This window comes from Uloborus diversus, unplaced genomic scaffold (assembly GCF_026930045.1).
Source record: "Uloborus diversus isolate 005 unplaced genomic scaffold, Udiv.v.3.1 scaffold_11, whole genome shotgun sequence".
In the NCBI taxonomy this organism is placed as follows: Eukaryota; Metazoa; Arthropoda; class Arachnida; order Araneae; family Uloboridae; genus Uloborus; species Uloborus diversus.
Genome location: NW_026557765.1, coordinates 4,889,945 through 4,962,033, shown reverse-complemented (window position 1 = coordinate 4,962,033; position 72,089 = coordinate 4,889,945). Strand labels below are relative to the sequence as shown.

The following is a 72,089-nucleotide window of genomic DNA, read 5'->3' as shown; positions in this document are numbered from 1 at the left end:
CCCCCAGACACTGGGTAGCTAAGGTACCTCGGGATTGCCACACCCGTACTACACCCAAAAAATGGGTGAGTCCCTGAGGTAAAAGAAAATAAGTGATAAAAAAAGGATAAAAATAATATTAATCGTAATAATAAAGATGATTAAAATGACTACGGCAAGAAGTATAATGAAAATAATAATTCAGAATGACGAAAATAATTGCGACGATAATGGATAAAAATAATGAAAATAACTAATTATAAAAAGATTATAATGATAAAAAATAATCAAAATTGTAATAGTTACCATGATAGTAATAATAACAATGATGGTGCTGAGCGTGATTAAAGAAGTGCCGATGATGATAAGTATGACAGTGGTAATAAAAATGGATGAAAACGATATTCTTGTGAGGATGGAAAATGATAGTAAAAATGATGCTGATAATATTGAAAATAAATACAGTAATGATAATGACTACGATGATGATGAAAGTAGTAATATTAATCAGGGTAATCGTAGAGATATTGATGGTGATTGACGATGATAATGCCGTCGAAGGAGTGAGTGTGTGACAAAAGACTATATTTTTTACAAAATAGTTCTAGTAGAACTGTATAATTATTAGAGAAAGGAGGATTTCTTCTTTAGATATGGAAGGTTAAAAATGTGCTGCACTCTGCTTTAACATTTGCGTATCTGAATAACGCCCATTCAAGAGCTACATATGATGTCGTTGGATCTCAAACTCACCTCATTCGACGATGATGATATTGATCATGAAGGTAATTTTAATAAAAAGGATGATGATGGAATAACGTTAATGATGCAGAATATAAATTGTTTGTAGCGATGATGAGGAATATAGAAATGATAGTAGTGATGAAAATAATGATGAAAACAAAAAATATTTATTGCAACAATAATGATGCTTAAAATGACTATGGCGATAAGGATGATGAAAATATGAAAATTTTTGATAACAATAACAATAGCAATGATAATGATTATTGTGATAATGGATGATAATAATAATTATAGTGAAGAGTGTTGAAAGTAATTAACATTAAAAATGAGAACAGTAACAGTTATCATGATGAGGATGCTGAATGTGGTTAATGCAGTAATGATGATAATAATGGTAATGAAAAAGATGAAAATAATGATGAAATTTTACGATGATAAAAAGTGTTGATAATGAAATTATGATGATGATAAAAAGTGTTGATAATGAAAATGATGATAAAATAATGTTAATGATGCAGAATATTGATTGTTTGTAATGATGAGGAACATAGAAATGAAGATAATGATAAAAAAGATGATAATAGTGATGAAAATAATGATGACAAGAACAAATTATATGATGACAATATAATATTAAATCGCAATAATAATGATCGTTAAAATGACTACGGCGAGAAGGATGACGGAAATATGAAAAATGTTGACAATAACGAAAATAGAGATGATAATAATGATTATGGTGATAATGGATGACAATAACAAAAATTATAATAAAGAGTGTAGATAATGATCAGTATTAATAATGATAGCAGTAATAGTTGTAATGATGAGGATAGTAATAACAATAATGAAACTGCTGAATGTGATTAAGGCAGGAATAATAATAAGGATGATAATAATAAAAAAAGATAAAAATATTGATAATGAAATTATGATGACAAATTTTGATGATGAAAATGATAATAGTAATCACAATAAAATTACTAATGATAACGATGATGATGAAAATAATAATCTTAATCATAACAGTAGAGATGATGATCTTCGTGATTGACGATGATAATACCGTCGAAAGAGGAGTTTGAGACAGCTAGGATTTGATTGAGCGATATAAATCGCGGTAAAACAAGGTGAGATAATAATTATAAGAATGTTGATAAGAAAAAGGTCGATATGGAAATAATTTTAATAGTAATGATGATGATAATTTAAATGATGATTATGCTGATAAAGATAAAAATAGTGGTTCAAATAACAAAAAATAATATTAAACTTAATAAGTTTGATGATTAAAATGACTACAGCGAGATGGATGATGAAAATAAGAATAATGTTGATAATGACGGAAACAGCAGCGATGATAATGATTGTAATATATGATAATAACAATAACTATAATAAAGATTGCGGATAATGCTTAAAATTAATAATGATGGCAGTAGAAGTTATAATGATCATGATAGTAATAATATTAATGAGGATGCTGAATGTGATTAAGGCAATGATAATAAAAAGGATGATAATGGCAATACAAAAATAAAATAATAATAATGAAGTTAGGATGATAATATTGCGATAATGTAAATGATAACAATAATCGTAATAATAATGATGACGATAACAATACTGGAAATAGTAATAACAAAAATAAAGGCAGTAAATGTAATGAGGACGACGACGATGAAAATAATAATCATAATAGTAGAGATGATGATGGTGATTGTGGATGATAGTACCGGCGAAATGGCTGAGTTTGTGATAGATGGAACTACAATGTGCAAAATAGACCGTGGTAAAACCAGGTAGGATGATGATAATAATGGTAACAAAAATGGATGTAATGAAATAATGTTAATTTTAGTAAAGATAATTATGAGGACAAAAATGATAATGATAAAGATGATAATACTGATGAAAAAGTAATGATAATAAAGATAATAGTGTTCAAAAATTGATGATAACGATAATAAAAATTATAATAGTGATGAAAAATTGATGATAATGATAATAAAGATAATAGTGATGAAAAATTGATGATAATGATAATAGTAATGAAAAGAATGCTAGCAAAAACTGTATCATAAAAATAATGATGATTAAAATGCCTACTGCGAGAAGTATGACAAAAATATAATCAATGTTTATAACGACGAAAATAATAGCGATGATAATGATTATGGATGACAATAATGAAAATAACAACAATTATAATAAGGAATGATTTAACATTATTATTGATGACAGTAATTGTTATAATGATGAGGATAGCAATAATAATGATGATGATGATGATTGTGATCAAGGCAAAGATGACAAAAACAATGATAACGGTTAAAAAGATAAAAATGATAATGAAATTTTGATGAAGTTATGGTGAAAAATTATAACAGTAATCATAAAATAATAATAATAATATTGGAAGCAATAATTTAAATAAATACAGTAATATTACTGACAATGATGGTAATGAAAATAGTAGTCTGACTAATATTAACTGTAGATATGATGATGGTGATTGACGATGATAATACCGTCGAAAGAAGTGAGTTTGTGACAACATGGATTACGTTGTGCCGAATAATTGAGGTAGAACTATATAATTATTAGAGGTAAGATGCCGTCTATTTTAGAGATGGACGGTTGATTAAAATGGTCTACACTGTGCTTTAACATTTGCGTAACAGAATCAAGTCCTCTCGGGTGGTACATGTGATGAGGCACAATCTCACGTTTACTCTCAAACTCACTCCATGCGATGACGATTATAAAGATATTAATAAGTGCTCCTAAAATGGTAATATTTATAACGATGATCTTAAAGATAATGATGAGAAGGATAACAGTGCTGAAAATGAAAAAGGATGATGATACAATAATGTTAATGTTAGTAATAATGAAGTGGATACAAATGATAATGAAGATGATAAGTGATGAAAATAATGACAATGAAAACAATCTTAATCCTAATTGAAATGACGATTAAAATGACTGGCGAGAAGGATAATAAAAATAAAAAAATGCTGATAATGACGAAAATAATAGCGATGACAATGATTGTGATCATAATAACGAAGTAACAATTATGATATAGATTTCTTATACTGATTAATATTAATAATGATGACGTACTGATGATGATAGTAATAAAAATGAGGATAATGAATATGATTACGAAAATGGTCATGATATTATGGATGACAATGGTGATAAAATTGTGATTATGAAAAATAACTATATTTATCATTATGATAATGATAATAACATTGAAAATCGTAAGAATAGAAAAAAGTACACTAATGATAATGACGGCTGAAAATGACTATCTAAATGATCATAATAGCAGAGATGATGATGGTTATTGACGATAATAATACCAGCGAAAGGGGTTAGTTTGAGGCAGCTAGAATTAGGTTGTGCGAAATAGATCGTGGCTACTAGGTAAGATAATAATGACAGCAGAGCTGATAACAAAAAAAAAAAAAGGATGATGATGAAGTAATATTAAAGTTAGCAATGATGAAGATGATGAGGATAAAACATGATAATAAAGACGAGGATTGTGATGGGAATAACGGTGATAAAAAAACAGAAATTAATCGCTACAATAATGATGACATTAAACTGACTACGGCGAGTAGGATCATTAAAATAATAATAATGTTGCTAATGACAAAAATAACAGCGATGATAATGATGATAATCGATGCAATAAAAATAAGTATTTATAAAGATTGTTGACAATGATTAATATTAATAACGATGGTGGTGGTAATAATAATATCCAGGATGTTGAATGGGATTAAAGCAGTGATAGTGAAGGTAATGAAATTATGATGATAATATTGTGAGGATGAAAAAGAATTATAGCAGTCATAATATGATACTATTGAAAATAGTAATAATAGAAATATCTGCTGTAATGATGATGACGGCAATGATAATAAAAATAATCTTAACAATGAAAGTAGTAGAGAGGATGATGATTATGATTCACGTTGATAATACTGACAAAAGGAGTGAGTTAGTGACAGCATGGATTAGGTTGCACCAGATAATTGCGGTTGAACTATATAAATACTAGAGGTAGTATGCTGTCTTTTTTAGAGATTGTGATTAAGGCAGTGATGATAAAAACAATAATAATGGCAATAGAAAATAAAACATTGATAATGAAATTAGGATGATAATATTGCGATGATATAAATGATAATAGTAATCATAATGATGATGACAACAATGTTGGAAATAGTAATTATAAAAATAAATGCAGTAAAGGTAATGAGGCCGACGACGATGAAAATAATAATCATAATCATTATAATACAAGAGAGGACGATGATTATATGATTCACGTTGATAATACTGACAATAGGAGTGAGCTAGTGACAGCTTGGATTAGATTGCACCAGATAATTTGTGGTAGAACTATTTAAATGCTAGAGGTAGTATGTCTTTTTTAGAGGTGGAAGTGTGAAAACGTGCTTTGACATTCGCGTAGCTGAATCAAGCCCAGTCAAGCGCTACATATGATGTGGTACAATCTCATGCTTGCCCTCTAACTCTCCCCGTTTGACCATGATGATAAAGTTGCAAGTGTTGATAAAATGGAAATATTGATAATGATGATTATAAAGATAATGACTACTAATAGTGACGATATCGGTGCTGATGATAGGGGTGATGATGAGGATAGCAATGATAATAATGATGAAAATAATGAGAGAATATTTTTGATGATGCGAAAAGGCAGTTATAATAATTAAAAAAATAATATTAATAGCAGTTGAAACAACAATAACAACAATGATAATGAAGCGATGACTAAGATGAAATTACTAGCGTTGTTAACAGTGATGATGATGACGATGATGATCATTGATAATAATACTGTTGCAGTAGTGAGATTATGATAGTAGGAGGTGTTAGATTGTGCCATAACATTATAGCTGGAACAGGTAAGAAGATGATTTTGAAACAGCTGGAAGAAATGAAATTTTCTGCGCTATGCTTTGTCACTTGTATAACGTTATCTACTTCATTTATTATAGCGTTGGTACTTATGATGGGACATATTCTCCCCCCTGCTCTCACAAACTCACCCTATTAGAAGTTGATAATAATAAAACTAGTAATAATAAGGATGCTGAAGATGATTGGAGATTAAAATAATGACGGCGATTACAATAATAATGAATCGAATTATTATAGTTATGATAATTAATATAATTATAGCAAAATATTCATAGTAATAATTTAATAATAATGATGATGAAGTTGATGAAAAAAGGAAGCTATTGGTAATGATGGTAATGTTAGTTGAAGTTTTCATAATGATAATAGTATTGATGATAACAGTATTAATGATTACAATGCTGACGATGACGGTGACAATTATGATGATGACGATCATGGCAATTACTAATAATGATAGTTATAAAAATAATGATGGTGTAAATAATGATATTGTAATAAATAATAATGAAAAAAATAATGTAATTATTAATAAAAATTATAATAATAATGTAAATAATAATAGTAAAATGTAAATAATAAAAATACTAATAATAATGATAATACACGATAAAGGGAATAAAAAAATACTTATATAAAAAATACTTAATTTATACATGCGCAGAAAAGATACTTAGAGATCTTCCAAGAGTTTAATTGGTCACGAATTAATCATGTGACAATAAGGCACAAATACAGTATTGAGCAAAATGGCGACAGTTAGCAATCTGCATTGTTCAAAAAACAAACTGAAACTTCGCCTTGTTTCATGGTAATTAATAATAAGGATACTAGTTGTAAAAATGATGATGGTGTAAATAATAATGACGATAATAATGTAATTGATAATAATGAAAAAAATAATGTAAATATTATTAATAAAAATTATATAATAATGTAAATATTAATAGTAATAATGTAAATAATAAAAATACTAAGAATAATACACGATAAAGAGAAAAAAAATACTTATATTTAAAAATACTTAATATATACATGTGCAGAAAAGATATTTAGAGATCTTCCAAGAGTTTAATTGGTCACGAATTAATCATGTGACTATCTATAAGGCACAAATACAGTATTGAGCAAAATGGCGGCAGTAAGCAATCTGTATTGTTCAAAAAACAAACCTAAACTTGTTTCATGGCCTTTAAAACCTTTAAAAAATAAATATTGAATAATTTTATTCGACTGCATTACCCAACATAAAACAATTGACTACTCACCAGTAAGTCACGAACCTCAGTTTGGGAATTTAACGTTTGTGCTGCAAGATATTTTATCTTACAATCTAAAGCTATTACTTTAGAAAACAATAAATCTTCCATACATTTCGAAGCTGGTTGGGGAGCCAATTTTGCTTTCTTTTCTAAGCGTATAATCGGCTTAGTTTTAAACTGTCTGAACAGATGAAAACACACTGATTTCATTTGGAACCTAATCTAATAAGACTCCGTTTCAGCTGTAATCTACCGATCGCTAATCCTCTTGGGGCGCAAGAAATTTTAATAAGATTTTATTACTTACCTTTACAATCCGGTCAACTAAATAAAGGATTAGCAAAAAGAAAAATGACTGGCTATTCAAAATGTATCTATATTTTCGGAACTATTACGCGTGGTTCAACTTTGCAGAAAATTTTCAAATGTCATCCAACAGAAGTTTGGTTTTTGTCGGTTGTCTTTTCATAAATAAGCTTATATCGTTTGCAATGAAAAAGACGTTCCTTGTAACGCCGAAACACGTATCTTCTGTAATCCGCAACTTTTGCTTTTTGACATTGTTATTTCGCGTATTTTACAACCATTTTTAGCATTTTCGGAAAAAGTCCGTCTGTCTGTGCTTTTGTGGCAGGTCTTTTTGGAGTCGCTCTAAAGCACAAACTACTGCATAAAATCGAACAAAATTTGGTATATATATATATATATCCATGTGCAATGGTGCTCAAAAGCTTTTAACGCAAATTGCTCCAAAGGAGTGGAGTAATCGAATGTTTTCTCAGTTATATATGCGTGTATTCTATATCCCATGAAGTAGTAGGCGGAATCAAACAAAATTTGAAAACGTAATGTTGACCCTAATTGTACTGGTGCTGATTTTATTTCAGCACTAATAGTTAAAAAGGGGGTGGTGCAATCGAAAGTTCTTGCTTATTGCGAAAGCTATGTCTCAAGAAGTAATACTACGTTTTAGATTAAAACTGGAATAAATGTGAACCTACACGGAAACAGACACTGAATCAATTTTAGGGCCAATCGAAACCAAGGGGGGTACAACATTATTGTAAGTAAATTTAAAACGCAAAAGTGTTGGTTGTCTTACATTTCGCTGATTAACAGATATATTTCTTAAAAAATAATTCTTTTACATCCACTTTTGCACAAACAAACAGTAATCGAATAAAATAAACCCTTCTTCGGAGAAAATCCAATTCTCCGAATTTTTGATTATCCGAGTGGGGTCCGGTCCGATTTATTCGGATAATAGGAGTTCTACTGTACTTGGCAATACCCTGCGTTGTTTCGCCGTTTCATTGGACTTTTTGAAAAATAAGTAAATAAACAAGTATAAAATTTCTCTTAAAATGCACTTAGCCCAAAACTATTTAAGTTAAGCCATTAAAATATAAAATAATGCGCCAAATAAAGTAAGCAAATAAATTTCATTGAAGTTTAAAATAATTCTCGAACTATATATAATGCAACCCTAAAAGTTCGTTAAAATGCAAAATAATCCGCAAAATAAATATAATTTTTCACACTTTTATGAACTGTAATAAAGCAAAGCATCGTTACTGTGAATTTATTGTTTAACTCAAAATTACCCATACTTACTGGAGCATTACTCTTACAAAACGAGTTAAATGTAAAATTAAGTTACCAGATATACCTAACCATTAATTATTCGACTCACACCACTTTTCTTTAAACAAAAAATGCAAAAATGAAAGAATAAAAAGTTAAATCTATTTTACTAATGACAATAACACGAAAATTTATACGTTAGAAGTCATTTCGCGTTCATTATCATCTAAGTTCACTTGAAATTACTATGCAAATGATCGGGGATCTTTTTTTCTCCTGACTTAGCATAGCAAACTGCGCATAACCGATTTGCCTAGAGTGCTTCTAACTCTTGTATAATCGCAGAGTAACAAGCTAGGGGAGGTTTTGGAAAGAAAAAAGAGAAGAAAAATTAGAAAGAGCATTTATGAAATTTGCAATTCAAATACTGAGGTAAAATATTTTTTCTGCCAGTGGATTTGTTGAAAGCGAATTTCTTCATCTAGCAATTATAAAGCAGCCATTTTAGAGGGTGTTTTATTTAAGCCTGAACATTTCTGTGAATGAGTTGGGTAATCTTTAAATAAGTTGTGACACAAAATAAGGGAAGAAATATTAAAGGATATATTTCATGTTTAATAGTAAATTGTGAGATAAGCGTTTCGCAATTGCAAAGATTTATTCTTAAAAAGTAGTATTATATTTTTAAATAAATTCTAAAGGAAAAAGATGGGAGCATCTAATGGTTCAGGCTTGATTTTGAAGTGAGATATGCATTTTGTAATTGCAAAAACTTCTATCCTATAAAAAGTATTGTTTCTTGACAAGTTAATCCTCATATAAATAATAGTCGATGATCGAGTAACCCGCGTGCTTCAACAATGAAACTCGCGCCACTGCATGATCATTTTAAAACATGTTTTGAAAATGTTTAATGTGCAGGATAGGACTTTGACAAGGCTGAACTCGATCCGATAACTTAACTATTTTGCTGGTAAGACTGTCATTTCAGGGGAAAGAAGAAACGAAAGAAAAGTCAACAATGAACGTTACCTACTGGAGTTTAAGGTTAATACACTGGAGTTAGGGTTAACATTTCAACGATCAAAATATCACCAAATAGGCAATGGCTTCGTTAAAACGCAGAGCAAGAGAAGCAATTTTCACCCGTCATCCCTTGACGGGCGACTTTCTAGTTTTGAAAATAAATACGTTATCTATTTTATGTATAATATGCAGTGGCGTAGCTAGATCCGACTTTCGGGGGGGGTTACTTCTTTTATATATATATATATATATTTATAATATATATATATATATATATATTTATAATATATATATATATATATATATATATAATATATATATATATATATATATATATATATATATATATATATATATATATATATATATATATATATATATATATATATAATCGCTTTTTTTTCTTTCACTTCTCTCTTCTTTTTCTCTTTTTTTTTGAGACTAACTTTTCGGGGGGGGTTTTGTCCCCAAAACCCCCCCCCCTTAGCTACGCCCCTGATAATATGTAGAATTAACCAATCAGTGAATGCACTTCTTTTTTATATTTTTTTTTCTTTTTTTGAGCAATCACGATTGCTTATTGTTCTCACTTAACTGTTTTGATTTGCTATCATTTTATTTTCCCGCCAGCACCCTCTGCAGCATTTACGTCCACCGGGTCCTTACGATACTGCACCTATAGCAAAAGCCGTCTCCAGGTTGCATCCATGTCCTATACACATGCGCATACATACACAACTTCACACACACGCTCACTCAAACACATACACACACATACACCTACACACACATACACAAACACATACACACAACTACCCACGCATTCATACCTGTACACAGACAAAAACACATATGCCTACACACACACCCCCTACACATACCCCACCACACACACATTCATATATACAACAACTACCCACACACTTACGCCAACACACATACACAAACACATACACACAACAACCCACACATTCATGCCTACACACACATACATATACCCCCCACACACACTCATTCATATACACAACTACCCACACACTTATGCCAGCACACAGACACACATGCCTACACACACTAACACATACCCCACACAAACACACACGCCTACATACACACACTCGTGATTGCGAAAAACATAATTTGAATTCAAGATATCAAAATTTATTTATTTTTTTTTTTTTTTAGGGAGTGGGTGTCAAAGCTTTTTTCTTATATGATGAATTAGCTGTTGTACCCTCTACCATATCTATTATCTTCTTCTATTATCATAAATTTCCAAAAGGAAAAGCTACTATAAATTGCAGTGCTTGTCCACTGATTGGGGGATTCTCATTCACTGCGTTGCTACACTTTTTCCACTTCAAGTCCCAAAAAAATCTAACCCAAAAACGTAAAATGTCTCCAAGTTTTCAAAAAGTAAATACATAGATCAATTAAAATGCTGTTAGTCACGAATAAAATACTACAGTATTTTACTCAGACATTAATTCTTTTAAATAAAATTTTGCTCAAGTGTTTATGCACTAGTCAATCAATCCTACAAAAATATTCTGTCTAAACATTACATCAAGTAGTTTAAAACAGGTTTTCTACCAGAGAAAAACCATGAATGAGAATATGTTTAATAACGTACATGAATACAATTTACTGAATAATTTTCACTCACTATAAGAGTTCGTTCTCATTGATGAAAAAAATCTAGATCACTGCAGGTGTTTTTAAAAACACGAAAAAAAAATATCTTAAGAAAAAACGAGCCGATGTACGCATCACATGACTTTGTTATACACCAATTTAATGTCATTTCCCCATTACTGGCAATTTTAATGTGATTCAATAGTTTACTCTGTAAATATCACCAACAGTGGCCAAATGGAAACAGATTTTTAAAGAAAAAATCCGCGAAATTTGTCGCCAAGTTGGCGACCAAACTTGGCGACCAAAATGGCGATATATCGCCAAGTGTCCTCCAAATTATAACACCACTTGAGTTTACATCGAAATTAACAATGATTTCCCCCCCCCCCCAAAAAGGGGCAAAGGACTCCTTTTAGAAACACCCGAATGCAACCAAAAGGGGAGGTGCACAACTATACCCCACTAGGAGTCTACGTACTAAATTTCAACTTTCTAGGACTTACCATTCTTGAGTTATGCGACATACATACGCACATACATACGTACATACAGACGTCACGAGAAAATTCGTTGTAATTAACTCGGGAATCATCATTTCGGATATTTCGCGTGTCTGTACGTTTTTAGGCACCTATCCACGTCTAGTCGAGTCGAAAAAAAAACTCAATATTCATTCAGGGGTGAGTAAAATGGAAATTAAGGTCGATTTTTGAGTGAAGATTTTTTCGCGAATGCAATACTTCTTTTTTTGTAAAAGGAAGTAAAAAGAAAACAAATGGATGATTGCAAGTAGAATTTCAAACTAGCTTTTTATCAGGTCTTTGCATTTCCTTTGTAAACGTGTCAGTGAAGAGTTATGCAACGAATGTAGTAGTTGTAGGCTAGAAATGTTTTCGCAAAAGAAGCATAATAAACAAGAAGTTCCGTCCAGAACTAAACGAGCCTACTTTCCCGTATACTAATATAGATTTTCTAGCATCTGATTAATATTCCCTGAATTAGTAAAGACTGCAAACTACATCAAGTATACCTTTTTAACATTTAAATTTGATTTCTAAATGCAAAATATACGTCTCTCATCAGATGGAATAGATACGTAAAAAATAAACAAACGAGCAAATAAATTAATAGCACTTTTCAAACAAAGCAGCTAATATTTTATTCCAAAATTTTTTCAAAAAATTGAAAATATAAATTAGATCACAATATTATCCAAAAATCAAAGCCTTCTCTCTTTGGGACTATACTCTCTTTTGGATAAAAAATAAAGTGCCTCGGATTTTTTGTTTTATATTTAAACATTTAATGGGGAAATTACACGAAATTTACTGCTTTCCATCCTAACCGAAATAACAATTTTATTTCATAACTGAATTTTTTAGCCTTAAGTTATACCTTAAGATTAAGCAAACCATTTAGTGAAACCCCGAAGTCCCTAAGTGGTCTAGTTGCTGAGATGTGTGCAAAAACAGGCCTCAGATTTTTCCGTGACAATCAGAAAGAGTATATAATAAAAGTGCTTAAAAAGAAAGAAAACAATCGAAGTTTATATCTTCCCTCTGATGTGTCTATTCTTTCAGCTGAGTGATCAATAAAAATATCACTTATATTTTGTAACTCTTTAAAGACAAAAAACATTAAAACCTGCCATTTCCATTTTGTTTCTTTTGTAAATATATCTTGCTTCCATTAATTCATTTCCTTTTAGTGTTGCTAATTCGCAAAAGACGGCGCATACGTCAGACAATTTCCCCCACCCCCTCTTTTTCTGTAATGAATGTTATAAAAATGACAGTTCCACAAAAGAAAAAGATGATTGGGCAATTAAGAGAAACAACGAATTTTTAAAAAATGAAACAAATTTTTCGCATTTCTGTTCAAAATACTCAAATATAAATGACATTTGTTTTTCGGCTAGGCGTACATTTCTATCACATTTATTATTAAAATTTGAAGAAAATTTCACAACCAAGCAGAACAAATTAAATTAAATACTGTAATTCATACAATTTCTGCAAAATGTTTGAAAAAACTTGTTTTAAACCTTTGCATGTGAAATATTGAAACCAATTTTAAAGTTATTCATTATTTTAATTACTAAATGCGGCATTTTTATTTCTTAGTTCAAATTTTATTAAAAATTAATAATCGCTAATATTTCCCTTTATATGATGACGGGGAAAAGTTTGAAAGAGGAATAAAAAACAAAGTTTAACCAAAAAATTGCTAACTTTTAGTGCCCTTCGTAAAAATTCTCATTTTAAAATTATATACAGATGATGCGTATACTTAAGAATAAATTTCAAGATGGAAATTCAACCTTCTTGATATACATTGTTTTCTTACTATGTTCGAAATTTTCATTAACTCTGAAAACAAGAAAAAAATGAGCAGATGTGTGCATCAAATGACTTCCTTTCACATCAATTTAATGATATTTCCCCGTTGTTGGCAATTTTAATGTGCTTCAATGGTTAACTCTCTAAATACCACCAATAGTGGCCAAATTGCAACCAGATCTTTTTTTTAAAAATCGCTACATTTTTTCGCCAAGTTGGCGATAAAACTTGGCGACCAAAAGACTGGCGATATATTGCTAAATGTCCGCCAAATTATAACACCACTTGAGTTTGCATCAAAATTAACAATAATTTCCCCCCAAAAATGGGCATAAGACCCATTTAGAAACACCCGAATGCAACCAAAAGGGGAGGTGCACAACTAGAGCCCACTAGGAGTCTACGTACTAAATTTCAACTTTCTAGGACATACCGTTCTTGAGTTATGCGACATATATCCGCACATGCATACGTACATACGAACGTCACGAGAAAACTCGTTGTAATCAACTTGGGGATTGTCAAAATGGATGTTTCGGGGGTCTATACGTTCTTAGGCACTTATCCACGTGTGGTCGGGTTGAAAAAAAAACTCAACACTCATTCAGGAGTGAGCAAAACGGAAATTAAGACCGATTTTTGACTGAAATTTTTTTCGCGAATACAATACTTCCTTTTTTGTAAAAGGAAGTGAAAAAGAACTGTTTCCTATTACTATATAGTAAAAATGTATTCAGAAAAACATCAGTACCGAAATTTTTCAGAGGACGAAGTTTGGCGGTCCTTAATTTTATGAATCGAAAAGGAGCATGAAAAGTCATTCCATGTGAATTCGGAAGGCAAAATAAGGGTTGTGTTTGCAGAGTGTTTTAAAAAGAAAGCATGGATTTCGATTTTTGCACACCCTACCTTCTTTACAAATAATAAAGCTGAAAGTCTGTTTCTCTGGATACATAGCGCCTAGACCGTTCGGCCGATTTTCATGAAATTTGGCACAGAATTAGTTCGTAGCATAGGGGTGACACCTTGAAGCGATTTTCGAAAATTCGATTTTGTTCTTTTTCTATTCCAATTTTAAGAACATTTTACCGAGCAAATTATGATACCGTGAACGCATAAATTACCAAAATTGTCATAACGTAGAACCGTAACATGGGCGAGCAAATGAACACAACAAATTGGCGAGAAATTCATCATCCATTATTTGTAAATACACTGCTCGAAACAGTTAAAGGATATTGTAAGTTTTTATACAAAAAAAGGTATTAGCAAATATTTTTTTTTGCATAGAATCGAAGAAGGGAGTTACAAATGCAAATTCTTCTTAATTTCAAGCGTCGCAGTATGCAAATTTTGAGTTTGACGTCGAAGACGACGTTTTAGTGGCGGCGAATGAGATTTCGCTCTTAACTTATTGTAAGACAAAGCAGAAAATAATCATGGACATTCAGTAAGCGCGTTGTTTCGATGAATGCGATGCCTCAATGAACTCATTTAACGGAATCAGAAGCTTCTGAAGTGGTTGTCAGGCTAGAGGGAAGCCAAACACAAGTCAAGGCAGCAGAAGCTATTGGAGTTTTGCAAAGTATGATTTCTACGAGATGGAAACTTTTTTTAGAGACTGGAAATGCTGGCCAAAGATCAGGGCAAGGTCTCAGACGGTCAACAACGCTCAACGAAGACCGTTATTTAGCTTTAACGGCTCCGAGGCATGAATGCCACCCCACTACAACGACACCTTTGCTCGGGTACTGGCACCACAATTTTGACACAAACTGTCCGAAATCGCCTTCACGCTGTAAGTCTGTATGCTCGTCGACTAATGGTATGTGTCACATTAGCTGCGAGACACCGTCGCGATACGGTCTCCGATAGGGAGTGGGTAACAGAGCATGTGAATTGAAGAAATGAATGGAGCAATATTTTTTTTTCTTGTCTCTATCCATTTAATGGCGTATTTTCATCTGGAGGGAGCTTGGCATTAGAAACAATCAAGCATTCGCGCCCTTAAGTGTCAGATTTGGTGGTGGTGGTGGTGTGATGGTGCATGCTGGCATCTCCATTGATGGGCGCACCGAACTGCATGTCATTCCGAATGGAACTCTGACCGGTCGTCAAAGTAGGGATGAGATCCTCACACCTATTGTACTCCCTTACCCTGCAGCAATTGGAGGTGACTTCATGTTAATGGACGAAAATTGCACACCACATCGTTCTAACTTGATGAATGATTTTCTTTTGGCGGAAGGAATCATACGAATGGAATGGCTAGCGTGTTCTCCAGATATGAAACCAATAGAGCATGTTTCGGACATTCTAGGCAACGAGTTTTTGGACGCCTACCACCTCCCCAAACTCTCCAAGAACCGGAAAGAGCGCTTCAGGAGGAGTAGGGCAGAATACCCCTGCCCCTCATCAATAGCCTCATTAATTCCATGCCTCAGAGGTGTTTTACATTGCTGGCCGTCCGGGGTTACCATACCCCCTATTAGAAGCGATTTTCTTATAAGAAAACCCTAATTTTTTATCGCTTTTCCTATAGGCACAAAGTGCGTTTTTTTCCCTTTTGTACCCCAAAGTTGAAGAAAAAAAAAGTATTTTTTCCTGCCATACAAATGTAATTTTTGTCTCAAATAGTTTACTAACTCCTCTCTATAATGTATCAATCATCCAAAAAGTTCTCCCGGTTCAAAATCAACCCAAAACCTCAATATCCTTTAATTGTTTTGAACAGTATATAGGCGAACCAAATGATCTTTTCATTTTTCTACTACGGGTAAAGCCGCGCGGGTACCACTAGCTCATAATAAATTAACAGTTATCAGCCAGTAAAAACACTGTCTTCATCTTACTAATTTATTTCTGAATACTTTCCAAAGTATTTTAAATGATGTAACTTGGAACCACATTTAATAAACGTCCAAATTATTTACTGTTGTTAAATAAATGTTCTAACCAGGGCAAAGAAGTTGATGACCTAAAATTCTTCTGAAATGCTTTAATTTTTTTTTTCATAAATTAAAAAAAAAAGATTGAAAATCACCAAAAAATAACCACAAAATATCTATTACTGTCCTACAAATTTATGAAAAATAAGTCATTTTTTCTATTTATAAATATATGTAAAAATATGCGTATGTACCCACGTTTTTATAACTTTAATTTTAAAAGTCGTGATTATATTACTCTCACATTGCTTTTAAAAATGAGTGATAATTTATAAATTTCAAGTTTCAATCTTCGAGAGCGTCAGAATTGCATTGTATGATCAAAGGTTTTTTTGGTATTCTTAAAATGGAAAGAAAACCTATTGAAGCGCAATTTCTTTAATTATGAACAACTCCGTTCGACATCAATATTTTTTTGCAATATTGGAGTACTTTTAAGAAACAAGACACCTTTTCCAAGTTTTGCTTTTTCCAGTTAAAATATACAAAATTTGCTTGAAAGTACAAAACGCCAAATTTTTTTACAAGCAAAATCCTTCTTTTAATAATAAGAAAATCGTTCTCCAAAAGTCCGATGGGGAGGGAGAGAATTCCTAAAATGTAAAAAGAAAACCCCCCAAAAATGGTTTAAACATTTCTAAATGAATTTAAAAATAGTCAATCAAGCCTCATAAAGGAAAAAAGGCCGAAATGCAAAAACTGCACTGATGGTCATTATCTTAGCCCCTCTAAAAATAATTAATCACAACGTATAATTGCACAAAAATTGCAGGTTACTACTGTCTGACCATGGATTGCATGGAAAAATAAACATCCGTTTTACAGCCGGAAATGGACAAATCATCTATTTTTTTAGCGATGCCAGCTTTTGCAGAAGCAGAGTCTCATTCAAATGAGCGGAATACACGCATCAAATTTTTACTTTTCCCCCTCATTCAGTTAAATTCGTCTCATCTGGACGTTTGAAAATTCCATACAATCCGTGGTTGGACAATATGTGCATGTGCTTCGGAGTTACAAAGAACCCCCTTTTCAATGGAAAATAAGCGAGTTTATGGAGGAAAAGACATCTCACAAAAACTTCTTCCTTCTTTTGTCGGATGTCTTTTCATCTACAAGCTCACTTATTTTGCATTGAAAAAGGAGTTCCTTGTAACCCCAAAACACGTGCATGCAATAATCTGCCATTTTCATACACTAATACGTTGTTATTTCTTATTTGTACTTTTCAAGCACAAAGGTATTAAGATAAATAAATACCTTTGTGCTGAACAGTAAAGTAAGACAAAACAACGTTAGATGAAGCACAAATTTACAAATTTGTGCTTCATCTAACGTTGTTTTGTCTTACTTTACAAAGGTATTGATTCTGTTTTTTCCTCTAGCTCCTGGTTTATAACTTTACAAAATGAAGCTGAATTTGAGAAACGAATTTATTTTGAATGCCGCAAAAGTTTAGCTGAAATAATTTTAAACCATATCTGACACTTTTTAATTGTTATTTTTTTACTAAATAGTAAAAATTCAAAAGAATGAAGTTGCGATTGAGTAACGAAATATCTTGAATAGTTTTGAAGTTCTACATGATGTATTTTGAAATGATATCCAATCAACTACGAATGATTCACTTTATTATCAAATGGTAATTACTCAAGAAAAAAAAAGGAACTGAATTTGAGTCACGAATTCATTTTGAATACTTTAAAATTCTATCGTAAATTGTTTGAATTTATACACAAAAAACCCTTAAATTATTTTTTTTTACTAAATAGTAAAAACGCAAAAGAATGAAGTTGCGATTGAGTAACGAAAATATCTTGAATAGTTTCCAAGTTCTCCATGATGTAACTTTAGAGATATCCAATCAACTACAAATGATTCAATTTATTATCAAATGGTAATTACTCAAGAAAAAAAAAGGAACTGAATTTGAGTGACGAATTTATTTTGAATACTTTAAAATTACATCGTAAATAGTTTGAAATCATATACAAAAAAACATTGAAATAATATTTTTTTTACTAAATAATAAAAATTCAAAAGAATGAAGTTGCGATTGGGTATCGAAAATATCTTGAATAGTTTCCAAGTTCTACATGATGTAACTTGAAACGATATCCAATCAACTACGAATGATTCACTTTATTATGGTGATTACTCAAGGAAAAAAAGGAACTGAATTTGAGTCACGAATTCATTTTGAATGCTTTAAAACTCTATCGTAAATAGTTTGTAATTATATGCAGAAAACCACTGAATAGTTTATTTTGTTACTAAATGGTGAGAATTTAAAAGAATGAAGTTGCGATTGAATAACGAAATAATTTTGAATACTTTTCAAGTTTTGCATGATGTAAATTGAAACGACATCCAGTCAACCTACAGTGATTCACTTTATTACCAAATGGTAACTAACTCAAAAAGGAAGGAAGCTGAATTTGATTAATGAATTTATTTCGAATATTCAAAATTCTATCTTAAATATTTTGGACCCATTTACAAAAATAACCGTGAATAATTTACTTCCTTACTAAACGGTAGAAATTCAAAAGAATGAAATGACGATTGAGTAATGAAACTATTTTGAATTATTTACAAGTAACATATGAGGCAGTGAGAAGCAAAAGGATGTAAGTGGACCTTTTCAAGTTTTGAGTAAAACGCATTTAAAGATAACATCCTAAATTGGCTTTCATTGAATGTTTTATTCTAAATCATGCTGTATAGCAGCAACTACCAGGGCTACTAGTACGACAGAGGAGAGGTTCACCCACAATTTGTACTGGTTATCTCCAAATTTTTAATTTTGCCACTTACATCCCTTTGCTTCTCACTGCCTCATATGATTTAGCTTGAAACCCTCTTTATCCAATCAACCTACGAATGGTTTACCATTTACCTCATTACCGATTGGTAATAACTTAAAAGAAAAAAAGTTGAATGAGAGTAACAAAAATTTTGTTCAAAAACATTTGGAACGATTCAACAAACCTTCGAATAGTTGATTTTATTACAAAAATTAACAATTCAAAAGATTTAAGTTGCGATCGAATACAATTATTTTGAATATTTTCTAAATTATGCATGAGATAATGGGGTCGTTTCCAAAATTTTAAAAGTTTTTTTTTTTTCTGAAAGAGCATGCTTCAAAACATAGTACAGTCGAGTCCCGATTTACGCGAGGGATGCGTTCCAAGACCCCTCGCGTAAGTCGAAATTTCGCGTTGTAGAAAAGGATATGTGTAAAAACTTTTTAAAACATACCCAATTGTTTTATACACTTGTAAACACCACCTTAAACTGTTAAAAACCATTTCTTAATTATACATTACTGTTTCTTACATTAAAAAACTGAATTTTTATTTATATTTTAAATGAAAAACCGTTTTATTCAACATAAAATACTGCTACGATGCACAAAATCAATGATCAATGGGAAAGAAAGACATAAAAGAAACCAGTACGGTACGTACATTATGAAGTAAGAAGAAAAATGCACGATAGTTTTACTGTGCAGTTGCTCCAGAAATGATATTTGTAACTGTAGAAAATGTAGATGTTGATGATTTAAGTTGCGTGATCAAATCGTTAATTGTAATATATTTTTAAATGTAATTGCTTCGCTAGTTCTTTTATAACGTTTCCATCTATGGCAACACCCCTATTCCGGGGTTCTTAAATTCACAATTACAAGTGCAACTTCCATTTTCATATTTTTGCGTTTTTCTTAGATGCTACTTGGTGAACTTTTCCAGATTTCCTTTCCTTAACTTTTAATTGCACATATGGACGATTCACTCATACATTAATTGTTGTGCTAACTTCAACGCATTTTATAGTTGTTCAAGCACATAATCTTTAGCTTTTCTTTAACTTTCAGAAACTTTCTCTTTTTCTTTCGATCTCCACAAGAAAAAACATCACTCTTAGGTGTCATTATATTTCAACAGCTTTTATATTTAGAATTTAAAAAAAGAAAATGAGGAGTAGTTACTTGTATAAGTGATGTATTACGGTGTAGGAACTTTTGCTCTCAGTGATGCTAAAGAAATGAAGGTTCATTCACGGAAATATTCTTTTAGTAGCCAATAACAAAGCCGATACTTACACACCGCGATTCCCTTATTAAAGTTTTCGTGTTATGAGCGAGGAATTCGCGTTATGTCTAAAATTCTTTACTGGAAAAAAAATCGCGTTATAGCCATTTTGCATAAGTCGGATCGCGTTGTAGTGGGAGTCGACTGTATCTGACCATTTTCTAAATAATTTTTTTAATTTTAATATTTAAACAAAAAATGCTTTATTTAGTGCGCTTTCATTGTTTACGCTTCTGCGGATGACATCACAAATGATGAAATACCAATCACTGTTGTCATTGTCGAAGCAAAATATTTAATTCGAATCTTTATTCACTTGTATTGGCAACGATAGGGTTGATAGCAAGCGTAGAGCACAATATTTAATTCGCTTCTTGATCATCATAACGTGGAAACGCGGTAGAAAGATCAAAATGCATCATTTGTGACGTCATAAAAACCACGTCTTGTTTGAAAAATCAAACATTTAAAAAAATTCAAAAAAAAAAAAAAAAAAACTGTTGGGAAAATGAAAGTATTTTCTGGATCCATGTTTTTTTCTTTTTTTGCTTATTCTAACAATTTCAGTAACTAAAAGTTCTACTTTTGACTGAAGAAAATAACCCCATTACTAATCAAACGATAAATTTTTAATACTGAGCACTTGCATTTTTCCGATTATAATAATTTCACACTGAATAAACTATGAATTGTAAAAATTTTCCTCTGACTCATTAGCTGACATGGAGCTTTTAGAATTTTTATTTTATTATTTCGTACTTTTGAAACTCACTAAAATACTATTGGCTCACAATGTGAAAAGATTGCATTTCTACTTAAATTGAATTCAGAAAAAGAGATTACTTTATGCTACGAAATATTCCATCTGTATCACGAAATATATCTAAGTAAAATCACAATGAAAAAAGTGCTTGCTAATTGAAATGTGTTTTAAATTGGCTCTGTTTTTCTTTTTTATCAAGCAAAGAATAAATTCATTCTCTAAAAGCTTTGATAGTCGTGAATTCTAATCGAGCATTTATTTGTTTAAATCATGCCAGGATAATGGACGAAAATATCTTCCCAGCATTTAGAAAATTTATGAATATATTTAAGTTCTTTTCATATCTCTTTTCTAAATTCTCTTCTGAAAAACTTTTTCTGGGTCCATGTTACCTTTTTTGCTTATTCTATCAATTTCATTGACTAAAAGTAGTACTTTTGACTGAAGGAAACAATTCCATTGTGACATATTCACTTTATCTGTTTTGAGTAATTATCTTGCTTTGCTAAAGAATAATCATACAAAGAAGTTTTTAATGGCTTTTAGAGTTACAAATTTATTTTGAACACATTGCAAATTTTTCTATGATTTAATTTTTAACCATATACAATGCACTACTACTTAATGATTTGCTATGTGACTAAAGGGAGTAACGTTGAACTTTAGAATATTAATACTTTCTAAAAACTATACGAAATAGTTGGGGACATATTTAGAATCCGCTATACTTTCGAGTTATTTATTTTGTTATTAAATGATAATTCAAAGGACTAAAGTTTCATTTAATTACCAAATTTATTGTCAATGCTTTCCAAATTTTCCATGACGTAATTTGAAGCCAAAGCCAGTATATCTTCGAAAGATTCATCGATACACATAAATGGCTACTTCTGTATATGTGTAAGTATGTCTGAGACAAACTTCAAAACTACAGGACCGATTTTAATCATTTTTTCACCACAGATAGCTACATTATCAGAAGCAACATAGGCTGTAATTTATTTCTAAAAAACTTAGTTTTAAAAAGTTTTAATGATTAAATATCAAACCCCCATTGTTACAAAAAATTGTTGCCTTACAACAGCAATATTAATGGTAATCATAATGAAAATTTTGAATCAAGACTTCTCCGGAGCAAACATGAATTTAATGTCATTTAAATATTTGGAAATATTTTTTGCACACTTAGGGAAACATAGTAGAGAGCTTTCTTTCTTTCTTTCTTTTTTTTTTGTGTGTGTGTATACTATTTAATTAAATAAATGAAGCGCACGGTTTTTTTAGTGATCTTTGTTTTTGTTAGTTCACATTTTGGAGATTTTTCAAATTTTTGTATGCTTAAATGTGATGCTTTCGTTTCTAACTGAATACTTTTTCGTTATTCATACTTATTGCTACTTTACTTTTTTGGGTAAGGAAGAAGCTCGATTTTCAATCACGTCAAAGCGGTGTGTTTTGAGTTCTTCCAGTTAAAACAGAAAGCGACTGAAAGTAGCGACTGTTTCTCACAATTAATACTGACCCAGGCAACGCCGGGTATTTTGCTAGTTTTCTTATAAAAGACTTTATTAAGGCTCAAAACTACGACGCTGAATTCTAAAAAACTTATTTTGAAACCTTTAGAACTTTTGTATGAAAAAACGTCAGTGTTGACCAACCTTTCTTTGCCCGAGGGCGGCACTTCATATTAAGATGAATGTCACGAGCCAGAACAGATATAAAATTTGAAAATTCAGTAAACTCTCGATTATTCGCGGTTCGAATGATCCATGGGTCTTTTCAGCTTTTTTTTTTCTTAAACTTATGATTTTGTCATTGTTCGCTTTTAGGTTTTACATATATTTTTATTATTCAAGGCTAGTAGATGCAATGTAGAAATGTTTTTCGTTATAATTTTAATACATGTGAGAGTTATTAGTATTTTTTAGCTGTCGTATACAACTAAGCATCGTTTTTTACCTATTCTTCGGATTATCCGCGGTTTCCGCTTATCCGAGGTTACCGTGCCACCCTATTCCACGGATAATCGGGAGTTTACTGTATTTAAATTTTAACTAGATACGATGGGAAAACACAGAAAAGGAAAGAAAATGACAAATCAAAAATGTTTGCTATCATTTGCTTATTTTACTATAATACAAAGTTTTCATCTATTTTTTAGAAACCAATTTCGGACTATTTGACTCCAAATTTGCAACTATTATTCTTAGTATCAAATGTAGATGATCGGTTGTTTTAAAAACTTTCGAGAACATAGTTTTCGATGCGAATTGAACATAACAAAAGGCCACTTGAATCAGTTCCTCGAGCCACATTGGGATCACGGGCCGTAGGTTGGACACCACAGATAACAGCATTTTGCTACTAAAAATAGTAAAGTAGAGTCTCATTAATCCGCACGAATAAGGAATCCAGGCCGTCCGTCAAAAGTCCGGATTAAACAAAGTAGCTATAAGTTATTGAGCCAGGGTTCATATGCAAACTACTGTACACATTAAAAATTCTATTTTGAATTTATGAGAGTATAAAACTGCATGAGAGAAAATTAAGTCATCTTTACTAATACAAAGCTCAAAGTTTGTCTGGATATATGTCCAGATGTCTCTCTGTGACATGCATAGCGCCTAAACCGCTCGGCCGATTTTCACGAATTCTGACACAGAATTAGTTCGTAGCATAGGGGGGAGCACCTTGAAACGATTTTTCAAAACTTCGATTTTGTTCTTTTCCATTCTAATTTTAAGAACATTTCACCGAGCAAATTATCACAACGTGCACGAGTAAATTACCAAATTATCATAACGTGGAACCTTAACATGGGCGAGTAAATGAACATAGCAAATTGGCAAGAAATTCATCCTTCTTTATTTGTAAATATACAGGCGAACCAAATGACTATAAATATTTTGTACTACGGGCAAAGCCGTGCGGGAACCCCTACTATAGCATAAACAACATTATTTTGCTTACAATAAACATTAGATAAAAAACTACTTTGAACACAATGATTTACACTACTTTGAACACGACAAGCCATACACCGCGGATTAAACGAAGTCCTGTTCAATGGGGTTCCGATTAACGAGCGTTTACTGTAATTCAAAAGTACGAAGTTATACTTCTGTATAAATTGATTTTGAATACTTTCCAAAGTTTTGTCAAAATAAAATGGCTTACGATCGGACGTTATTTTGTTACTGAAGGACAATATTTCAAAAAAGCATAGTTGCATTTGAAAAATAAATCTTGAATACTTTCCGAAAGAATAACATTGGATATGAATTAATTTATTAATCATGATTCTTACTCGTAGCTAAAAATAACAAATAAAAAATTGTTTTATAAATGAATTCATGAAAGCGTTTAAAATAGTTTATTCTCGATGACTAAAACTCGTTTGTACGTAATACAAACAGAAGATAAGCTTGCTTTTTTCTTCACTAATCTATATGTTCTATTCTTGAAATTCAATATTTTCAAATTTCAGGAGATATGAATACTAGGAAATATGCTAACGGTAATAAATGGAACAATTTTTCAATTATTTTCTACTTAACCAGATTTTCCCCTAATGTTCAGGGCATTTTTGTAATTTAAAAAAAAATCAAGTTAATTGAAAACCACTTATGAGTAATGGATAAAATGAAAAGGATTTGAAAACATCCGGTTTTTTCCATTCTTTCCCTCATTTAAAGGTGAACGTGGTACTGGATTAAAGTGAAAAAGTTTCCATTAAAGATTTTTTTATCTAAAAGAGGAAAACACACAACTACTTATTACTAAAGCAACTTTTTCAACCACAACTATTTCAAGCCGTAAAATGACCTTTACAAAAATTCATTTATACCATAGAAAGTGTTCAAAAACTTAAGTCTCTATGATTGCATGTAAACCAAGTGAATTAAACTAGAAAAATCACAGAACTACTTATTGCTAAAGCAACTTGTACCACAACCATTTCAAGCCGTAAAATGACCTTTACAAAGATTTATTTACCATCGAAAGTGTTCAAAAACTTTTGCCTCTATGATTGAATGTAAACCAAGTGAATTAAACTAGTTTAAAAAAAATCACACTACTACTTATTACTAAAGCAACTTGTACCACAACCATTTCAAGCCGCAAAATGACTTTTACAAAGATTCATTTACCATCGAAAGTGTTCAAAAACTTTTGCCTCTATGATTGAATGTAAACCAAGTGAATTAAACTAGTTTTAAAAAATCTTACCTGTACAATGACTGTAATATTTCAGTTGAATTTCTTTAGCCAATAAAGTCACATACTACCAGTCGTCTTTCATTTCAATTAGTCTGTTTGCTAATGAGGATCCTGCCATTAACTAATTGGCCAATGTACAGAATTCAACTATACAATACTCTTATTTTAGCACCAACACAAAAATAGAAGGAATAAAAGCAATTTCAAACAAATCGACACCATTTTTCTCCTTGCAATAAAACAACTTCCAAGGTGTACTCAGGCGCATGTGCAATCACTCATGTTTTGCTAAACTTCAGAACTCGCTGCCAAACTTTTAATGCTTAATGTCTGTAAAGATGCCTCAAAAATTTTTTAGTAATGTCTAGAAATAAATAAATTACTATTTAAAAATTATTATATTGTTAATGTGGTTTTGCTCCTCCTATGTAGTTTATTTTTAAGCCAAATCATTCTCTAACGATTTGGGATTAAAAAAAAAAATCGAGTGATGTTATCAAAAACTATATATGATATTAACATTACAATCAAAAGGTAACGAAATAACTTCTCTTTGTCTTTTCAATATCTATTAATTGGCATAATGTTTAGATTGAAACTTTAATTTAAAGTTTTATGCACTTATCTTTAAAAACCCGACCATTGGCTGGAAAAAAAAATAGTTACAATTAAAATAGTCGGTCACCTTGGGACTCCACACACTTCTACCAGCCATGCGGCCATTGTTGGACGCATTCCGAGGTAGCCTGTTTCAGAATTAACTTTCGTTTTGTTGTCATTGCAGCCATAATGTCCTTTCCTGTCTGAAATTGAGTTGCTTTCAATGTCCTTTTGAGTTTGGAGAACAGCCGGAAGTCGCAGAGGTCCATATCAGGAGAATAAGGAGACTGTTGAACCACAGGAGTCCACCATGACCGGAAACCGTCTGCATCTTCCGAATAAAAATTTTCCTCTGGCTTTCCCCTAGCATCTGGCAAAATTTGATGCAGTATCCTTGCTCCAGTTGATCCGTCCTTTTTCCTTAAACAAAACAACAGCCAACGAGAGTACTGCCCACTACATCACTCAAGCGTTACTTAGCAAGGACAGGCACTTCAGAAATTGACATCCTATAAAAAAAATTCAAGTATGGCGCACAAAAATTCAAAATAAGTTCGTATAGGCACGCTTGATGCATCAGGTTTTCCCACGTGTGATCAGGTTTCCCAGCAAAAACTACGCCCATATAAGTGGTTTTTTTTTTTGTAAAATTTGCATTGATTATACACCCATCGCCCCCCCCCCCCCCGCCGGCAAAAAAAAAAAATCGAAAAAAATCAAACTGACGGAATGTGGCTCAAAGCACATTCCCATACTTCGAAGGTGAAAATTCTGGTGTTCAAATCCAACAACATTTTTTAAATATCATTTCATACTTTTTAAGCTTTTTACTTTTACAAAAAAGGAAGTATTGTATTCACGAAAAAATTTTCATCCAAAAATCGACCTTAATTTCCATTTTGCTCACCCCCTAATGAATGTTGAGTTTTTTTTCGACCCGACCACATTTACCTAAGAACGTACAGACGCCCGAAATATTCATTTTGACGATTCCCGAGTTCATTACAACGAGTTTTCATGTGATGTCTGTATGTACGTATGTATGTGCTTATGTATGTCGCATAACTCAAGAACGGTATGTTCTAGAAAGTTGAAATTTGGTGCGTAGACTCCTAGTGGGGTCTAGTTGTGCACCTCCTCTTTTGGTTGCATTCTGGTGTTTCTAAAGAGGTCTTTTGCCCCTTTTGGGGGGTAAATTATTGTTAATTTCGATGTAAACTCAAGTGGTGTTATAATTTGGCGGACACTTGCGATCTATCGCCAGTCTTTTGGTCGCCAAGTTTTGTTGCCAACTTGGCGACAAATTTGGCGATTTTGTTTTGAGCAATCACGATTGCTTATTGTTCTCACTTGACTGTTTTTGATGTTACGCTGATTTTATTTTCCCGCCAGCATCCTCTACAGCATCACCGTCGAACGGCCGCCTCACGATGCTGCTCCTCTTGCGAAAACAGTGTCCAGGTTGCGTCCATATCCTACACACGCGCAAACATACATATACCTACACACGCACACACACACCTACACGCACTCCTGCACACAGACACAAACACACATGCCGACATACACACACAAACGAACGCCTACACGCACACGCGCGTACACAACACTCACCCACACACATGCATACATACACTCACACACACACGCACCCACACACATGCGCCTACACAAACACACACGTGCATACACACGCTCGTGATTGCAAAAAACATAATTAGAATTCAAGATGCCAAAAATTCAAATTAATATATATATTTTTTCTTTTGAGCAATCACGAATTGCTTATGATCTTACCTTGAACAAAATTGATGTTGCTCTGATTTTTCAGATTGTCATGACGACAAAAATAAGCAAACTCGTTGTTTCAATATTTATTAAGAGAGAAAACTTTTATCTCCATGTTTACACACCGTTTGTGTTCATTCACTTCTTAGGCAAATTTTACTTTTAAAAAGGGAGGGAGGTTTAAAATTAATTTTTTTCGGGAAAAACATCAATAATGGAGTTGTTTTCTTCAGTCAAAAGTAGTACTTTTTTGTCACTGAAATTGATAGAATAGGCAAAAAATAATAATAATAATAACATGGACCTAGAAAATACTTTCTTTTTCCCAACAGTTATTTTTAAATTAATTTTTTTAAATGTCCGATTTTTCAAACAAGGCGTGGTCTTGGTGACATCACAAATGATGCACTTTGCGCATCTTTCTACCACGTTTCCACGTTATGATAATCAAGAAGCGAATTAATTATTGCGCTCTTCGCTTGCTATCAACCCTATCGTTGCCAATACACGTGAGTAAAGATGCGAATTAAATACTTTGCTCTGTGAACAACAACACTAAAAAGTAAGAAACCTATATATACTATATATCTATACAGCGGCTCTACTGAAAGGCATTTCATCATTTGTGATGTCATCGGCAGAAGTGTTAAACAATGAAAGCGCACCGATTCAAGTAATTTTTTAAAAATATTAAACTTAAACGAATTATTTAAAAAATGGTCAGATCCTATGTTTTTTTAGCATGTTCTTTCAGAAAAAAATACTTTTGAAATTTTAGAAACGACTGCATTCGGAATACCGACGACGCACTGAACTCCTTTTGAGGCTGAAACAAAGGCTCTCTGTCTGCAAAAAAAGAAGAGAGGATAAATATTTCACATGAATTTTGAAAGTATTCATTATGAAAATCTATGTACAAAAAACGTTAATTATTCCTCCTGGCAATGCTGAAAGTCACTCACTTTTAATTTACTTTGAACATCTAAATTTTCTGAAATTTTAAAATCTCGTTTCACATGAAAAATTAATGAAATATGTAAGTAGTAGCTCATAAACGTAGACACGGTAGAATTTAAAATTCTTCAAGTAGGGGAGGGGGACATTTGACTGAACCACTATAATAGGGGTTTCCAACCTTTTTCCCTCAAGGGCCAGATTGAAAATTTTTGTACTCGAGGCGAGCGCGAGCCAACAATATTTTAATTCAGATGGCCTAGTTAGCTTTCTGGGATCAAGCTTTCATTTTAAAACAATACTTTAAAGGAAATTGACGATAAACTAAATAACCGTTCTTTCTCAAAGTACATTGAAGACGCTTAGCCCGGTCAGTTTAGACATAAAAATAGTGATTAAATAACAAAAATTCCGGGAAAGCTAAATTTTTGTAGGGACCTTGGGCTTACTATTACAAATAAGGTGCCAAAAGTCCCCATCGATCCCATGTGCGCTAAAAAAGTTATTCGGGGTCAAAGGTCAATATTTTAGGTTTTTTGGATTTTTCTCAAACACGGTAAGTTTTATCGAAAAGTACCGCAGACCAAAGTTGTAGATCTCAAAATTCTCTATAAAAATGGTCCTTATGATTTTTTTCTCCAAGACCAAACCTTCCCAGATATTGCGTACTCTCAAAAGACAGCCAGTCATTTACAGAATCCCCTCTACTTGCATGACCTTGAATAACATCTGACTATTATAGTCCGTGTGGCATCGTTCACGTACCCAAAGGAGCCGGACCTACTAAGGGCATGGGCGCACCCCTCAATATCGCGGAGCCCCCCCCCCCCTAAGAAGCATGAGCCCCCTCCAAAAACTAAGAAAAATACCTTTCAAAACAACCCACTTTTAAATGTTTTTTGAGCTCTCAAACTGTAACCACATTTCATACAATAAAACATAGTTTGGCTGGTGAGTCGCATTATTATCTTGACTCCTGACAATGTTTGGTGTTAGTGATACATTGTGAGTAAGATTTCTGGATTCTAATCTGACTCTAAGAAATCCATCTATCTTGGTTAGACAACAAACTGTGTTTGACGCTTCTTTGTCTAATTTTACGCATCGTCTCACTGCTTAGTATAACGTGAGGTATTAGAAGTCATATAATTCAGTATTTACGCCCTCAAGCACCATTTCTTTTAAAGTTTTATCTGATATTCCTTTTTTAAGAAGATGATCCGAGTTTTCCCACTTCTGCTTATCAAAGAACTCAAGTTGAAATCTGAAGTTGTAAATTTTCGCTATACAATCGAATTTTTTAAACTTGCCATCGTACTATGTTTAGAACATCAGCTCTTGTTCTGCAAACTGGTTACTTTAAGAATCTAAAAAATATAGCACTAGGCATTGCGGATGACCATCATCAGAGAACTTGTTTCAAAACGGATTACGACGATCAGTTCGAAGATGGACAATGAACATGTATAATTCCAGATTTCATTTTTGAAGCAGAGAGACTGCTATGAGCTCATCGATAAGCAGAACTGGTAAAACTCGGCAGCTCCCTCTTTCAAAAAGGTGACTCCTGATAAAACTTTTTGCTGCCTAACCAAAAGGGATGGATTTATTCGAGTCAGATTAGAGTCTAGAAATATTAAGCCACAATACCATCAAGCCACAATTTCAATCAAGACTGAAAATTATGAGAAGTAAAATAGTTCAACTCGCATGACAAACTTATGTTTTATTGCAATCAATGTGGTTACAGTTTGAGGGCTCAAAACCCATTAAAATTTCTTTAGCAATGTCTTTTGTTTCAAAGGGTGACTGATGTGGTCTGTTGCAAGCCACATTATTTTAAAATTTTTATACTTAACCTTTGTTCTCTATCATAGGTAAATTTGACATTTTGAGCCAAAGTTATCTGCTAAGTGGAGAATTAAACATTTTTTACTAGATAAGAAATGCTTTTATTACTTTTTTTTTCGTTTCTATGTAAGAATTAATTAATATGAAAACAAACTTTTACAAATCATAACTTCTAATAATTTTTTTCACTAAGTACGGAGCAACACGATGTTATTCAATTCTGAATATACTGGTCAAATTCAAGACTCAACGCATGTGTGGAACTTTAAAATACAGTTTATTATTAAAATGATCTTATGCAATGTGTAATCTACACAAAAAACCTGCTCTTAAGAGCGATAACATCAAATTTCTCAAATTTTGATATTTGATGAAATTATTATAACTTTTTCCAGTTTTTATGCATTTATGGTCAACTTCGAGGCGCGAGCGACACCTCAAGATATTTTTTGCGGTCGAAATCCTTTTGTTGAATCAAATATCTGTACAAAAGGCAGCTTTTCCGGACTATTACTTAGCGTTTATCAGATTTTGATTTCTTTCAATCCACCCTAATGAGCATGGCCAGTACTTCAAAAGTAAGTCCACCTTGAACAAGAGCGGGATTAAGTGAATCTGAATCCAGCTTTTGTTGTAAAAAACACTGCTTATTTTGTGGCGAGGAAGCGGACAAAGAGGCTGAGAAGAACAAAACGCAGAATTATCGTAGAAAAATTTATAAAAAGTTTCCACACTTACATTCAAAGAATCCCTTTTAAAATTAACTAAAGATCGTTCTGAGGTGTGTCAAAAGCTGCTCTTGCACGTTTTAATTTTGAGTATGATTTAGTCGCTGCTTTATGATTTTTTTTTTTCATTATTCTGCGTTTTCTTCTTCTCAGCCTCCTCATCCGCTTTACAGCCGCAAAATGAGCAGTGTTTTTAAAAACAAAAGCTGGATTCAGATTCTTAAATAACTTAATCGCGCTACAGTACGAGGAGGACTTACTTTTGAAGTACTAGCCTCTTTATCCTCACGTTGCTGCAGAGTTAGAATTTTTCCGGGTGTATGATTTTCTGCAATCCACGCGAATTGTAACGGACTTTTGACTTCTTAAATAATCAGCATTCTTATAACTTCTCCCGAGACTTGCATGAATTAAAGTTGGTATTCCACAACTGCCCAGCACAAGTTTCACCTTTAGTCAAAAGTTTATTGCAAATAAAGCGAAATTGTTACATTTTTCTTAAATATTAATCCACACAAACAACAGTAGACGCTTGTGATAAATACGTTTATTCACTCGAACTGCACGTTTAACTCTAAAAGAAGCAGGTACGTCAGGGGTGCCCTCCCCCCCCCCCTAGGAGGGGTCATGGCTCAGACTGCGCCATCGAAATTTTTAGGGGGATTGTTTTGAGGAGTATTTTTTATTTGGGGGAGGCATGCTTTTGGGGGGGATTTCCGCGAAAATGGGGGGGGGGGGTTGCGCCTTTGCTCTTAGTGGGTCGGGCACCTGCGGGTACGTGAACGATGCCACACGGACTAGAATAGCCAGATGTTATTCAAGGCCACGCGAGTAGAGGGGATTCTGTAAATGACTGGCTGTCTTTTGAGAGTACGCAATATCTGCGAAGGTTTGGTCTTGGAGAAAAAAATCATAAGGACCATTTTTATAGAGAATTTTGAGATCTACATCTTTGGTCTGCGGTACTTTTCGATAAAACTTACCGTTTTTGAGAAACATCCAAAAAACCTAAAATTTTGACCTTTGACCCCGAATAACTTTTTTCGCGCACATGGGATCGATGGGGACTTTTGGCACCTTATTTGTAATAGTAAGCCCAAGGTCTCTACAAAAATTTAGCTTTCCCGGAATTTTTGTTATTTCAATTGTCTAAATTGACCGGACTAGCTTGTCTTTAAAGAAGAAACATCTTTCAAAATTTCATTTTTCTGCTGCTTCTATTAATATAAACACTATGTCGTAATGCAACCCCCCCCCCCCCCTCTTCTCAAGGCGGCACTTCTGGATCTACACTCGAAATGTTTTCGTTTTCTGCTTCATTTTATTTCTTTTCGAAGTGTTTGATTTACCTTGCTGAAAGTCAAATCTAAGTGCTTTATTATAAATGTGAAAGCTTTCCTGTACCCCAAAAACATCAACCACGCTTCTTCAACTTTCTTGATTTCAAACGCAGACGATAGTAAAAATGTATCGGATGCGCTTCGTTCTCTTCTTAATTATTAATCAACCTACGACGGAAAGGCTGCCTCCAGGGAACAAAGTTATTGGAAAAATTTTCGGATGTGATGAGAATGGAAAGAAATATTTTCGATAATTATAATTAGCTGAATATTCTAAATTTGAAGAATATTCGATGAAGGTTGCAAAGTGACTAACAACGTGGAGGAAAAATTGAAAATCATGCATCACTTGCAGAAAATTGTTGCAATGTGTAAGGAAGTAAACATTTCTTTCTCCGTTTAGAACAACAAATTCGACGTAAAAGTTTTGCAAGCTTATTACACTTTGACTTAATTCCTTATCGTAGCTTAAGGTAAATAATTTTGTTTTTATTTCGGTGTAATAAATGCAAGCGAAGAAATTTGAGAGAAAATGCGATTCAGAAATTACAAGCAGAAATTAACGCTTAGGGTAGAATTATGTTCATTTTCACAGCTGTATGGTCGAAATACAGGACCGACGAGAGGCCGTGTCGGCCAAGGACGGATACAGAGACTACAACTTTAGGGGGGGGGGGGGTCACGATGAAGAATGACCGCCTCCCCCCCCCCATTTATTTTCTAACCCAAGCAATGAAAAAGGTAGTATTTCAAATACTTACTATTAAAAATAGTTACTGAATTGAAAATATTACTGAAATTGTTCACATTTTATTCTAGTGTTTGAACAAAATGTGGATGGATAATATTTTTAAAGGTTTGGGGGGGGGGGAGTTATGACCCTCCCCTTGTATTCGCCAATGATGCCAGCCTAGTCGGAAACTACGACCCGTTTTGGAATCGAAGTTTTAGGCGATCAAACTGACAAGCAGGGCCGGATTAAGGAGTCGGAAGCCTTTAGGCATTAGAAGTGATGGGGCCCCCTAGAGTTATCGCGAGGTCAGAAAACAGGGGCGGGGGTGTGTAGCGTCTAAATTTTTCACACCCAACGCGCAACACATATATTTTTATTGAATACAAACAAGGAAGGAGCACCCTCCCCCCCCCCCTTTCTTTTGAAGAAAATGTAACTTTTTTTTTTGTATTTGCAACTTTGATATTTCTCCGGGGCCCCTAGGCTACTGCCTACATTGCCTATTTGGTAATCCGGCCCTGCTGACAAGGGTTCCGCCTTGGCTCTCGGGGGCCCTGCAGATATAACAGAAATTACCTAATTTTTATTAACAAGCTTTTATTAGCTCCAGCTATATCTATGTATAATGCATCTAAATACGGGGGCCCGAAATGGTGAACTATTTCCGAGTTTGCGTACTTGCATTTGATTAATTCGCGATGTGGCAAATCAGTAGTGATCCAAGTCCGATGCGAAATTTGGCGCACAGATAAACAAAAACAAGATAAAAGTCAGAAAACAATCGTTTTGAATTTTAAATGTTTGATTGAATAAAATGAATGAAGTGAGTAGAAATAAAACTTAATAAAATAATAAAGGACGGAGCAAGTTATATGAAGAATACAGTTACTTAGTTTTACAAGCGAAACTGTGAAGGCACTTTGAGTTAGTTTCAAACTCAAAGTGCACTTAAATGTTTTACTGTCGCCTTGTTTTTCACAGTTGCATTGATCGAAACTCTATATGCTTTCTGATTCCAGGGTAAACGTGGTTCGGCGTGAGTGTTCGAAATTCGGAACATCTCTCTCAAACACGAAGATGTCTTCAGTAAGTTGAAATTCATTTCTACAGTGCAACTTCTGTAATATTCCGGATTTGGTGCCGAGTTTGTACAGGCCATCATCGTTCACTTCCATTATCACAGCTACCGCATTTCTGGCGGCGGCTCTTCCTCTGTCAAGTTCTGGAATTTGTAACACAACGCTCTGACCAATATTTATAGCAGGAAATGAAGCATCACAGATTTATCAGACTTATTTGTCCATGTGAAAGTGTTTTTCTTATACGCAAAAGTAAAATCGGACATGGATCACTACTACTGATTTTCCACATTGCGAATTGATCAAATTCAAGTGCGCTAACTCCAAAATAATTCACCCTTTCGGGTTGTGCACTTTTGTCAGTGATAAGAGCAATTGTTTCGTTCCAAATTTGGACAATCTGGATCATGACTTTCTGCCGGAGTGTTGCTTTCAGCGATGAATCCCCTTTCAGTCTCACTTCAGGTGACAAATGTACAAGCGTATGAAGGCAGCTAGACCAGTAGTCCGATCCGTCATTTTTTCGAAAGGACATACGCGACTACACAAGATGTGGTAGTGTGGGAAATGATATGTCGGGACACACCACCATCTCTATTCATTCTTCAAGGCAGTACGGTCGCTTGCAGTGACATAAAACGACACGCCGGTTGTGCTGCCAATGCTATCAAGTCACCTAAGTGCCATTTATCACCTGGACAACGATTGTCCACATACTACACGACTCTCTCAACAATGTCTTCATAGATATGAAGAAACCCCGTGGCTTTCCAGGTCCCCAGACCTCGCTTTAATAGAGCACATTTGTGTCAGCTTGGAAGGTAATCTCAGCCATTCCATCATATTGGTGAATTAACTACTCAAATGCAAAAATTATGCCATGATATTCTGCGGGGGGTTATAGGTAACCTGATTGCTCCAAGTCATTCTGCGTTTCCGCTTGTATAGTAGCCAGAGGTGGCTACACAACTTAATGATTCGTTTTTTCATGCCATAGCTGTGAAACAAAGTAATATTTTGTTCTGAATATGTAATCATAAGTTTATCATCTTTAAGACATCTTTTTTTTTAACATGTATGCAGACCACATACATGTTAAGTTTAGTAATGACAGCCAGACATACCCTTCTGGGTGAAGATATTTTTTTGCTGACAAGAGTGTATTTTATTTATTTATTTATTTATTTTTTTTTTTTTTAAGTTTTACTTAGCTGCGGGACATCCTCTCACTGCTGAAATACTTCACATTATTTTTATTTATTTATTTATTTATTTTTTTTATTTTTTAGTTCGTTTCGTATTGCAACAAAAGTATGTTTTTTTTTTTTTTTTTTTTTTTTTTCCTTCATTGAAAGAACTTTATTCTCAAAAGAAAGGTCATTCCTTTTGAATTTTTCTTACAAACATTTTTTTTTTTTTTTCAAATTACAAATAACTTGATTTTTTTTAGGCTTACAACAATTATGGCATCATATCTTCAATGTATTTTCTAGTAAAAATGCACAAAGAAGCTTCTTACAGTTTGGCAATTTTTTCGCAAACCTCAGCTACTTTTATTTTAAATAAGTAAAATAAATTTTTAAATCTCCAGGATACATTTTTTAACTGTTTTTTTTTTTTTTTAAATTGTGTATATACACAACAACCAGCTGTACCTTCAAGGAATTAGTTTTTATTTTTCAAATGCAGTGGTCAATTCCAGCTAAAATATTTTATTTGATTTACCTCTATATAAGTATTCAAAAAAAAAAAAAAAAAAAGGAACGTCAAAGAAATTGTGAAAGGAAGTCTGTGGCGGGCCTGCGTCCAGGAGACACCTACACCTACAGCCTTAAAATTTGGTACAAAATTACTTCGAGCCCCGGTGGTTAACACCTGGATTTCTTTACTTCAAATTTTGAATTAGTTTTTTTTATAAGTAATTTTTTAAGCTAAAATTTCACACAAATTGCCTATTAAAGGGGTGGAAGATTTCCCACAACCTTCAACATTATATGTCGTTCGAAAGCGATTTTTTTTTCTGCATCAAATAAAGTTTGTTCCAACTTTCTCAATGAATTAGAACAGCATATATAAGGGTTTCTATTTTAACGGAAACTCCTAAGCTTAACTTTATTCAAGCCCTTAGCTAAAGGGCAAAATAAATTTCCAGAGACCACAAATTTGAAAGCAATTTTTCAAACATACAAAACCTGTTTTGAAATGCTCAGGATCCCCATAGCACCTATAGCTCTGCAAGTTAGAACAAGTTAGTTTAAAAACCGGGAAAGGGGTGATGTTTGTTCCAAACGGAACTCGTAACGTGTATTTAAACTGATTCTTTGTAATTGACGATGAACCAAATAAGATTGCGAAGCAATCTTCGGGGGTTGGTAAGCGTTAGCGAGCAGGGGCGGAGTCCCTTGGTTTATTTTTAAAATAATCAGTTTTAAAGTTCTAAAACTAAATCTAATCGGTTCTAATTAATCTTTTAGTAGAATAATTGAGTAAACATACTTTAAAGCCACTAAAGAGTCAGCAACAAATAAAACGAACATAGTTAACGAAAAACATTTATTAATATCTTAATAGACATAATGACATCACATTCTACATGTTGCCTTTAATTACTTTTTAGAAATTTATATTACATATGCGGTCAATACATGTAAAACTTTTATGTGCAAGGAAGTGACAAAACACTTTATAATATATTCATTTGGACTTAGTTGTGGAGGGAGAAACTATAATCGTTTTCATGAGAAACATTTGGAAGTGTCAGTGGTAATGGTCAAAGTTGGGTAAAAAGTTGGACATCTTGTACTTGTTGTAGGTTTATCACTTCACGAATGTAATTTTGAGCGTTCCTAACTAGGTACAAGATTCTTAATGTATTTATAAATTTAAATTACATGACTAGTTACATAAAGCTGAAAAATACTAAATAATCCAAGTTATGTTACTAAAACAGGAATCAGAGCTAAATGTTTTTCAAAACTTGCCAAAACATTTTGCTGGTTCAGATATCGTCAAATGCTGGCGATTTGGCGACAGTTGAATCCGATTTAGATAACAGGAAGGTATCCAATTTGTAAAAGTTTAACATTCTCGAACATTCAGAAGAAAATGATTTTCTCAGTGAAAGCTTTCTAATGTTGTGGTTGTTAAATGGTGCATGTGTGACTGAATGAACATAATCTTGTAGCCGGGTGTAGAATCATTACAGAGTATGCTTGCCAGATGTCCCGGTTGTCAAAGTTCTGATGTCCCGGCAGGTTTACTTTATATCCCGGTAAAAGATAAATTTGATTATAGACAACCATAAAAGTGTAAAAATAATTTTCTGATGGATTATTTAGGATAATTTCTTCAACATTTATAACATTGGCATGTAATATGAACAAAGGATCAGCTTGTGAAGATTTTTACAACAAGATTAAAGCGAAAAATGACTTTAAAAAAAAGGTCCTGCCAATGAAAAGTACATGTAAATATTGTTCAAATTTTTATTCATCGTTAAAAGTTTCTTCTTAATTAAGTAACTCATTAATACCAACATGTAAATAATACAATGTTTAAACTTATCTGCTTGTGTCATTAATAACTATCCCTGCTTTGGGTTCTTAATGAGTAATGATTTATTCATAACATTGAGAATAAACCACCCTCCAAAACTTTGAAAACCAGCCAAGGTTGTGTGCCCTTTTGAATAACTGCGACTTTGGAAGGGGGGGGGGTGAATTCCAGTGTCCCGGTTTAACATTTCAGAAATCTGGCAAGCCTATTATACAGGAGAGGCAAACTTGTATTACATTTTGGGTTTAAGAGTTTTGTATCCTAATGCTTGTGATTTACACTGCATAAGAAAAGAAAAAACTAGCACAAAGTTAACTAAAGTAACACTTTGAGCAAATATATCAAAAAGATTCCAATAGTTTTTGGCTAGAGTAAAAACATTTGAAAGTCTATTACTTAAATTCAAGAGCTTCTTAGAAATTCATTTTAAATCAAGATTACAATACCACTGACACATCCATATTTGTTTTATTAAAAAACAGTTAAAATTTTATAAACAGTAAAAAGCAATAAAAAGTATCTCAATTGTAGTGCAATGTTTCATATCAAATATTCTTCTCTAAAGCACCAGTAACAAAGACAATTAATAAATTCAAATATAAAAACAAATAAAAACCACATGCAGTACTTATATGGATGCACACAAATAACATCTGTGTGAGGCACATTTAACGGAATCGTTCACAATATGATATATCACATAGGATTTTACTCGAGTATATAAATGACATGTAATCGTATTACAACAGTAAATGTCAGTTTTAAGTACTTGTCACCTTCATCAATTTAAACTTAATAACTTCTTAATATTGATATTTACTGAAATTGAATTGGACGGAGAATAATTTTTGATACTTACATAATGATCGCAACCAGGCAAAAGATCTTATTAACCCTTAAGCAGTCGCATATTGGTCTATTCCCTGCCTGTTGTCATATATATTTTGCTATATTCACCACTCCTTGTATTGACAACGAGGCCCATTTGTGTAGCTGATCTTGAGTAACTCCAAAACCCTCACACAGGGCTCTGAGAATTTCTTTTGGTATTTCCAGATTGCGTAGCTTTCAGAAATGATGGTCATTTAGAAAAGTGGTTCTCAACCTTTTCACCACTGAGGACCACTTGTACCTTTCAGAATCCTTGGCGGACCACATAGATATTTATATAAAAAACAAAATAAAAAGATATCAATTCAAATGCCATGTAGTCGGGACTACTTACGGCTGGCAGCCTTTCTTTTAGGACCACTTTGAGTTAATATTGTTCTGTCCCTGGCAATATTACTGGTAGAACATCCTGCTTTAGGGTTCTCATTATCCGTCTTCTTAAAAAAAACCCGAAAGTTTCATCTGTTTGCTCATTTTAGTAAACTACAATCACCAAGCAAAAAACACCCACGCTCATCACTTGACAGTCGAGTCAGCACTGAGCAGTTGCTCGATCAAAAGCGCCAGGTTCAGGCTCATTTGGTCAACACAATACTGCAAACGTTTTGAGTTACAAAAAATTCGACAGACGCATTAATTACGCCTAAAGAGCAAAGATTTAAATTGAATATCTTATGACTATTCACTTCGCGGACCACATGAAAATAGTCCACGAACCACAGGTTGAGAATCACTGATTTAGTTAGACCAATAGCACGACAACTTAGTCAGCTCCCTGACAGTTACTTTCTTTCAGCATACGCTGTACCTATTGTTCTTCATTACAAACTTTTGCATAGTTACTGATAGCTGAAGTTACTGGAATGACTAAGTAACTGTCAAGGAGCTGACTAGATTGTCGCACTATTTCTCTGTTGACGAACATTTTTAAAAGCTATGCAAACTTTAAATACCGAAAGAAATTCTCAGAACCCTGTATGAGGGTTGGGGGTTACTCAAGGTCAGCTACACAGATAGAACCCAATAGAAGTAAAAGAAATCATTCAAATTCTTTTCGTCTCAGGGATTGCTAGGACTGAGAAAAATACGAAATGCGAGCACTAACGTCACATAAAGAGACGCGACTACATCACGTTTACTTGTCAACTTACTTTGAAACTTTGAAATTCTGGCAGCCTTTACATTGCTAGCACTAATGCACCCAAGATTTGACTCCATTAGTACATTTTTATCCTAGTGTACATGAAATTGTTAAAAGCAGTATACCAACACAGCCAAGCAACCTGGTCATGATAATATGTAAGTACCTAATTTTCTATTAAATATTTGGCAATTGAAACTTCAACAATAATAAATATTTAGCAAATCATTATTGCTGTAAAAGATTATGGTTGTAAGTGTAAACTATACCGATACACTACGGAAGTTCTTAACTTTATATTAATTTACCCAAATGTTTAGATTTTTGGGGGGATTTTATTTTTTCTTTTTCGGCAAAAAAAAAAAACAAAAAACTAAATACTTGAAGAGATAAAAAATGAGTTCAATTTCTTTCCCCAGGATCAATACTTTGCTAAACAAGATTTCAAATATTTTTTATTCTAAAAGTCAAATAGATATTTATGATTTATTTAATATTTATAAAATTTACCACCTTTGTTTGAAACCTCAAAAAAAAAAAAAAAAAAAAGAAAGTAAGTCATAGATGAAATACATGTTGCAGCATTTAATTGCTGTCTTTCATGGTTTAGGATTTCAGAAACATTACATAAGTTTCATATAAGGTACAACAGATTTAAAATTTAAAAGTCATAATGTAGTAAAACCTGCAAATTTAAAATTTACAACTGACTTTTAAAACACAAGAATTGCCCAAAAATATGAGGACATAAGAAATAACACACAAACTAAAAACACAATTTCTGATCAAAAACCAACTTTACAGGTTTTAAGACAGCAGGCATTACTATATTATGAAAACGACTTCATTGAAGTAAATATTTCACTTATAACAGTTATATAATTTTTTTTATTTTTTAATGGTTTACTATACATATACCTGAACATGAAACAAATGACATTACCTGGTAGTAGCAGTTATAAAAGTTTTAAAAAAAAAACTGATAGTTTTACAAAAGTGAATACTTAACCGCCTTGTTGGGGTTGTATTATTTTATTGAAACCATTTCTTTATACTTTTAGCAAGAGAGTTAAAGAAAGATTTGATTTAATTTTTTATCATATGAGCTTCTTTCATAATAAGTCTGCTTTTTCCTTAAAAATGAGTGTTTAATTGTTTTGATTTTTGACAACTAATTAGAAGTCTTAGATTATAAATTTAATTATTTTTTGATATCATTGTTTATAAATATTAATAGAAGTAGTTTTTATTAACATATGAGTAACTCAAAAAATTTTTTAAAAAAAGAATGCAACACCACCAAGTTTAACACAGAATGTTAACAATTGGAGAAATTAATGGCTATGGTGAATTATTTTTTACAATAAATATGCAGAAAGTTTATACACATCCATTGCCAAGCAGACAACAGTAGTGTCAAGCACCACATTGCTTTATTTACCTCAGTGATCAGTCCTCTTAAAAAAGGATATATACCTGATTTAAAACACATTTCAAGGAGCATTTTGCCTTCAGCATTAATATCAATACATTACTTTGATCAAAAAGAGAATATTATGTGAAAATTATGTACTTATAACATGCATTTGATATATGACTCCTTTACCAACAAGTCAAGGAACATAGAAACCACTTTGACTTCTGAGCTATGTGTTGCAGATATTTTGAAATACAGTCTGCTCCAAAGAAAAAACATTTCCACGAAATTACTAATTTACTGATTTCTTTCACAAGTGTTTGAAGAAATACACTCCTTGGACAAAAGAATAGTCATAGGTCACCTGTACCAGCAAAAATACTGAAAACAGTCACAAATCGAATGAATCCCACCTGATCTAACGCCCCTTGACTTCTTCACTTCCGGCTGCAGCAAATCCTTTACATACAGTGCTAAAAACAAAATTCTATATCAGCTGCCTGCAAGGACTGTGGAAGCAGTCAGCAGCATCAGTGTTGATTAACTAGGGGGTTCCCATTCCCAAGGGATCATCAACAGCAAGGGTGCATCCCCTAAATACCATGGACACCCTCCAAGAGTGAGACCAACGCCCCAAAAATAGAAAAATACCCCTTAAAACCCTCCTAAAAATTTCAATGCCGCAGTTTGCACTATAACCCCCTTAAGTGGGCACCTCTGGGTCAACTAACAAGGAGAGGTTACGGTCTCGGAAATTCAGATCGGGATGAGATTAAACAGATTAGTAGTCTCCCTTAAGGGTACTCTCAGGGTAAAGTAATAAAGCGCACTAGCCATAAAATTCCGAGAAAACAGCCTTTAAAGATTTACACGCAACTTATTAACTAGTAGAGATTGTTCGTAAACAAGCGCCCGGTGGTCATGTGGGCAGCGCGCTGGGGTTCCATGCGGTCAATCAGGGTTCAAATCCACTGCGAGTTTTTTTTTTTTTGTTCATTTATAAAGTGACTATTACCGCTTTTTGCAGTTTGCAAAACTCTATTTACTATTCTCACAAACAAGTGATTACACATTTTTAGATATTATAAACTTTGAAAAGTAAATGATTTTTGCAATAAAAACATAATCAGTTTCTTTGTGGATGAGTAAGATGTTGTTTTATTGCACATAAGCAGGTAGACAAATTTTAAAAAACCTAATCGTACTTATCGAGCAATGGTTTTGCTCCTTGATTCTGTTATTTGTAAATTTGTTGTATTTTTCATTGAATATTCAACTCTTTATTTTCCATCTATTATTTTTTGCAATGTTTGTTTTCATCATTAAATTTATTTATCGTCTGTGCTGTATATTAGACTGGAGCATTCTATACCGTGAAAAAGGATTTCAGTTTTTAAAATATTGTGAATCGAAATGGTCGGTTATTGAAGTAATCCTGAAACAAATAAAATCTGTTGGCAAAATGGATCAAAATTCATTGCACAAGGAATTGTTGAAGCAGAGATTAAAAGATGCGGTCGTTTATTACGAGAGCTTGCTTACTGAAAATCATTTTATTGCAGCAGAATCAAGTTCAATTTCTCGTGAAGCAGTGTTAATGGGCGAAGAAATTTATGAACGTACTATGGATATGCTGGTTGAAAAAATATTTGTAACTGAGGACGAACTTGCTCATGAAAATGAAAACTGTGAGGAGGAACCTTTTGAGCAAGTCCAAATTCAAAGCTCATCAGTTGAATACGAACCAGAAGAGAAAAAAAGAAGAGAGGTAGAGCATCTTCCTTTGGATTACAAAATTAAAGTTGTGAACATAGCAACGGCTCACCTCTCATGGAATCTACAAACGTTACAAAAGAAAGGTTAAAAAAAATGAATATTTATCGCAATGGGAGAAAGAAATAAAAAATGGAGGAAATCTATTAGATCAATACGATGTAATCAATTCTTGGACATATGATCGTTTTCTAGAAGCTCGAGAGAATTATCAACAAGTTACTACTCGGAACTTGCAACAGTGAGCTTTAGCAGCAGCACGACAGTTTACAGATTTTGAATTTAAAACATCTGACAGTTGGGTAAAAAAATTCAAAAGGAAGTATGCCATTCGTCAGCGAAAAGTCACAAAATTTGTTTCAAAAAGAGAAACTGCGACAATCGAAGAAACTTTGGCTTCTGCAGACACTTTTGTAATCCAGACGTTAAAGTTGATACCGAATTTCGAAAACGATTATGTTATCAATGCTGACCAAACAGGTAAGTAATTAAAAACTTATTTTACGATCTTCAGACCAAGGGCGGATCCAGCTTCTGGTTTAGGAGGAGGTCATTTTCGGAAAGGGAGGGGTAAAAGGGTAATTTTTGTGCAAAATGGGCAATTTCTTTTCGAAATATGTCCCAAAAATGCAATTTTATTCTATATTTGGTCATTTAAAAGATGGGTCATGACCCCCCCCCACAACCCTCTCTCTGGATCCGCGCCTGATTTTGACAAAATATTTTAATTCCCATTTCCTTTTTCCAGGATGTCAGTATCAGTCGGCGTACAACAGGACTTTGGCTCGAAAGGGATGTAAAACTATTTTCGTCAAAAGGCACGACATGAATAGAGTAATGCATTCATATACAGCTCAATATTCTTTTACCCTGTCTGGAAAAGTTCTGCCCTTTGTATTTGTTTGTTTACAAAAAGCAACTGGTATTTTTGGCCCCCGAATTCAAAAAACAATGGATAAATACTCACAAAAATATAAAAATGTCATAATAACATCTTCCAAATCAGGAAAGGTAACGACAAGACTATACATCGAATTTTTAAACCGTTTGCTTGAAGTTTTATGTGGGAAAAGAAGAATTTCTATTGATTATCGACTCTTCGGGAGGACAAACAAAACCTGAACTATATGATTAAATTTTCCAGGATGATGAAAAATCTCCAACTTGGTCAGTTAAAGGGATTCCACCAAAATGTACTCCACTTGTTCAACCTTGCGACGTCTATTTTTATAGACAGGTAAAGAATTTAATAAAAAATATACAAAATTGCGCGTTTCACGTTGAAAATAATAGAGAAATAAATACCCGCGAAGACTGCATAAAAATACAATCAATTGTCCATCATCAACTGTCATCGCCAATTTTTGATAAAATGATTCGATATACCTGGTATACTTCTAAACATTCTGACAAAAGAGAAATTTTCCTGAATGTAAATGAAGTATGTTTTCCAACGACTCTTTCACAAAAAAGTTGATCCTGTAAGCAATCTTCCTTTATAAATTGTGCGAGATGTCAAAACAGTTTTTGTTTTCCATGTTTTTATGATAAATATCATTCTGGTGTATGTATATAAATAACAACTATATTGTTAAAAATCATCTATAAATTAAGCTCCACAGTAATTTTGTAGGCGTTGTAATTCAAATTTTAACTTGTATCGATTTAATTTATCTCCATTTTCTCTATTAAAGTGCTTTACGTGTTTAAAAATTTCGCATTATCTTCAATTCAAATTGTACAAAGCTGTAACAGTTACTTTATAAATGAACAAAAAAAAAAAAAAAAAAACTCGCAGTGGATTTGAACCCGGATCGACCGCATGGAACCCCAGCGCGCTGCCCACATGACCACCGGGCGCTTGTTACGAACAATCTCTACTAGTTAATAAGTTGCGCGTAAATCTTTAAAGGCTGTTTTTTAGGAATTTTATGGCTAGTGCGCTTTATTACTTTACCCTGAGAGTACCCTTAAGGGATACTACTAATCTGCCAAATCTCATCCCGATCTGAATTTCCGAGACCGTAACCTCTCCTTGTAAGAGATGTGCTCTGTTTCATGGCGGAATGCTGGATTTTGTAGATTGACATGAAATGTTGAAATTTTGAACTTAATTAAGGGGAGTCAGTACCCCTTATACTGTCAATGCTAATTTGCACAGGTTCATGTACCTTTTTCTGAAAATCTGTTAAAGATACAATTATGAAATTTTTTCTGTACCTTAAGTAGACTCTTTTCTCTATACTGAAGTAAAATTTTACAGAAAGAAAGTTTAGTTTTTTTAAACAAATTCTAATGTGTAAGTCTTGGAAAAATGTCATTTTCCAACACCAAATCAGGTGTATAAAAAATACTTTTTGATTATGAGAAAAAATTTACTTCAGTACATGCAATTAGATGTATGAAATATGTGGTAAAAATTTCAAAGTCTAACACAATTTAGTTTCTGAAAAAAAAGGAACATTTAGTTTTAAAAATACCTATTCGAGATATTGCAACTTAAAGGAAAAAATCATACCTTATCAAAATAGGTTTACATTTTTTAAAAACTTATTTTAACTTACTTCTAATATGAGCACGATCAAGAAGTTTGTGTCATTTAAAAGGTATTGAAATAAAGTTTCAAAATATATAAAAATCAAAAAATCGAATTTTTGGAAGTATTTAGGGTACTGATTCCCCTTAAATTACTATGAATATAGGTCAAATGCATGTAGTTGTTTTCCTCATTAAAAATACTGAACATAAAATGGTTTGTTATTTTTGAAACACCTTGCAAAATACAATTACTCAAAACTAGCACAGCCAGAAGTTACCATAGGTGGTGGGGGGGGAGCATAAAAGTCCTTACACGCATGTAATCTACCTTTAGGATTGGCAAGATATGTTAAAACCAAGGCCTTTGCGGGTAGGGAGTTGACCCCCCTAAAAAACACCTTGTTGAGTCAATGTTGCTTAATCTTTTGAAAGTTTACAATAAACTCAAATACAGTAAACTCCCGATTATCGGCAGTCGGTTTATCCGCGGCTCGGATTATCCGCGGGTCTTTTCACTATTTTTTTAACGGTCATTAAATGTTTTTTAAACTTATCATTGTGTTATTGTTCGTTTTTAGCTTTTACATATGTATATTTTTTACATTCAATGTTAGTAGATGGAATGTAGCAATGTTTTTAGCAAAAATTAAAATGAATTTGTGAGTGTTATTCATATGTTTCAGCTATTGTATACAGTAGTATCGTTTTTTTAACTATTATTCGGATTATCCGCGGTTTTCGCTTATCCGCGGTTACCATGCCACCTTATTCCGCACATAATCGGGAGTTTACTGTACTTTGGTACCTGATTGTTTTTTTCTTTTCATTTTGGTTGTTATAAACTAGTTTTATTAATATTTAGTATATTTGATTTTAGTATTTAATTTTTCACATTCAACAATCATCAATAATTATTTTGTGCAGTATCAAATGCTTAATAGAAAACAGTTAATGTTGGTACATAATACAAACCTAGAAATCATTGTTTTCTTATCAAAGGGATGGAAGTTACTCTAAGCACACTACTAAATATTGAAACAACAGGTTGAATTAAGAAACCCCTAATGTTCATACTAAACCTTATTACAACTGATTGCAATAACAGACATGAATTTTGTAATGAGTTATATCCTTCAATTGAATAGCTAAAATATATTCTAAGCACATGTGTTAACAGTATAAAGATATTTCTTAAAAACTTTAAAAACTGCACAAGATCACTTTAATAAAAGCATAGTTTTCAAATAATAAAAAACAAATGTATGATAAAATTGTAATTATGGTATAAATAATGACTAGATAAAAATTATAAAAATAATTTCAAAATAGTTTAACTAATGTATCATAAAAACTTTTATGATCTAAATTTTAGACTGATATTTCTTTATATGAAACATGTTATCACAAAATATACAATGCAAAACAAAATATATACATTTATTTGTGAATACAAAAATGACTGTGTAAAAAATGATGCCAGTTTAAAGTTAAATGTTTTTTTTTCCTGAAAAGTTCAAAAGTTTTTATGCTGATATTTCAAATGTGTGACAATACTTTTTATAAAAATGGTAATCAAAGCTATACTTACTTTTCTAATACATATTCTCAAACATATCAGGAATGTGAAATACTTCTAACTGGGACACCACGAAAATTACCTGAACAGCTAAAGTTAAAATGAGGCAGAGAAATTCTTCGTATTTTCAAACAAAATAAATCTAGAAAAATTGTAAAAATAAAGGCTAAACCAAAATTCAAAGTGATTTGAAAAAAAAAGCAGTTCAGCTAGTTTTTTACAATATTTTGAAGAAAATGCTAAAAATCATTAGGCAAAATCATCTATGAAAGACTTTGAAAATTACAAAAATAAACTCTAAAACTAGATTTAATAATCTTTTTGAAAATCAAAAAAATACCGGTTGCACTAACTTAAACATGATTTTCAAAATCATGAAAAAATAAAAGTAATACTATAGCATATTTAAACAACATTTTGAAAATCATGAAAATAAAACTTTTTTAGATTGGAACATAATTTGAAAAATTATTGATTTATATTAATTGTTGGTACAATTTGCAAAACAATCATTATAAGGGAAAAAGGAATAAGAAAATGAAAAAAAACTACTTTTTTAACAACATTTTAGCTTTAAAAAACTTTGTGGAGATATTTCTATACATTTAAATTGTATTATGGCATGGTAAAGATCTTTTAGATACCTTTACCACAGAATTTCTCTGGTTCATTTTGAACTGTGTAAAATAGTTTATTTTTCTAAAAAAAAAAAAAAAAAAAATGCACAAAAATATGTATCCACAACTTACAAAAAAAAAAAAAAAAAAAGACTACATCACTTTGCTTACACTATTTTATATACACAATAAATGAATAGGAAAGTTTAATATAGAGACAGAAATCACAGAAAAAGTTAAAGCATCAGGAAAATATAACTTATAACTTCGACTACAAATATTTTTATCAAGATCAGTTGGCATTTTTTAATCCAGCATTATACGGTTTGGACTCTTTGCTCTGCCCACAACTTTAATTTGATTAATGTTTAATGGTTCACTTTCCCAAACCAAACAACTGTAAACAGTATTTTTTATTTCATGGCATATTATATGTTAACATCATAATAACTATGTGTGCAGTTTCTACTTTGAAATGTTCGCAAATCCCAAGGTAAACACTTCAAGTACTAAGCTTAAAGTTTGTAAGCACCTGAGCCTAACAATACAACAAAATTTCAAGATGAATAACTATCACATCAATTTCACAATATGTGATATTGTTAATCCAGTGGTTGGAAGTAGCGACGCTACTGTAGTAGCTATATTTTTTAGTAGTTTGTAGTGTAGTGCACTACTTTTTTAAAAAAAGTAGTGTAGCGAGTAGTTCGATACAAAAAAAAGTAGTTTGTAGCGATTTATGGAAACTACTTTTAAATAAACTTAAAAAAAAAAAAACAAAAAAAAACCAAGGTTCAAGCGAATTTCACTGGAGCGAATTTTACACAAGTACATCAACAGGTGCAAAGAGAAATAGGACTCATAAAAACACGAGCTCACCCCAAGCATATCATTTTGACGCCATACATTCTATCTGTTGGACACCATTAGTTTGTTTGCCATCTTACTTTTCCTATTTCGCCAATATTTGTATTGAATAGAGCTTGACTGAAAAAGAAGAGTAATGAATTTACGATAACCCCCAATTTAGTAACTCCTTTGTTTTTTCTGGCTGCCGAGAATGTTCCGTGGATAAACGTTTTAGATTTCAAAGAGATTGTTGTTAAAAAAAATACTGTAAAAGTTTTTGCACAATTGTTTTGACATAAAAGGAAAAATATAAGAGGGTATGCCACTTGAAAAATCGACTTACGTTTTTTGTGGGGCACCCTAATGTGTATATATGCTCTTTATTTACTTATTTTTTGAAAAGTAGTGGAGTAGTGACTACATTTCAAAAGTAGTTTGTAGTTGCTACATTTTGAAAAAAGTAGTTGTAGTTGTAGTTAACTACATTTGTAACAAAGTAGTTGTAGTTGTCGTTCGCTACAAAAAAAATGTAGTTTTTCCAACCACTGTGTTAATCACATAACTGTTTTGCTCAAACAACATTCAGGTACTGCAAAAGGGTCTTTTTCGGAGTCACCAATATACCACTCAAGTAGTATGCTTTTTGACACCATTTTTACTAGCAAAGTTTCGACTCCAGCGATCTTAAAATGCTATTGCTTACTCAACAAAAGAAACAAGCTGATGTGTGCATCACATGATTTCCTTTTACTTCAATTTAATGCCATTTTCCCATTATTGGCATTTTTAATGTGAGTCAATAGTTTACTCTCTAAATATCACCAACAGTGGCCAAATTGAAAACAGATTTTTTTAAAAAATATTTTAAAAAATCGCCAAATTTCTCGCCAAGTTGGCGACCAAAAGACTGGCGATATATCGCCAAGTGTCCGCCAAATTATAACACCACTTGAGTTTACATCGAAATTAACAATGATTTCCTCCCAAAAAGGGACAAAAGACCCCTTTAGAAACACCCGAATGCAACCAAAAGGGGAGGTGCACAACTAGACCCCACTAGGAGTCTACCTACCAAATTTCAACTTTCTAGGACATACCGTTCTTGAGTTATGCAACATACATATGCACATATAGACGTCACAAGAAAACTCGTTGTTGTTGACTCGGGAATCATCAAAATGGACATTTTGGGGGGTCTAGACGTTCTTAGGCATTTATACACGTGTGGTCGAGTCGAAAAAAAACTCAACATTCATTCGGGGGTGAGCAAAATGGAAATTAAGGTCGATTTTTGAGTGAAAATTTTTTCATGAATACTTTTTTTGCTTTCTTTTTTGTAAAAGGAAGTAAAAATTATGAGATTGTCAGTTAAACAAAGATACAGTCAAAAGAGTTTCATCTTCTGTATCAAACACAGAAATTCTTGATAGATACTTCTTGAACATGCTCAATCATTAATGTAATCTTGCCCTGATCTCAAACATGCCAGATTAAAAAACCCTTACTGTAATTTTAGACTTACTGAACCTGCAATAAGTAACAAAATAAAACATTTGCAGCATCTTTGACAGCTAAGACAGTACTGTCTCATATATTAAACTTTACTATAATTTCTGATAAATAATTTATTGACTAGATAGTTGCATGTCCGCATGACTGAAGAAACTCTCAATTTGTTTGCGGGCAGTTTTAGCGCATGTGCTGACGTAGATCAGACCAGTGCATCCTGTTGCAGTGGCGATGTTTTTTGCTGTTTCAAAACATATGTTCATACAGTCCTTTCCATTGTACTCCAAAGCAATGACAGGACCTAAATCAAAGCACATACAGCAAATCACAATTTAAAACTAAAATTACATAACATTTCTAATGAGATAAATAATGTGCAGAAAAAAAAGCAGCAATTAACATGAAAATGTGTTAAATAAAATTTATTAAATAAAAATTAATTAAATAATCAGTAAATTTTGAATTTTTTGTGTCATTTTAGTAGAACCAAAGAAAGTGATGATTCAGGGTTCAGATAAAGTTGAGGGGAAAAACAACATAGAGACATATTTACATTTTAAAGGAAAAAAACAACAAAATACGTACAAAAATGCCTAATTTCACTGAGGGAATTGACCCCCCCCCCCCCAGATCGCACAAATGACGGGCCTGCATAGAGCATAAGTTTTTAGAGCGTGAGAAGACAAATATATTTAAACAGAAAAATATTATTGTTGCTATTTTGTTCTTTTAAACAATTGTGATTCGTTTTTAAAATATTCTTTACATGTAAAAATTTAAATTTTAAAGAAGGATTTTCAGCAAAATGTTTTAAATTTTGCAAGTAAAAATTCATACTTAAACTAAGTAAGATTTACTACAAGAACTTTGGTGCAATCCCCTGGTTCATCAAATTGCAGAACTTGATAGCAAAAACTGAAACACCGTACATTTTTATGAAATAAAAAAATTAACTAAAATGGAAGCAATGGAAAAAATAACCAAAAATACCTCTTTTGACAATTTTATTGTATGCATTGGTGCCAAATATTCGCTCAGCAGCTTGTTCTTCAAGTAAGACTTCCTTTGTACGAAGAAGTATGTTCTGTTTAAACAAGAAAAAAAATAATATAAAATTGATTGAATTTTGTTAAAACCGGACCAACAAAAAAAAAAAAAAATACATTTATGTTAAATGTAAGCTGTTATTACAGATAAGAGAAAGGGCAATTTAAATGCATCATAAGCAGTAAGAAAAAAATAAATAAATGAAGTTATCAACAAACAAATGCAAATAATTACTAAATCCTTTAGCAATAGCACATGTATTAGTTCACACATCAGTACTCTATTCATTGCATAACATATTTTGTTGCATTTTACAACACATAAGCACACACCAAAAGAACACTTTACTACTGGATAAAACTTCTGATAAAAAAAAAAAAACCTCTTTCAATTACAGTGAAACTTCAGTAAGTTGAACTTTGATGAGCTGAAAACTTTGACAAGCTGGAGTGAACCTTTATTCCCGCCTACCTGAATGGGTAATTAATGTTATTTATTTTCTGTAAGTTAAATTTTGTCAAGTTGAAAGATTCGATAAGCCAAATTTTATTTCATGACAGTCGTTCGCTTTTTTTTTTTGCTAACGTAACATCATAAGTCAAAATAGTTTTCTCCTCAAACCATATGAACAAAAAGAAAGGCATCAAAAGGCGTCTGGGCAAGTGAATCTAATAAATCTGACATAAATTTACAAATTGAGTGGAGCTTTTTTACAAAAGAAAATGAACATCCAATAAAACACAGATCTTATGGATTTTGTTGCAGTTGATAACAGATTTAAGTCTTAGAGTCTCCAACTGATGAAAATATTCAATCAGGCAAAAGTGAGAATAGCGAAAACTTCTCTGGTGTTGAAAAGAAGTAAGAACTCAAGCCAGTAGCAAAATACCTTCTATTCAAGATATTAGAAGAGTAGCCAATGTATTGCGCATTGTCATAGAATCCTGTTAAAATGTTCCTGACTCCTAGTTTACAGATTTATTTATAAAATATATTCTTTTTTTTTTTTTTTTGGTAAGTAAAAACTGCTATATTTCAGCATAAAAATTTAATTTGTTTTCCAATTTATAAACCTTTGAATTTATCTAGTAATTATATTACGTGATAATTATGTCAAATAGTAGATATGTAATCACCTTAACACATTATTTTATCAATTTTTGCTCCTATTACAAATTTAATGAGTATAAGTAGTAATAGTTTATTTTATTCCATAGTCTTGTTTTTGTTTTCAATGAGCCAAATTGTTGATAAATGTTTTTTTTTTTTTGCTTTCCAATCAACTTATTGAGATTTCATTATATTTAATTGTCAAAGAGAAGAAACAGTATTACAAGTAGTAGGGATTGTTGGGGTACATGGAAAGGAAACAAGAGGTTAACGGAAACAAACTCTATTACCACAGTTAAGGTAATTTTTAATCTAAAATGCTGGTGAAAGAAGAATAGGTAACATATGGAAGACATTTTAAGAATTCCGCGGGTCGCGAAACAATTGGGTAGGCGTCATCATTGTTTGAAGATGTCACTGTGGAAAAATTTAGTGATCTTACATTTTCCCCTCCAGCAGGTCTACAAATCCGAGTTAACAGTTTCAACTAGTTTTTATTGTGCAGCAGCTTCTAGTCATGAAATTCACCTAGTCTATTTTTGATGTGCGATGATGCAAATTACACCTTTGTCTGCATTTTACATAACTAGTGCACATAATTTAATTTTTTGTATGAATTTTCTTTAAAAGTGAGTTTAGGTTACATTTCGGGGATTCAGCAACCTAAGGGCAGCAGATTGAGTATCTTAGAACCTTGTTAGCTTCTAAATTGATTGTGAATGTTGAACTGATTTACCTACGGCAACCTCATGTGGAAACAAATGGGGTGCTTCCACCTATCTCCTAATGTTACCGTCTCGTAACACATTTTTAACTTTGTGAGCCAAATTGTCTACGCAGTAACATTAAAGTTCATGACGGTCTTGAAAGAAAAAGCTTATATTGAAAAACTCATTTATTTAAGACTATTTACATTATTTACATCTAAATGAACTTCTTTCGATAAAAATGGCCAAATTCTTGTTATCTCACCTTCAGCTTAATAAACAAAATCTTATTCTATATTTTACTGTTGCCACAAATCAAAAGTAAATTTTTGTTGCCTCGAGGTGGAAAGGAAGATCATTACTTGGTTTCTAGGCCTATCTAAATCACCTAGTCTCTGGTACAAAAGGAAACACAGTGGAATAAAATTAAACATGATTTCATTCCCTAACTAACAGTCATAAAATAATATTTTTCATACCCAATAACTCTCAGAGAGTGTAGTCTTGATAACAATGCACAAATTTTTATCTATCAGTTTATCCAAAAGAACAGGAAGGATCTGAAGTTCAAACATTGAAATTCAGTATTCTTTTACCCTAACTGACCCTAAGTAGCTTTGTCCATATTTTCTTAACACATATAAGCCTTATTCACAGCACAGTGGAGTTCAAAGGAGAACTTTTGCCTTAAACCACTATGTGAAACTATTATTTTGCACAAGTGGTACTTTCAGTTTTCAACATTTCACACACCTGCTTTTAATTAGCTTACCATTTCTGGTAATGATGGAGAATCTGATTGACTCATGTTGGCAATTAGTTAATTTAAAAAAAGAAAAAAAAACCAAACAACAAAATAAATACTTACGTCAGTCTGTTCCAATTCTTTGATGAGTGACAGGGCCCGATTTTGTGCATGACCATCAGAGAAGAAAACTACAAGGCAGTACTGGAAAAAGAAAAAAAAGAGAAATTAGATATTTTAAAAGAAAAGTCAAAAGTTTTAAACATTGTGCATATTTAGGAAAAAGAGAATGAAAATTATCACTTTTAAAAAACAGCAACAGCAGGTTTTAGCAACATACATATTTATACAACAGTAAAAGTCAAAGAGAAAACATCCTTCTGCTTCAGTGAAATACTTGCATCCTCTTATACTTCAGGTTTTTATATATGTTTAAATCCTTTATAAAACTTTTTCCCTCTAATGCCATATTTTTATAATCTCAGCTCCATAATTTTGTGTTTGAAGGTCCACAAGGTTGGTGTGTGCTCACATGCTTGACTTTTTATTTTCTTATCTAGACTGGAATTTAATTATTTTCATAATATTCTGGGGTTTTTTTTCTTGTTTTTTAAGGAGGTCTATTTAACTATAGATAATAAGTAGAATAATTACTTGCCTTTGCATATACATACTCTTTTTAATAAAAGATAAGGAAACTGTTACTATTAACTTATTTAGTACTTTTTTCTATCTAGTAGAAAAAATGTACTAGATATTAAGATTTTTATCATCAATGGATCAAAAAAGGTTTGGCAACGCTGATCTAAGCAACATTTGGTTCGAATAACGGCCTGCGCTAAGCTTTCTCTACTATGCCAAATGCAGATAAAAAACACAAATTTGACGAAGAAACCCTGATTTGGTCAAAGTAGTGACAAGCCAAAAACTCTCAGAAATGTCCACAAAAAAGAAAAAAGGTTGGTCCAGAATGCTCAAAAGAATAATTAGAAATTCTACAAGAAATAAAAAGTCAAATTGGAAACTAGATATCTTGCGCATTACTATTAAGAGTTTATTATTAAACTTAAGAGCGTATACTGCATATTTAAAATATTAGCACTTGCATTGAATATTTTATAAAATTATTGTTTTGTGCTCTGATTGAAGTTTTCAAAAAATAAAAAATAAAAATTCACTATTAAAATTAAGTCTCTGGCTAAGACTTTTAGAATTTGGCCAAGACCTTTAAAATTTGGCTAATTTGTTAGCTAGCAATACCAAATCCATAGCACAGGCCCTGTAATAAGAAAACATTGTGAGGCTTGTGATAAAAAAACACTTTAGTTTCACAATAATGGAAGCAGTGCTATATGCAAAGTGTGGTTTATAGGGTTCAAGCACCCTCTGAAATTTTTCATCCAAAGAAATACTTTCCATTATTTATTTATTTATTTATATTTTGGTGACAAAAATAATATTGCTGTTATTATTATTATTTAAATTTTATTTGTGAAATGAAATTAGTATGACTGAAAAATTGTACATACTCATTGTGTGCTTATGGTAGTTAAGAAATTAATTTATTATGTAACAATATGGCATTTTGTAAGAACATCCTCTCCCTCCATTCAGGTAATCAATTGCAACAAAAATTATTAGAATACACATGAAACCAAATTTGATAAACCCACCATATAAATGTTTTTAAAAATATATTTTGTAAAACCCCCTCCGAAACAAAAGTCTGGTTGCAGTCCTGAATGGAAGAAAAGATGTAATATTTCTCTTCACGTTCATCAAAAACGTAGTCTCTGATAACACCTTCTTTCAAAAATTTCTAATGGAATATTGGTTGGAGATGTCTAACTTTTGTACGTAATCAAAGATAATATTTCATTTATTTCAAGGCAAAACACAAAACAAACATAAAGAAGAGTTGCCCACTCAGGTCTACAAACGTAAACTTACATTAACAAAATGCACTGCAAAAATTAAACTTTCATAAAGTATAAATTTCTCTACCCATTAAAGAGTATCAAAAATATTTGTTTTGAGTTTGAAAAAGGCAATGTACCTGCATTGATATTCTTTGTAAACAGCCATGTGTCTGAGGAACAAGGCTACTTTGAGGATCAGTCATAATTTGCAAATCTCCCAGTTTCTCTGGAGCTGGCAAGGGAAAGAAGTCTTCAATTCTTGCATCCTGTAAAATGTTTACTATGTGGATGAATAAATAAACGAATAAAATATTTCAGCAAACATATAATCATATTATAAAATTAATTACAAGGAAAAGCACCAAAACAGCAATAACAATACAACGTGTCAAAGTTTCAAATATTACGGAAAAAATAGTATGGATCTCATATTTGTGCTACGTCAATCATTTTATCCTCAAAAGCAGAGCTAGAAAAATCTTTCAATTTTTACATGCCCTGCCTGGCATGTTTGTCTAAAAGATATATGCCCGAATTTTTACATGTCCAGTTTTCCTTATTGTATGTCAATAAAAGCATATGAATTTGTCATACAGCATTAATCAGGAGAATTATTTTTACATAAATCATTAAAAAAATAGTTTCAATAAATAGTACATATTAAGCCATCGTTAATAGCCATCATTAAGGCAATAGTTAAGGTTAAGCCATCATTAAGGCAGGTTTGAATAAATAGTACATATTAAGCCACCTTAAGCCATCGTATTAATAGTACATATTAAGCAATCGTTAAATTTAACACAATTTAAATTATATAACGGGAAGGATCACTTTCAAGTGAACCAGAAACAGCAAACTATCTTAGCAAAAGGGCTTGAAATAAATTTTGAGCTCCAAGTAAGGATACAGTAATTTTTCAATAAAATATGAAATAATAAAGTTTTAGGCAAAAATATTTGATCAAAAAAATTTGATCATGTAAGAGTAAAATATTCATGTTCGATTGAAATTTTTACATGCTCCAGGGCATGTCGGGCAGTATAATTTTTGAGCCCTGCTCAAATGTTAAGTTTTTTAATCAAATTAATCACTATTATGGGCCTCATTTACATATTTTTTGCATCTCCAAAACGAATTTCACCTCTCTACAAAATGTCAAAGAGCATCCAAACGTCCAAACGAGATCTCTGGTTGTAACCATTTGGAATAGTTTAGAAAAGCCACTGTTACTAGCAACAGGATAAATAGATAGAAAAGGGTACTTAATCTTCAATAAAAATTGATAAAATGACTAGACTTCTGCTTTTCATCACTTTTGCATTTGCACTTGAATGCGCACATACAAAATCTTGTTAGAAGCAATTCTTACTTGCAATAGAAGAAAAAAATTTCAGAGATGATTTTTCTTCATGAGGATTGATAAATTGATAATGGCCAGCCCGTTTGAGCCGAAATCTATTCCCAGGCATTGCTTATGTATTTGCATTACAAATGGACAAATAGAAATATTAAACAAAAAAAAAAACATGTTTCAAGAATCTTTGATGTTGGCAATGAAACACATAAATCACAGAGAGTTCTTTGAACCTGAATAGGACACAGTACCTTTGGCAGTAAACTCCAATTCCTATCCTCTTCGGCAGGCGTGAAATCATGGATGTTGCTCCAATTATTATTGAAGATACTCAGATGGGCATTTTTGAATTGATCTATAAAAAAAATTATAAATGAAAATCTCCTTTTCCGTTGTCTTTTAGTGAACAAAATTTAGAATTACATATAATAAAAGAATATTTAATAAGAAGCTCAGTTTGACAGGTTAAAACAATTTTCTGAAAACAAAATATATGCCTTTCATGGGAAAAGAGAGATATTAGTTATTATGAAAAGAATATCATATTATTCGGTTGGAGGGAAAGTTCTGTCGTATTTTAACGGGAAAGTTCTGTCGTATTTATAAAAAAATATTTGAATTCAGCAACAGTTCAAAAACCAAGTATCCATCAAAGAAAAGTACTGCTTTGTGTGTAGTGGGACAGGAAAGGTCCAATGTACTACGAAAGCTGAGACAGAGAAAACCATCAGGATAGATATGTACTGCAATCAGCAGGAAAAATTGAATGCAGCTATCACAGAAAAAGGCCAACATTAGCCTCTGGAAAAGGCATAGTGTTCCACCACGATAATGCTCAACCGCATACTGTAATGGTGACACAACAAAAACTGAATGCATTAGGATGGGAAGCCCTTAGTCACCCACCGTATTCCCTTGACATGCAACCATCTGTTTATTACCTGTTCAGATATCTGCAAAATTATCTAACGGGGAAAAAATTTGAGTCTATTGAAAGTGTTTGTAAGGTAGTTGCTGACTATTTTAACTTTAAGTACGAGAACTTCTACAAAACAGGAATTCACAGGTTACCTGAAAGATGGCAACAAGTTGTAACATATAACGGAGCATATATGATTGTTTAATATCAAACACATATTCTAATAAATGAATTCAAATATTTTCTTTAAAATACGACAGAACTTTCCCTCCAACCCAATAGTTAAGTCATGAAATCAAATCAGAATTCATGTAAGGTCAAACTTCCGCGTTAATAATAATATTACTCATTATTATTGTTATTTCCTTTTGTTTATTACTAATACTTAAACTTTTCAAAACTGAACTCATTCATGTAAGGTCAAACTTCCCCGTTAATAATAATATTACTCATTATTACTATTATTTCCTTTTGTTTATTATTAATATTTAAACTTTTCAAAACTGAACAAAAATATATGACGCTGGTGTATTTTGACAAAGAACTTTCAAAACCTTTTTCTTTTTTTGAGTAAGAATATTATCAAAAAAGAAAAGGGAGGGGGGATGACCAGACACATGGGTACAAATTTTCTCCACCTCATAAGCATACATCCTTTTCTTTTTCTTTTTTTTGAAATAATAAATTGTATTGAGATATTAAATTAATAATATCAGGTGTCATTATTTGTTTTTATTTTTAAAGAATTTTTTAAACGGTTTTAGTGACTTTTACAGGGTCTTATTTGATTTTTTTTTTTTTTTTTTGACTTAAGAAAAAAATAATAAATTATATACAGTATGCTTGCAATATTTATACAGTAAAACTGTTTTGTGTGTGAAAAAAGTACAAATATTAAACCAATAAATAAAGAGACATACAAGAAACAAAAATTTTACACATAAAATAGGTATATAAAAGAAACATGCATTGCAAACATCAGATGAATCAACAGAAGCTTGTAGAATAATTACAAACAACACAAAGTAATTAAGTAACAGAATAAAAAATCACTCAACTGGATATAATCCATTTCATACATACCTTCTAATAAGGAGTAGTTGTAACAAAAGCAACCAAAGCGTATATCACTGCATGACTCGATGATAGGCTGTGTAGCACAACAAAGAAAAATATCCACCAACTTGCAGTCCCTGGATCGGAACTGCTGGCAAACTATCAAGAATCGACACTCTGCACAATCTCTCAAGAAAACACTGAAAGAAGGGAAAAACAAGATGAAAACACCTCAATTTGCTTGACTTCAAAAGAATCCTGCAGACAATATGAGGATAATAATTAGTTGCTCTTTGAAATATAGAATTAGAAATAAATAATAGTAACTGATGATAGTGATCATTGCAATTTCACTTAAGGCTATGATTATTGTTAGATTAAGTTGTAACTTTTTATAATCAGTTTGGAAGTAGAAACATTAACTTATATACAGTTGATTCCGGTAAATAGGACCACAATGGGAGGAGAATATTTTAGTCCTAATAACTGGCTGGTTCGATTAAGCGAACAAGACCTGTGCAGCTTGAAAAACATGGTATACACAAAATATTTAAATTCCCTTATTTTTATTGTGAGCCCCATATGTATGATAAGAAGAAAAATTGCTGTTTACGAAATTTTTTCATTAAAAATAATTTAAATAAAGCGAATAATCTTTTTACATGCATTCAACAACGTGTCAGACCAATATGATTTTAGTTATTCCTTACAGTCAGTAGCGATTTGATTCAATAACTAGAATTAACTAAAAATGTGAGAGTAAAAAAATAAGTGCTAAAATGTACTCATTAAAAATTTCAATGAAATATAAATCACGTATTTTACAACTAAAAATTTTCTTTTTTTTTTAAGAAAAAAATTACATATTATTGAATGTGCTTACTGAACTGAAGAAGTTTGAAATTTCACTGAAATTATGATCTTTGCTGGAACAGTACGGCTATGCAAAGGAGGTTTCATTAACCATTTTTTCCAGGAAATATTGCTGAGTTTAATTGAAAGTTACTAGGAACCATTATAAATTTTTATAGCACTAGCTGCTTAGTTCGTAGACTCACTTGAAACTCGCTTCAAGCGAGCAATTTTAATTTTTTTCCCAATTTGTTCTGATGTTCCTAGGTCCAATTAAACAAATATTTGATCCCAATAAGCGAATAATATTAGGCTTCAGTCATGGGGTTTGCTTGGGTTCTTTTAAGATTTGGACGGAATAAGCGGCTGGTGCGATTAACCGGTAGTCCAATTAAGCAGATTCCACTGTATTTTTATCTCAAAAAATGTGCAGGATTTAATATAATACTAGTAGGAATTACATTTATGCTGAAACCATATTCAGAACTTCAATCATGTCATAATGAGGAAATTAAATTAATGCTGAAACTTACAGGTGAAAGAAAAGAGCTAAGTTCATAATAAATCAGTGCAAATTTTTGCCTGTACTACATTCTTTTCAGATAAATGTCATTCATGTTAAACTACCTTCAATCTAGAATTTATAAAGATACATTAACTCACCTTCCTTTCGTAGGTCCGATAAAAATATTGCACCCATTGCAATCGTCAACTGTAATGGTGTTGATGTAGTCATAAATATAGATGTTGCTATTCTAAAAGTAAAAAGCAGAAATTACATTCAAAAAATAGTAAACTACTCCAAAATTTATTACATATTTTTTTAATAAAGAAGGTATAATTTTAAATAGGACAATTATATGTGAAAGAGTTTGGCTCTAATTCTTCAACATCTTCCAAATATAAAAATTTTCAAAATTTATAACACGGCATTCTGACTAATTATATTGAACGACTCATACAAAACTGCATAATATATCACTTTAGAATGTATCATGAAATGTTAATTTTTGTTTTCTAAAATATTTCTTAATGTGCATGGTTGGTTTTACTTCACACTAAAAATGTTGAACATTAATACTATACTGTTTTATGATATGATATAGTTAAACAGCAATATACAAACTCTACAGTAGTACATTTTATAGTCATTCATTTCTTTTACAAAATACGTCACAAGTGGGCTACATAAAGTTTCTTCATTAAAAATTTGACATAATTTTTTAAGGAATATATAGATTAGTGAAGTATGAGGATTTATACTTGACTAACTATTTTATTGAACATAAAATACAACCAATTAATAATGATTGAAGAAAGTGCTCCAGAAGTAGCTATTAATTTCAATTTTGTTTTTAGACAAAAAAATTGCTTCATGATACTTAAATTTAAAGTGCAGTGTTTTTCAAAGTGAAATGAAAGTTCTATGAGGAATATATTTGATTTTTTTAATGGGGGTAATCAGTGCTGTAGTAGGAATGGAGGTGATGGGGCACCATCCCCTGAAATATCTGGTTTTTAATTGTAAAAATAATGCAAATGTGATGTAAATTGGTTTTGAACTTTTTTTTTTCTTATCCTTTCTGTTGTGAATCCCCCACAATAATTTTATCATAACTACAGCACTGGAGCAATCTAAGAAAAGTTATTGATTGTTTATACTTAGGGAGATCAAATTTTATTTCATAAATATAGGTTGAAAACTTCTTTTAAACTCTTTAGTGTTCTTTCACATGAAAAAGTATTGATCATTTAAAAATCAAACATCCTCATTGGGTTTTATAGGTGATTTGGTACAGCAGAAAAAACCGTTCTTAGCACCAAAAATAATGAAATAAAAAAATGATTTGTTCTCTCAAATAAACTGCAAATGAAACAATAGTTACAAACAACCAATTGGGAATTTATTTTGCCATCTAACAGTTAGGACACTTGTTTCAAGTACAGTAAAACCTGTCTACAACAATACTGTAGGGACCTTAAAAAAATCTCAATAGATATAGACAGTTTGTTATTGTTACAGACAGTTTGATTGTTCATGCTGACATTTTGCTGGGGTCAAAAAAAAAAAAAAGAATATTGTTATAGACAGGTTATTGTTATAGACAGTATCATTATACACAGGTTTCACTGTAATTATTTCAAGGTCTATTGGATTTAATAAAAACTAGCCAGGATAAAGGCAAATAAATTAGGGATGTGCCGTTCATGAATGAACAGGTCTAAAAGACAGACTCCTTGAAACAAATGGTACTTTTTTTTTATATCTTTCAATATTACTTTCATGTTACACATTCAAAATAATTTTTTTGTGTTTTCTACCCTTGAAAATGTTTTTTATGATGGTATTTGACAATTATCTATTTATTTATTTTTTAAGACCAATTTTGAAAACTGTTTTATATCATGTCAATTTTATTTACTATTTGTGCCAACTAGTATTTAATACTGTACAATCCAAGAACCGAACCTGTGACTTTTGGCCCAACATGTCTTACCACTCAGTTACTGAGAAATTGCTTACAAAATGAACTACATTTACTTAAAACATCTAAACCTAAATAAAATAGTTCATTATTAAATTTTCGTTGGTATATTTTCTAAGTTTTAGGTAGTTTGTGTCTCTTTTTCTTAAAAGAATATAATGAACCAAAGGTAACATTTTCAAGGTACAAAAGTCTTGTAGAGATAATACCTGTAACTTTTCGAAATGAACAAAGTCGGTCAAATGAACTAGTTCAGTGAACAGGTCAAAAACATTAAAGATTCTTTGATGAACAGATCATTAAAAAGAATGACATTGCCTACCAATAAAATAAATACCATTTACACTAAGGGCAGACGGGAAGAAGACTGAAGTTACATACCTCACAATTTTGAATAATGAACTGCTGTCCTTTCACGGAACCAGGCAATCGAACAATAGTTTCGTCCTTCACATTTTCAATAGTAAAGTCTTTAGGATTGACATCTTCTTTGTTTTCCCTAAACATAAAGGTAAAGACTCAGATTCACTTTTTATCACTTCAATTTCCTTTAGAAAATGACATTTAAATTAAGCAAACAAAGCAAATTTTCATATTTGCAGCAGGCAGGAATCCCTATCTTTACAATGATATTACTAACAATGGCTAAAAAGATCTTACGGAAATCCTTAAGCAGTTATTAAATTCAAATTTACATTCAAATTGCAAAAGAAATCCTAATAATATCAATATTTGAAAAAAATTTGAATGTGAAATGAAACTAGGATAGAGTACTGTTGCAAAAGCATTTTAATGCAGTGAAGCACCGTTTACACGTTTTTGAAGGGACTGTATGAAAAAAGCGTACAAATGAAAAAAATGTATAATAGATGTAGGTTAATGTGTATTAGACTTTGCAGGGACCAATTTTAAAAAAGTATAATTGATAAAAATGTATAAAAGAGAAACGTATAAACGGTGCTCCACTGTATTAAAAAATATAGTGAAAACAAGAAAAAAATTAAGAAATAAATCACACTCCCCCTCCCTTTGTTTTTGTTTTTTTTTAGTCTGGAAAACCTTGCTAACACTTTTAGAATCCGCATCATATAGTTTTATTTCTTTCGGAATGATAAAAACATTTTATTATTAAGGTTTTTAAACAATTCATTCCACAATTTAAAAAAAATATTGGGCTCATAAATTAGGAGGCAAAAATCAATTGTTATTAATCATTTGTTTTTTTTTTTTTTTTTTTTTTTTTTTTGCCAAAATGTTTATGCTTACTGCGACTGTCACAATAACTATATAATTGTACAAAAATATTATTTGCATAAATGCAAAACATAATTATATTTGTTTGAAACTATGATCAATTTGCAGATATGCACCACATAAAATACAAACCCAGAGGTCAATGACCCTGAATTAGGCAAAATCTATCAAAGCACCTGCATTTCATAAAATTGGATTGCTTAAAACTAAAAAAAAAAAAATTAATAACTTACCAAGAATAACCTTTTTCTTTTTTCTTGCTGTCACTTGACTTAATTTTGAAAGAACCGGATTTTGATTTGGAACATAAACACCCCATCATATCTGTTTAAAACTGCAAAAATATTCATATTTGTCATTTAAAAAGCAGAACGAAGATCCAAAACATGCTTGTTAAAAAACATTATTAAAATTGCACAACAAGAAGAAACAAATTACGTCCTAACAGTAACAAGAAAGGGATGACAAAAAATTACAAAAGAGTCCCCCCCCCCCCTAAATGCTATGGAGTACCTCAAAGAGAAATCAAAAACCCTCCTCACATTAACTATGCTTTAAAGTTTCAATGGTGCTGTCTATACCCTGGATGTACCCTTAATGGGCATCCCCGAAGAATGTCAAACTATTGCTTGTGAACTAAAAGGGTTTTAAAAGTATTTTTCTGTTGCAGGTTCATACAATGCAGTTTAAATCTTGGAGATTGTTTTTGACTATTATGTTATGCTTGGTCAAAGTTACAAGAAACTACTTTTTTGACAATACCATGCACTATTTTGTCTTTCCAATAGACTTGAAAAAACAAAACAAGCCATTAATCAAGACTAAGAATCAAATTAAAATGGAAAACAATACTTCAATGTATTGAATTAAAACTATTAAAAAGTAAAACATAAACACAATTTCCTTTAAAAAAAAACATGTAATACAGTGAAAGCTATATAAGTTGACCACCAGCGGTGCACTAATTTAGTGGTCAACTTAAACAGGTGATTAACTTATAGAGGTTTATTTATATGATAAGGGTTAATTCTGTGCCTGAAAAAAGCGGTCAACTTTACAGGTTTTACTGTACACGAATAGTTCCATTGAAATAATCCGCCAACTAAATAAAACAATAAACTGAATTCAAATTTCTATGAAATTAAAAATAGTCTGCCTAATAAATATTTCATACATGAGCAATAAAATTCAAATTAAAATGCAAAATTAGAAAAAGAGGGGCATATGTGGCAGCAACAAGCCTTAAATTTTCTATTTTCACCAAGATAGAATTAATATACGAGTTGCCAACAGAAAATTAACCCGAAGCCAGAGGGCTGCTGTTCCTTCATGTACCCCTAAACTACATAACAGCTGTGAACTATTTAAAATAATTCAATGAAATACATTAACTTCAAATTTTTACTTTTGAATATTTACACCATAAACTAATCTTTAAATTGGCTGTACCAGTTTATGAAAAGTTTAATTTAGTAATTAGAAAAAAAACCAAGGACTTTTAATCATGCTTCTGGCTTGACCAAAGTACTAGTTACATCACATGAGCACCCATTGCTAAGGAAATTGCTTAGATGTACGGAATCACTAGTTTAAAGAATAACTGGATTCATAAACTGTGCAATGCAGAACAAATTATTCTCACTCAATTACATAAAAAATATATACAAACAGAAGAATCCTAAAAAAACGTTTTTATTTATTAACAGCAACGCGTTTAAAGAATATAAATTCATTATAGTCTTAATTCTTAGCTTTGATGCACCAAAAGCAATGAAGTTTCCTTTCTCTATGAGTCAAATAAATACTTAAGTTAAAAATTTAAAAAACACTGCACACACAAAGCGGTAAATACTGTTAGGAAATATGTAGAATTAATATCAGTCAACTTTTAATGTACGAAAAATTAAATATAATCCAGCTCACTAGGTGTAACAAAGAGAGTGTGTCAAAACTTCATCAAGGGAAGAACTTCTTTTTATTTGATTACATTGTAACAGTACAGTATTTACTAAAATATTGAAAAGCTTAAATGTCTTAAGTCAAATACGGTAAGGAAATAGTAAAAGTAAACAATAAACTATGTAGGACTCGGCTATCGGCCCGACAAATCAGCTCAAAATCCATTCAACACGCTTATCATCAGTGAAACATCAGTGGCCAGACACAGTTTTGAGGGTGGAGATTACTGGTAGAAAGTACAGCGATTCGCTAGAATTAGCTGACATTGCCGGCTTAATATACACTTTGAAGATTATTCACAGTTACAGGGAAGTTATGATTGTACATACAACTGTAAACATTGTCATGAAAAAAAAACAATTGAATAATTATTTTAAATCTCTACTACATTAATAAAGATTCAAGATCCACGAGAGAGGAAATGAGTCTACTTTTTCTTTAATTAAAAAAATTATTTGGAACGTTTCTCATTTTGTGGCAACCGTTTATAAGGATTTAATTCGCCATATTTCCCGTGGTTTTTGTTTTGCTGTGATGGGAAAGCCGATTGTTTACATTTTATAATTGTTTATTAATCCGTTTTAGTTTGCAATAACTAATGCAAAATATTTGTAGCTATATAATAAGCAATATATTACTTATATATGCATGAATTTTTAGAAATGTGTGTAGATTTCTTTTTACTTAAGAGATTGACGTTTTATATTCGCATCAATGAAGGGTCTAATCACCATGCGCTTATTTTATTGAATGTAAGTTCTTGAATGGTTGAGGCAAATAGTTCGATTTTAGAGATGGAAGAAACTTCTTTTGAAACTGACGAGGATTCGAAAATTAAACCGGAGATTGAATTGAAAGAAGGATCGAATGGTTTCGTGTATGAAGCGGATTGTCGAGGACATTTGCAACTAGTCAATTTGAACAATGATGGTTCTAGTGCTTGTGGTGATACTGTTGATGTAAATTGTACAGGTAATTAAAGGTATTTTTTTCATGCAAAGCTATTCTGAGGTTTTTGAAGGTATTAGCGCTAATAAAAGCTCTAAAATAAATAGTATATACTAAACAAAGGCGGCTCGCGTACGGGGGTGCAACTGCCCCTTAGCTTCCAGAGTTTAAACTTATTTGTAGGGTGAATTGATTTATTTTACTGAAGTAATAACTAACATTTCAAAACTTTTTTCTATCTTATTTCAATTTCATAAGAGTGGAACTTTAATATGGAAGGAAAAAGTTTATGGTGGCTATCCATTCCGATTTTTGATGCTATATTCTACATTTTTCGAAGTTTTTAAATCTTATATTAAAAGCCAGAAATATAACCCAATTTTCTAAAAAAAAAAAAATCTGCTTTAGAGGCCACCCCTACATTTCTCTTGACCCCTCACTTTTTTGGTGCAGCCGCCTATGACACAAGACAATTGAAAATAATCCATTTTTAAGTCATTGTCTCAAGTAGTTCATGACTTGTGGAGTCTAACAATTTTGTACCTTGTGAATATCTTATTTTTTACATGTATTGTAATTTTACAGCAGGGCTACTAATTTAGAGTGCAAAAGTTTGTGCGCGTAAGCTAGTTTAACATAGATAGTTGAAGTCTTTGTTTGCTGTTTTGAAAAAAATTAATGCATCTGTTCCCATGAAGTTGCTCATTTGCCTTTACAAAGTGAAGTCAATGTTGTTTCCAAATTACAGAATTATATTGCAAACGTTTTTTCAGACTATGTGTAGCCCCGAATTGTGTGCGTAATACAACTTTCAATATTTATTGGAAAAGGCTATTTCTCTAGACAATGAAAATTTTTTACAAGAGTAAAAACTTTTCATTGTTTTGAGAACTAGCTGTCAGTGCATTTACTTATGTGATATAATCTAGTATTTTTTGTTTCATATTTAGATGGTTCTGAGAAGATATTGTCTATTGATTCAATATATAACTCAAGTTATCAACATCATATCTCAAAGGAAAATATATGCAACGTTGAAACAGGTAATTCTAAAAATTGTTGAATAAGTTTTTACTGTTTTTCATTTGATAGAAGTTAGTTCATTTTGAAAATTTCTTATAAGTGACAGGTGTAATTTAAATAGTTGCAGGGTTGCCAACTGCTCTTCATTTTGCTCCGTATTTCTCTCCTAAATTCATTCAACAAGCAGTTTCAAGCAAGTGCGCAAATACCTATCTAAAGTTAGCCAAAATGTCTGCTGTCAGGTTTCTTTCAGATAAGAAGGCTTGCAAAAAGCTGAACCAGGGTTGGTAAAAAAAAACGGTTTTTTTTTCAAAAAAAAAACCAAAAAAAAGACGGTTTTTTTTGGTTTAAACCAGTTTTTTTTGGTTTTAAACCGGGGTTTTTTTGGTTTAAATACTATTTTCGAGAAAAACAATTAATTTTCGGAAGGTAATTAAGGTTCCATGTAATTAACAATTATTCAATAGTCACATTATACCTAATTTCTTGAATAATTAAAGAGATTAGAACAAAATCTTGTGACTAAATTAAATAATTAAAATAGCTTCCTGCGGCGAAATATTGATTGAAATGTTTGACTTGATTAACATATTCGTATGCATTAACATTCTTTTTAAAACAATATGAGTAAGTAACTTTTGTAAACTGCACAGGTTAGCTAAGGCAAAGCAAATACCAAAATCCCAATTCCAATGAATAAAAGGGGGGGGGGGGAAACTAAGAATTATCTGCACCCAATAGTCATAAAGCAGCATAGGTGTATAGTCAATCAAAATCTTTTGAGCACACAGAATCCAAAAAAAAAAAAACACCAATGAAGAGTGTAGTTTATATGTGAAGATTTATATATTTTTCAATCAATTTTTACACATACATTTGCATTTTGTTCTGGGAATATAAAAATTTGTCTTTTAATCTTCCTACATTATAATATCAGGAACTATTATGTATCATAATATGAAGTATAAACATTTTTTTTTAAATTTGATTCAAAAAATATTATTTGTGTTCACCTGCAGAACAAATCTTAATTTTTAGGTGCAAACAATTAAGTTAGACTGTTGATCACCTTACAAGTCAAAGTTAAAATTCCAGGAAAGTGCATATAAATGGGCAAAAAAGTCACACCCCTGCAACAGGAGGTGAGCAATATAATGGATTGCATCTACAATAAAAGATTCAATCCTTAGTAAATCTTAACTAATCATGCAAATTAAGCATAATGATGGAAGTTGACTGAAATCTGCTTTATGGCACATATATGAAATAAAAAAATATATTAATATTTTTTTTTCGATTAAAGCTTGTAATATATTTTGAAGAAGCAACTTTGCAATTTTAGTATTTATCTCTGCAACTTAGCTATATAGGAACTTAGCATAAATGGAATTTTACATTTTTCAATATGTGTGGGGAAATCAATGTAAACCTGTAAATTTTTTTTTTTTTTTTTTTGCTTAAAAAAAAAACAAAACCATTTTTAAAAAAAAAACTGCATGGTTTTTTTAAAAAAAACCAATTGGTTTAAACCATGGTTTAAACCAAACAACCCTGAGCTAAACACCCCAATCTTCCTTTAATGATCTTTAATTTCATTTAATTGTTAATTATTGTTTTTCTTTTTCAACAATGTGCAGCGTGGTTTTTAAAAAGATTATGCCCTGTGCATGTTGAAAATTCAATTGTATGCCACTTTTGACTGCAAGAAATATAATTTTTTAGAAATTTGTATGTACCTAAATTGAGACTTTTAAATTATTTTTTGCTAGAAATTCTCAAAATTTTAACATTATATCTGAAAATTTTCAAACAATCCTGAAGATGCTGCATGTTTTTGCTAGTATTGAGAATGAATTGATGTGAAATGACCCATAGAGCAAAATGAATTCAATTTGGTGCCTTGTATGATCTCAAGAGGGGGCTGTAACTTCTTTAAATACTTTTTAATCTTAAATACTTATAAACGATTGGCAAGGTTTTGGACACTATGGTAAAAACCCTGATTTTTACCAGGGCTGCGGAGTCAGAAGGAAAATGGTTGACCCCGACTCCGACTCCTGGATTTTGAAACGCCAGACTCCGACTCTGGACTTTTTTATTTTATTTTTTTTATTGTATTTTTTCAACTCCCTCTCTCCCTTCAGGGGAAGGGGGAAACCTCTAAACAGAAATTGAAATAATAATTCCTTTTTATGAAAATTTCGTATTTTGCTTTTTATTGTAAACCCAAGACACATACAACGTTAGAAATTCAATTTAAAAATCAAATTTTCCAATAGTTACGAGTTAAATAGTGAGGTGACTTAAAAATCCCTTTTAAAAAATTTGAAAAGGATTATCTGTAACTTGCCCCCCTTTAATGTTCAACAAATAGATATTGATCAAATCGTGTTCTTTCAATTTTTGAAAGCTGTAACTTGAGAGAAAAAAAGCTTTTTTTTCTAAATCCAAGTTCTTGAGAGGGGGTGGTTTGCCCCGGGTGACACTCATCTGGTAAATGACACCCAAAGTTAATTTCAGAGTTTATAAAAAATATAAATACTTTAATTCTGAAAATTTTCGCAAATATATTTTAAATTATATTTCATCAATAAAATTTCAACGAAAATAGGGCACATATACATCAGGAGCTAATTTTACACAAAATGCGGCGGTATACAAATTTGTATGAATTGCTTTTACTATACCTATATTTCTTCTTCACTAAATTTTTAATTTAAATTTTATTGGCTGCTTTAGAATTAAACTTAATACGAAGATTTTATGATTAACTGCAGTTATTGTGTGTTGTAATCAAGAAATCATTTACACTTATTTTGTTCCATACTTTTTAATGAGAACCAAGCTTAAAGAAATAGTCTTAATAAAGAAAAAAACATTAGATTATTTCAGCGAATCTTTTGGATTCCTGCTTTTGAGCCAGAACTTCTTTGAATTTGCCGATCCCCGCTAAACGTTTCAACCTTAGCTACGGGCTTCGACTTACTAATTTGTTACGTTTCTTTTACTATTTTATAACTGAGATCGAACAAAACACTATATTTCTATTTTTATTTGAAAGTGATTACTTGAAAATGTTAGGCAACAAAACCGTTTGCTGACAGTTGCTATTAGTTAAGTTAAAAAGCAAGCAAACTAAGGGACGGCTACAGAAAGTTCGGTAAGCACTCAAGCTAACTGATTGTCATAATGGCAGTTATTTTCTCATTAGTATCTTTTTATACATGTAATCAAACCAATTGGTAGTCAGTTTTTAAAAAATGCAAGGAGATTCAATGAAAAGGAGAGAAAAAAAGAAGCCCAGCGTCGGAGTCGGCATGTTTTCTAACGACTCCAACTCCTTTACCCCAAAATCAGTCCGACTCCAACTCCACAGCCCTGATTTTTACTGTCCTGTCCAAAACCCTTATTTCCAAAAGTGTCCAAAACTATATTTTATAAAAATTGTATTTTGTGAGAAAACATAAAAAACAATAAAATGTATCAAAGTAATGTTTTATACTGAACATTTATTCAATGAAAACATTCAACTTATTTATGCAGCTGATTTTATCTAATTACATAGAAGTTGAATTATTGATTAAAATTTCAATTTGTATGCATGAGTTTATTTTTTTATTTTTATTTTAGTAACAAAATTTCCATATGTTTATGCCTGTGTGCAAATGAAAGCAGGGTTGATAAGGTTTTTACCATCCTCATACCTGCCAACTCTACTGGTTTTTGCGGGAGATTCCTAACTTTTGATCATTTCTCTTGATTGTGTATAAAATGTAAGGAACATTTGATTGTCCTAAGAAGGATAATAAAAAGTTACTTTATTTCCTATCCAACAATGAAAAATCTGTCGTAAACATCTACTGGATTTTTTAATGATCTACTGGATTTTTTCCCAGTAGATGTTGGCAGGTATGTATCCTGTTCAAAACCCTTGTGTTCAAAAGTGTCCAAAACTATATTTTGTGAGAAAATATCAAAAACAGAACAAAGTGTGTCAAAATTAATTTTTTGACTATTTAATATATTTATTCAATGTGAACATTCAAGTATAAATATATACGTATGTAACTTGTAACTTATTTATGCAGCTGATTTTAATGTAGTTGCGTAAAAATTAAATTTTTCCTTAAAAATTTCAATTTGTATGCAGGAGGTTTTTTCCATAAACCAAATTTTTCAACATTTATGCAAGGATG

The 72,089-nt window shown here is 31.8% G+C and overlaps 2 protein-coding genes across 2 annotated transcripts in view; one reads left to right on the top strand and one right to left on the bottom strand.

Moving 5' to 3' along the window:
- The window catches only part of LOC129232168 (putative uncharacterized protein DDB_G0287457), a 2,504-nt gene extending 1,984 nt beyond the window's left edge, over positions 1 to 520 (top strand). The window contains exon 2 of the mRNA XM_054866408.1: positions 282 to 520. Coding sequence (XP_054722383.1) covers positions 282 to 520 — 239 coding nt within the window. The remainder of the gene's footprint in view (positions 1 to 281) is intronic.
- A 50,110-nt stretch (positions 521 to 50,630) lies between these two features.
- LOC129232167 (protein XRP2-like) lies at positions 50,631 to 64,285 on the bottom strand. The gene is made up of 9 exons (XM_054866407.1): positions 64,197 to 64,285; positions 63,091 to 63,208; positions 60,887 to 60,978; positions 59,399 to 59,571; positions 57,648 to 57,751; positions 56,180 to 56,308; positions 54,247 to 54,327; positions 51,505 to 51,598; positions 50,631 to 50,815 (listed from the first exon to the last, which is right to left on the bottom strand). Exons 1-9 carry the CDS (start codon positions 64,283 to 64,285, stop codon positions 50,631 to 50,633), a joined length of 1,065 nt encoding a protein of 354 aa, XP_054722382.1.
- Positions 64,286 to 72,089: the final 7,804 nt, after the last annotated feature.

Coding starts and splice junctions, on each gene's coding strand:
- LOC129232167 (XM_054866407.1), bottom strand. CDS start 64,285: ATGATGGGGTGTTTATGTTCCAAATCAAAATCCGGTTCTTTCAAAATT. Junction 51,599..54,246: donor AAGAATTGGAACAGACTGAC/GTAAGTATTTAT, acceptor TTGTTTAAACAG/AACATACTTCTTCGTACAAA. Junction 50,816..51,504: donor CAATAAAATTGTCAAAAGAG/GTATTTTTGGTT, acceptor GCTTTGATTTAG/GTCCTGTCATTGCTTTGGAG.